This window comes from Dromiciops gliroides, chromosome 2 (genome assembly GCF_019393635.1).
Source record: "Dromiciops gliroides isolate mDroGli1 chromosome 2, mDroGli1.pri, whole genome shotgun sequence".
NCBI lineage: Eukaryota > Metazoa > Chordata > Mammalia > Microbiotheria > Microbiotheriidae > Dromiciops > Dromiciops gliroides.
The window spans coordinates 460,260,034-460,311,509 of record NC_057862.1 but is presented as its reverse complement, the minus strand read 5'-3'; the positions used below and the strand labels follow the sequence as shown (position 1 = coordinate 460,311,509).

General features: G+C 42.0%; 1 protein-coding gene across 1 annotated transcript; it reads left to right on the top strand.

The window, feature by feature from the left end:
- The first annotated feature begins 13,270 nt into the window (after positions 1–13,270).
- On the top strand, positions 13,271–48,824 carry LOC122741176 (somatomedin-B and thrombospondin type-1 domain-containing protein-like). The gene is made up of 5 exons (XM_043984336.1): positions 13,271–13,568; positions 35,611–35,805; positions 40,360–40,438; positions 46,754–46,930; positions 48,508–48,824. Exons 1-5 carry the CDS (start codon positions 13,337–13,339, stop codon positions 48,623–48,625), a joined length of 801 nt encoding a protein of 266 aa, XP_043840271.1. The 5' UTR covers positions 13,271–13,336; the 3' UTR covers positions 48,626–48,824.
- The last annotated feature ends 2,652 nt before the right edge of the window (positions 48,825–51,476 follow it).

The following is a 51,476-nucleotide window of genomic DNA, read 5'->3' as shown; positions in this document are numbered from 1 at the left end:
TTGCCTTGGATCATTGTATTGCTGAGAAGAGCTGTTGATCATCACACAATGTTGCTGTTACTGTGTACAATGTTCTCTTGGTTCTACTCAGTTCACTCAGCATCAGTCCACTTAAGTCTTTCCAGGTTTTTCTGAAATCTGCCTGCTCATTATTTCTTCTTGTTCTTGTTTTTTGGTGAGGCAATTGGGGTTAAGTGACTTGCCTGGGGTCACACAGCTAGTAAGTGCCAAGGGTCTGAGGCCAGATTTGAATTCAGGTCTTCCTGAATCCAGGGCCGGTGCTCTATCCACTGTACCACCTAGCTGCCCCTCTGCTCATTATTTCTTACAGCACGATAGTATTCCATTCCATTCGTATTCCACAACTTGTTCAGCCATTCTTCAATCGATGGGCATTCCCTTGATTTTAAATTCTTTGCCACCACAAAGAGAGCTGCTATAAATATTTTTGTACATGTGGGTCTTTTTCCCTTTTTTATGATCTCTTTGGGATACAGACCTAGTAGTGGTATTACTGTGGCAAAGGGTGCATACCCTTTGCATATAGTTCCAAATGAGCATATCAATTCATTAAACGATACATGACAATTCCACCAGACCCCCTCAGCTTAATCCTGGACCCTAAATAGAGGGAGAGACAGACTTTTATACATGAAAAACAATAAAATAAGACCAATAATTAAAAGGAATCAATACAACATTAGGTAATTTGATTTCTAATTGTATGAAAGATTTGGGACTTTCTAAATTGGGAAGGGGAGAGTGAACAGATGCAGTTCCCTGAAGTCAGAAAAAGAGGTGTCCCACTTCCCAAATTGTCTGTAAATAATCAAAGGAAAATCCAAACAATAACTGATTGATCAGTATGGGTCCAGTTTTCTGATAAGACTTATGGGTTTCTTGACATGTACAATTGTGAGAAAACTCCTTGCATTAATTTTTGAATCTGACCAGCATAATGTAGGTCATTGGTTAAGGTTCTTTAAGTAGCAGGGAGAGGTGGTCCAGTTTCCCAGTCACACAGGACTAAGTTCAAACAATACAATAATGTTCCCCCCAACCACTCCCCGAAATTCTCATAATTGAACAAGCTTTTCTCACAATACAGATTTTGGACTAGACCCATAATTGAATAGAAATGGAAGTGATTAATCTGTGAGTGTCTTTCTGTTTAAAGTGTGTTTCTTATAAACATATTGTTGGATTCTGGTTTCTAATCCATTCTGCTATTCATTTCCATTTTATGAGTAAGTTCATCACATTTATAGTGATGATTGCTAACTATGTATTTTCTTCCTTGATATTCACTTGTATTTATCCTTCTCTTTTTTACCCTGTCCCCTCTTCAAAAATCTGTTTAGCTTTTGATTTCTGACACATAATCTTTCTTCCCTCTTACCATTTTTTGCCCCTTTCTCTCATTACCTTTCCCTCCTACTTCTCTGTTGGGTAAGATGAATTTCTATACCCAATGGTGAATGTGTGTGTGTGTGTATTGTTCCTTCTTTGAGCCAGTTTAGAAGAGAGTGAGGTTCAAGCATTGCCAATTCTCCTTTTTTTCTTCCACTATAAAAACTTTTTCTTGTGTGCCCCTTTTATATGAGGTAATTTCCCCTATTGTTTTTCTCCCTTCCCCCTTCTCCAGCCTTTTTTCTCATTCTTCCATTCTTTTTTTTTAGAGCATTCCAACATAATAGATTTAGACCCATGCCCTCTACATATACTCTACCTGCCCTAAAAATGTATCATCTTGCATATAGGAATGTAAACAGCTTTACCTTACTAAGTCCCTTATGATTTCTCTTTCATGTTTACTTGTTTATGCTTTTCTTGAGTCTTGTGTTTGAATGTCAACTTTTTTCTTCAGCTCTGGTCTTTATATCAGGAATGCTCTAAAGTCCTCTATTTTATTAAATATCTATTTTTTCCCTTGTAGGATTATGATCAGTTTTCCTGGGCAGTTTATTTTTGGCTGTAGTCCTAGTTTCTTTACCTTCTCAAATATCATATTCCGAGTCCTCTGATTCTTTAGAATGTTAGCTTACAAATTTTGTGTAATCCTGAATTTGAAAAATTTGAATAATTTCTTTCTGGCTACTTGGAGTATTTTCTCCTTGACCTGGGAATTTGGCTATAATATTTTTGGGAGTTTTCATTAAGGGATCTATATCAGGAAGTGATTAATGAATTCTTTCAATTTCTACTTTGCCTTCTGGTTCTATATCTGTATAGCTTTCCTTTGTAATTTCTTGAAGTATATTGTATAGGCTCTATTTTTCTTTTTTAAGCATGGGTTTCAGGTAGTTCAATAATTCTTAAATTATCTTTCTTCAATATATTTTCTAGGCCATTTGTTTTTTTTTTCAAAGAGATAGTTCACATTTTCTTCTATTTTTTGGTCTATTGATTTTAATTGTTTCTTGATATCTTCTGGAGTCATTAGCTTCCACTTGACCAATTCTGCACTTTAAGTAATCATTTTCTTCACTGAAGTTTTGTGCCTCTTTTACCAAGCTATTAATTCCCCTTTTCACAATTCTCTTGAATTATTCTAATTTCTTTTCCATTTTTCTTCTACTGCTCTTATTTAGTTTTTAAAATAATTTATTTTGCTCTTTTATTCAATCTCTTTCCTTAGCTCTTCTAGGAATTCTTGTTGGGCTTCTGTCCAGTCTGCATTTTTTTCCCTTTTAGACTTTGCTTGTAGATGTTTTCAAGTCATTGTCTACTTCTGAGTTTGTATCTTGAGCTTCCCTGTCCCCATATAAACTTTTTGTAATCAGGTTGTTTTTTGTTGTTGTTCATTTTCCACCTTATTTCTTGATTTTGCACTGTGTGTTAAAGTTGGACTCTGGTCACTCCTGCATGGCTAGCCTGAGTTCCTATGATTAGATCTAGGGCCCTGTATATTTTTGATGCCTGCAAGGTAGTACAATTTGGGGAGAGTTCTGATCACTATCTTCCTGGTGTGATGTTTAAAATCTAAATGTGTGGTTGCCTTAAATTAGAAGCTTTAGCACCAGTCTTTGGGCATTAAGCATTTATTAAAGCATACCAGGTATTCACGTGGAGTTAAGAAAGTTAAGAAAAGGCCTATCTAGCCTAGAGTTCCAGCCTGGTTGGTTTCTTCCTTAAGTCCTCCACTGTGAGCCTGCTTTAACCACAAACTCCTCTCAAACTGAGTGTGGAAGCTTTTTATAGGTCTGGAGCAGAGGTGGTCCTTACACACTACTTCAAGCTGATTGGTAGGTGTCATCCAAATTCATTGGTTCACTTGATTTGAAGGTGGTCTTGAGGTGAGTTCAAAGTCCTTAGCTTCTGAAAATAATACCTTCTTCTTTTTTTTTTTTGTGGGGCAATGGGGATTAAGTGACTTGTCCAGGGTCACACAGCTAGTAAGTGTCAAGTGTCTGAGGCTGGATTTGAACTCAGATACTCCTGAATCCAGGACTGGTGCTTTATCCACTGCACCACCTAGCCGCCTGAAACAATACCTTCTTAAGGGCTAGCCAGGTGTGGCTACAATCTAATTAACTTGAAGTAGGCTAATCAGCAAAATCAATCACTCTCACTTAATTCAATCAGTTTAGATTAATCTCCAGGTGAGCCTTTGAGTGTCTGCCAAATCCCATTATTTTCTCACACTGGTCTGCACTCTGGTCCCTACCTAGGTAAGGCTTCTTTCCCTTGTGACTGAAGACCATAACCACTGCTCTCCATCCTGAAACTTCAACATGGAACTGAGTAATAGGTGAAGGAGCTGCCAAATGATGCTACCACAGGAGTACTCTGTAATATTTTTTTGACCAGGAGTTTAGTACCCTTACCACTCTTGGTATTACCATAACTGTTTCCACTGCCACTGCTGCTGTCCCTGCCATCTTCTCCTTGTTGTTGTTATTGTTCGGTCATTTAAGTTATGTCTGACTCTTCATGACCCCATTTGGGGTTTTTCTTGGCAGAGATACTAGAGTGGTTTGTCATTTCCTTCTCCAGCTCATTTTACAGATGAGGAACTGAGGCGAATAGGGTTAAGTGATTTGCCCAGTATCACGCAGCTAGTAAGTGTCTGTGGCTGGATTTGAACTTAGAAAGAGGAGTTTTCCTGACTCCAGGCTCAGCACTCTATCCACTGAGCCACCCAGCTGCCCTAAAAAATTGTCTCTTAGTGGAACTACAAATTAGTCCAGTTATTTTGGAAAGCAATTTGGAACTATGCCTCCCTTTGATGACTATGCCTACACTCCAGAGATATCAATGGAATAAGATTATGTCCTGTATGTACAAAATAGTTATAGCAGCTTTTTTTTTGGTAATGGTTAAGTACTGGAAACTAAGGGGGGGGGTTGCCCCTCAGTTGGAGAATGGCTGAACAAATTATGGCACATGAATGTAATGGAATACTATGGTTCTGTAACAACTGATGAAAGAGATAGGTGTTTGCTTGGGTTTTTTTTGGCAGGGCAATGAGGGTTAATCGACTTGCCCAGGGTCACACAGCTAGTAAGTGTCAAGTGTCTGAGGCTGGATTTGAACTTAGGTCCTCCTGAATCCAGGGCTGCTGCTCTATCCACTGCACCACCTAGCTGCCCCCAAAAGAGATAGTTTTAGAAAAAACTGGGAAGACTTGCATGAACTGATATACAGTGAAGTGAACAGTAATAACATCAATATTGTAAAGAATGAACAAATTTGAAAGGATTAAGAACTCAGATTAATTCAGTGATGAACCATAATTCTGAGGAAAGTTTCCCATTTATATTTTCTTTCTTTTTTTTTTTTCTTTTTGCAGGGCAATGAGGGTTAAGTGACTTGCCCAGGGTCCCACAGCTAGTAAGTGTCAAGTGTCTGAGGCAAGATTTGAAGTCAGGTCCTCCTGAATCCAGGACTGGTGCTTTATTCACTGTGCCACCTAGTCCCCCCTCCCCATTTCTTGACAGAAAGGTGATAGGCTAATATGTAGAATGAGACAAACATTTTTGGATATAGCCAATGTGAGAATTTGCTTTGCTCTACTATTCTTATTTGTTACAAAGATTTTGTTTTTCTTTTCCCTTTTTTTCCAGTGTTAGGGGAGGGGGGAGATAGGAGGGACAAAACACAAATAGGTGAAAATTGAAAATAAAATTTAAAAATAGCTATTCACATCTACATTGTAGGTAATTCTTCTGAAGATTTTGTTCCAAAGTTTGCAGCCATAGTGACTATCAAATGTGTGGGAGAGAAGAATCATTTCAGGAAAAAAAACAAAACAAACTAGTATCTTAATAAAACAATCCTTGTTTTAGCTACTGGAAAACTATAGGAAAGGCCATGGCTTCTATTGCTAAAACCTTTCTTTTCAGCTCTCAACATCCAAGGCCAGAGGGAAGGGAAGATTTTAAGAATAGAATAAAAATGGGGTGGCTAGTTGGCACCGTGGATAAAAGCACTGGCCCTGGATTCAGGAAGACCTGAGTTCAAATGTGGCCTCAGTCACTTAACCCTCATTGCCCCACAAAAACAAAAACAAACAAACAAAAAGAATAGAATCAAAATGAACTGCATAAGCCACTTGAGCAAGAGGGAATTAGCATAGCAAATTGGAGAAGGGTCAAAAGAGTTTGAAGCTCTGGGATGGGGGGAGCTGAGGACACAAATGAGGGACTTGTCCCAGCTACCCTAATCCTGTACCATTGGCCTATATCAAAAACAGCTGTCCCTGCTACCTTACCTAACCCCCTCTATCATGGCCTCTTGTTCTGTCTGCTGCATCTTCTTGGGTTAAGGAAGATGACCTCCATACCTTTTCTAGGGGAGGATGTAGTATTGGTGGCAATGGTATTGGTGTATGTGGAGTGGTAGAGGATCACATTAGAATTCCTTTAGGAGGGGCTGCCCCTCCCCTGGAGGGATTTTACTCAACTGTGAAGAGCTCATAGAAAAGTCACCCAGAGTACCATGACAGTGAAGGCCAGTGGGCCTCAAGTGGGATCCCAAAGGTCTTTTTGAAGCCTAGGTGAGTTCCTCTGTAACCTGTCCTTACCCTGCTCTTTTCCCAAGGTTGGTCTTATGGTATCTGCCCAGGTGCTCTTCTCTGCCCTCTGCTTGTTCCAGGTGCCATATTCCTAGATATGATTTTTATATCTTTCACTCCACTCCCCAAACAGCTCATATTTATATAATATATATATTTTTTTAGTGAGGCAATTGGGGTTAAGTGACTTGCCCAAGGTCACACAGCTAGTCAGTGTTAAGTGTCTGAGGCCGGATTTGAACTCAGGTCCTCCTGACTCCAGGGCCGGTGCTCTATCCACTGCGCCACCTAGCTGCCCCATATTTATATAATATTAACATTGTTCAAAGCCCTTTTCTCTCTACTTCCTGGTGAGACAGGTAATATAAATATTATTCCCATTTTACAGATGAGAAAGCTAAGCCCCAGAGAAGTAAAGCGACTTGCTGACAATCACATAGCTGCTATGTGGTATCCGAGCTGAGGTTGAAATCCACTTTTCAAACATTAAAAATTTTGTGTTCTTTCCAATATTCATCACTGACTCTCAACTATTATGCTGTCTCATAAGAAGTGATGAGAAAATTGAGTTACACTCTTTTCCCCTGTCTTCTCCAACTTCTCCAATTCCCAGACACTGGGAGGTTGAGTTCCTAGAAGGTGCTGCCGCTGCTGCCTGATACTACTGCTGCTGCTGCTGCTGCTATTACTATTGCTGCTACTGCTACTATTACTGCTGCTGTTGCTACTACTACTAGTACTAGTACTACTATTGCTGCTGCTGCTACTATTACTGCTGCTGTTGCTACTACTACTAGTACTAGTACTACTATTGTTGCTGCTGCTACTATTACTGCTGCTGTTGCTACTAGTACTAGTACTAATACTACTACTGTTGCTGCTGCTACTACTACTGCTGCAGCTGTTGCTACTACTACTAGTACTAGTAGTACTAGTACTACTACTACTGCTGCTGCTGCTACTACTACTACTACTACTACTACTACTACTACTACTACTACTACTACTACTACTACAAATACTCCTCTCAGGGGCCCAGGGGTAAGTGTGAGGGGCTTGAGTTTCTTAGTATTGTTCACAAGACCCCATCAGTATACTCCACAGTGATTATCAGTCAGACAATTAGCTTTTAGAAAAAGCTTTGCTAAGCAAGTATAGCAAGGACAGTTCATATAGAAACATTTCCACTCAAACCAAATATGTATTTTTCCCTATCACACACAAGGTCCCTGGAACCTTGAAGGGCTTGAAGCCCTTTTCTCCTTTGTGGAGGACTCATGAAATTCTTACTGGTGTAGCTTTGTTCTGGGCTTGAAGGCTCAATGCTCTTCAAGATTCTGAAGCTGTCTTTTTCAGTTTCTGACACTGATGCTGCCATTGATCACTACTGGTGCTCTGGAAACTAAACTACTTGCTCTGTTGGACACTGCTACTGATGCTGATGAAACTCCAGATCTTTTGACTTTTCAGAGTTCTTAAGGTCACCTGGTCAATGGTCCTTGGGAGAGAGATTAGAGGAGTGAGAGAAAGAAAACTCCCTCTTCTTCTTGCTCCACCAAGGTTGATTCCCTTTTAGGAATCCTTCATCACTGGATTTTCCAACCACCCTTTGATGGGGCTGTTGCTAGAATGAATGATTCTGAACTGCCTCACCATGTTATACATAGGCCCAAAGGTATGTCTGAGTCTTTTGGCCAATCACAGAAAATGTCTGTGTGTCATCATCTGCTTTCATCCAATGACCAAAAATCCCTATGTTTCTTTCAAACTGATGAAATAAGAGGATCCTCACTAATTGCTCTCCTAGTTCCTGGTGAGGATAAAGGCTAGATTTTAGGTTTAATCAATTAATATGCATTGAGTGCCTACTCTGTGCTCAGGGATGTTCTAGGTACTATGCAAGATACAATTATGAGACATAGTCCATACCCTACAGGAACTCATAGTTTCATCAGGGAAATAACATTCAGACACAGGTAACAGAATCATATAAAAGTACATCTTTAAGTTCTAAGAGATATAGTAAGTGCTTTGGGCTTTCAGAGCAGAAGGAGATCAATGAGAAATTTTTTTTTTTTGGTGAGGCAATTGGGGTTAAGTGACTTGCCCAGGGTCACACAGCTAGTAAGTGTCAAGTGTCTGGGGCCAGATTTGAACTCAGGTCCTCCTGACTCCAGGGCCGGTACTCTATCCACTGTGCTACCTAGCTACCCTGATCAATGAGAATTTGAGTAATTGGAAAAGTGGCTAGAAGAAGTTGGGACTTGAACTGGGTTTTAAAGAATGAGTAGAATTTGGAGAGGCAAAGAGGATAGGAGAAGGTTTTCTAGGCATAGGGAATAGCACAAGCAAAGACAGGAAAGTAAGAATTTGGCTGGAGTGTTTGAGGGATCCTGAATGACTGATCTTAGAAAGTGGAGGATGTATGTTGGAAATAATTGGGAAATAAGTATTCAAACTCATGTTTGAAACAACTTGTGCTACTTCCTCAACAATTTTCTCCTATTTCTAGTTACCAGAGAAATGTAGGAATACAAGGGGACAAGATTGAATGTCTTGGGTCTTTTACAATAAAAAGAGCTGTATAGGGTCATTAGTATTTATTCAACAAGGGAATTTAAAAAATAAAGACTCTTACCTGCTTCATGTGAATCACATCAGAAGAGGTGCAGAAGAGGAAATAGAAAAGACACCTAAGACATGGCACAGATGGTGAATTTGCAGCAGTAGTTTGTAGGGTTCTTCCTGGATCATAAGGGCAGCACAAAGAACGGTTGGTGACTATTGGACTCATGGATTTGCTTAGCAAATGGGCCCGAATGTGTCCATTGTCTCTGTAAAAGTTGGGATGGGGAATCACTGCATCACTTCCTCTCTTTGTGACTTTGATATTAGGGTGATACCTGATAATCATCAATTGTCTACAGTTTCTGAGTCCATCTGTTCCCTGGGTGAAAGTGGAATTGAGAACTAAGACTTTTATCAGAATGGCTGCTGCTGAGGAATGGACCTTTATTGAATAGACCTTTATTGGAATTGTTGTACCCTGCTCCTTGGGAATTTTAATGTTATATCCTTTTATTTTCAGTTCTAATAAGTAAGTGTATTTTATATAATGTGAGTGCACAGTCCTTTTTGGGTCACTCAAAGTTGGGAAGAAGACAAAAATTTTAATGGGAATTGTGGTCGAAGCCAAATAATTTATGGTAATCTTTATATTGTTAATCTTAGGCTAAGCAAGCTGAGATGAAACCTAAGTCAAGGCACTAGGAGACTGAAAGCATTAGGAAATCCAGGCTATTCTCTTCCCACCAACCCAGAATGATAGATGGGGGACTAGACTGGAAGCTCTTGCAGCCTAAATGAGATCCTGCAAGCATGCTTTGAGAGGGACTCAAGGGGTGCTGGAGCAGCCTGGACTCCAATCACCATCTGGTGGCTTATACAGAGATTACATTCTAGCTCCACCCATTTTCTTTTTCATGCCCAGTGCCCAAGTAAGGCAGGGAATCCTGTGGAAAGAATTTTTGTGCCATACATAATGAGTTAAGTGGGATCAGGTTCCAAGAATCTTTGTGTATCTTAGTGAGGAATAAAGAGTGTTGTTGGTAATAGGTGAACCATGGATCTGTCTCCAGTGTGACATGGGAGGTAAAGGAAAACTTGTACGAATAGAGGCAGAATCCAGAACACAAGAGGTGATAGTACCATTGCATTCTGCCCAAGTCAGAGTATATCTGGAGCATTATGTTTGGACATTGGTCACTACATATTAGGGAGGTTACAGACAACCTCAGTAGGTCTAGAGAGAGGGAACAGGATGGGGACAGGAAACCATGAACTATGTGGATTGTTTGAAGAAGCTGTGGATGGTTAGCTTGGAGGAGAGGAGAGTTAAGGAAACACTGTAACCATCTCCCAATATAGGAAGAGCTCTTATGTGGATAAGGTATTACACTTGTGTTACTTGGTCTCAGATAAGAACTAGCATCAACGGGAAGAAGTTACAGGGAGGCAGCTTTAGGCTTCATGTAGGGCAACTTTCCTAACAATGTCCTAAAGTGGAACGAGCTGTTTCAGGAAGTGGTGGGTTCCCTGTCAGGGGAGGTATTAAAATAGAGGCTGGCTGACTACTTGTCAGTAGAGAGCCTCGAAAGTCCTCTCTAATTCTGACATTCCATGAGTCTGCCTTCCCTTTGGTGCACAGCATCTCCCATGTACCCAGGTGATGGAGGAGCCCCACCTAAACAGGGCAAGACAAGAAGTAGGGGTGGTTCCATCTCTCTTTGCCAGCTGAAAGGATTGAGAGGGAGAATAGACTGGCCTTTGTGCCTGTGAGAATGCTGCCTGCCAAATGCCTCTCCTAATTCCAAGGCCCTCACAAAGGGGACTGATGAGGGAAATCAGCTGAGAATTGGGTCACCAGATGCTCTGGTATCAAAAACCTGGTGGGTGATGAGAATGGAAGCAAGATAAGGAAACCTAGAAGATTTTTGAGGAAGCCAAATGAGTCATCCTTTCAGGTGGATTCAATGGCTCATTTTCCTTTTAGCCACATTCAGTAGCATTTTAAAGTTACAAAGCTCTTTCCTCACAACAACCATAGACAGGTAGTATTTTACTCATGAGGAAATTGATGTTCAGAAAGGTTATGACTTGCCGATGGTCGCACAGCTACTTAGTAGAGTGTGACATCATGGAAAAACAATCTGATCAGAGTGGGTCCTCCTTCTGGTACCTCTAGTACCTACATTTAGTTACACACTCTTGGGTAAGTTACTTCACCTATTCCAGCTTCAGTTTTCTTATGTGCAAATGAGAGGTTTGGACCTTTCAGTTGCAATATCCGTGATACAATTATTCTTATTATGCCTTTTTCATACAGAGAAGGAAACTGAGGACCAGAGGCCTCAGGAGATTCTTGCTTGGCTTACACTATTTGCTCTAGAGTAGAATTCAATAGGAAGCTGGTTTGCCTTGTACCCTCTCCTTGGGGCATCAGCGACTGATGTCCTGAAAGAGCCTCCTCATGCAAAGTAGCTTCACCTGCATGTTGGCTGAATACTTTGGACTGTGGAGGACTGTTGTGAGTTGGGGGGGTGTATCGATGTTCAGTCAATGCTGACTGATTGGGAGGGGGGAAGTTTTTTTCCCCATTCATAGATGTAAAGACAACTCAGGTGCCATGAAATGATGGCATCTCTGTCTCCTGGAGATCTATTTATTTTTCAAGGAGCACAGTCTCTTGAAATGTTTGCTTAAGCTAAAGCTACTGTTTCAGCTGAGTTCCTTTCTCCTTCATCATCCTTCCCTCCTTCTTTTCCCCTTTCCCCCAGCATCCCCCACCCCTATCACCTGGTTTTGTTGGAGCTCTGGGTCTGTTAGGTATGAAAAAAGGAGGTATGGGAGTGGGGAGTTGCCCTTAAAATCCAAGGCTGTCTCATTGGCAACCTACCAGAGACTCTCATTACTCTTTTGTTTCCTGGATGAGCAGGAACAAAAAAAACACAGCTCAGCTAAGCCCTATCTGTAGCCTATCAGAAACCTCCTGTGCAGCTTCATTTCCATCCCCAGGGCTGCTAGAGTTTATCTCCCTGAATTTGGCTAGGATGGATTAAGTCCTTCCTGCATGAACCTCAGGGAATAAGAAAACTCAGATCACTAACTGGTCCTATTTTCTAAGCCAAGATATCCAAGGCTAGAAAAGTGTTGGCGAGTGCTTGGGACTTCTTGAAGTGTGTGTGTGGGTGTGTGTGTGTATTCCTTTGAGCTGGAAGGCCCAAAGATGGGGGAGCTGTTTAGGGTGGGGGACAGTTCAGAGCACTGAGTGGGAGTGGAAGAACAGAATATTGACTCTGGAAAATATGTGGACAGAAGTAGAGGGGATAGCAGGTGTTCCTGTGTGTGTGTGTGGGGGGGGCATAGAGCAGGAGGTAGACTACCGATTTGGTTTGGGTGTCTGTGTTAGGGGTAGGGTTTTGGAGCTGAGAGAAAGAAGGGAATGGGAATCAAAATGGAGTGTCTGGTAGAACTGGGAAAGTGGTGAGTTGTAGGGTTTCCACACTTGTCAAATGAGCCAGCTACGCTAGACCAGGTGTTCTTAATCTTTGGCCCCTGAACTTGTCTAAAAAACAAAACACAACATGACTTTTTTTTTTTTTTGGTTTTGCAGGACAATGGGGGTTAAGTGACTTGCCCAGGGTCACAGAGCTAGTAAGTATCAAGTGTCTGAGGCTGGATTTGAACTCAGGTACTCTTAAATCCAGGGCCAGTGCTTTATCCACTGTGCCATCTAGCTGCCCCCCAACATAACGTTTTGATAGTTATTTCAACAGATTTAGTTTCCCTTGTAATCTCATGTCTTTTATTTTATGTATTGTTTTGATAAGGGATCCAGAGGCTTCCCCGGACTGCCAAAGTGACCGGTGACACTTTGGAGCCTCTGGACTAAAGGATCCCCAAGGTATCTTTCAGCTCTAACATTTTTGTGACTCTTCATGGGAAAGGCTGAATGATGTAGTGGAGAGAGAGCCAGCCTGGGATCAAGGAAGAACTGGTCAAGTGCTGTTTCTGATACATACTATGTGATTTTATCTGTGCCTCCGTCAACTAAGTCTAGAAGTTGTCGGTTAGCTACATCGATATAGGATGATTCAGGAGTTGTTTTACAATTTCTTTCTTTTTCTTTCTTTCTTTTGTTTTAAGTGAGGCAATTGGGGTTAAGTGACTTGCCCAGGGTCACACAGCTAGTAAGTGTTAAGTGTCTGAGGTCAAATTTGAACTCAGGTACTCCTGACTCCAGGGCCGGTGCTCTATCCACTGCGCCATCTAGCTGCCCCCTGCTGCCTTACAATTTAAACCAATGAAATTGCAGGTCCTGACTTTAAGAGGAAAAGGCTTGAAACTAGAAGTCCGTGCCACTTTCTAACTTAGTCAAATACCTTCCCCGCTCTGGGCTTCAGTAAAATGAGAGGGTTGGAATAGAAGATCTCTAAAAACTTGTGCCAGCCCCTGTGATCCTGGGGTTCTTGGAATATGAGGTGCTCCCCCCCCCCCAGTTCCTTGAATGTTATTCCTTTTGGGCAAAAGTAGGAGATATGGAGGAGAGGGAGGGTGAAGGGGAAACACGGAGGTATCTGCATACGGAACTGCCCCCACGGACCTGGACGGGGGGGGGGGAGGGGCGGGTGACGTGGGGGTAGTTTGACTTGGGTTCCAGCCCAGGGAGGAAACCTGTGGCCCCGCCTGAATGATTCTCCCCTCTCCCCCCACCCCCATCCTTCCCTAGGACTGCCCAGCAGGCGTGGGATTCCTCGGGCCATGGCCCACAGTGCGGTACTGGCCTGGGTTTGGGCCCTGGCGCTTGGAACCGTCCCAGGGGCCCAAGCAGGTTGTGCGGAGCTCGGTCGCTGTTGTCCGGGCCGGGACCTGACGTGCGTCTCCCGGGGCTGGACAGCGGCAGGTCCTTCCCTGGGCCCCCAGCCCTGCTACTGCGACCAGGCGTGCAGCGCAGCCGGGGACTGCTGCCGGGATTATGGGAGTGCTTGCCCAGGTGGGAGCCGGGAGAGGATGGGCAGGGAGGGCGGGCGTGGGCCGTCCATTTGGGATGCGGGAGAGGCGCCGCCAAGGGTGAGTGAGCCTGGGAAAGGGGCGTCAGAGCAGGAAAGGGACTCTGAGAGTGGGAAAGAGGGCTTGAAACTTCAGTGGGGCTCGGGAGTGGAGAAAGGAAGGAAAGCAGGAACCTAGATCGACATCTGGAGGGGACCTAAGAGGTCGTCTAGTCAACCTCCTCATTTGGCAGGTGCGAGAATTGAGGCCCAAGAAGGCGAACCTACTTGCCCCAAGTCATGGGGTGGGATGAAGCTATAATAGGGGTCAGGTGGAGGGCGGTCTGGGACAGGCCTGGTGATAGAGGGGCCCTAGGAAATAGGACTATGGAAGGTTAGAGGCTAGGACTGGGGAGGGGAGGAGGGGGTTCTGGATCTGCCATGTAGTTATAGATCTCAGGCAGGGGCAGGAAAACCCCAAAGGGACTGAGGGATTTGTAAAAAGATGCTTGAGGAGCTGCCTGGGACTAGAGATAGAAGAGGGCCAAGAGGGTGAGGGGGGGTTGAGGTGAGACCTGTACATGGCCACTGGTCTCACTCCTTCCCATTTCTAACCTTCCTCAGAGGGACTTCATGGCTGGCTTGGAGGTGTCTGGAAAGCCACCTTAATTGGAAGTTATTGGTCAATACCAGTTAGCTTCCCAAAGTGACTCAGAATAATAGCACTCAAACCATCTCCATCCCTACTATTATTGTTATTAAAACCATTGCCATCTTAACCAACACTATCATCATTTCCACTACTATCATCTATATATTTTTTTTGTAGGGAATGGGGTTAAGTGACTTGCCCAGGGTCACACAGCTAGTAAGTGTCAAGTGTCTGAGGCTGGATTTGAACTCAGGTACTCCTGAATTCAGGACCGGTGCTTTAACCACTACGTCATCTAGCTGCCCCTCATCTGTATTAATAATGAGTGTTCCTGGAGGATGATTTAAGTGAATGCTTATTCAACTTCTTGTAGATGCAGAAATTCTTTAGGCTAAGAGGTTATTTAACCACCCTCCCCTTTAAAACAAAAATAAGGCAGGTTCACAGAAAGCTGAGGCATTGAGGAAATGCTTTAGTTCTTGGCCATTAAAGATGCTGTCTTTGCTGTTTTCTGGTTTCTTTCCAATGTTAAACTTTTCATCTTTACCTGATTAGGGCTTGGCTGGCTTTGGAGGGGCGGTAGCTTTTCTCTACCTTTAATGCTGACTATATATCATGCTGTAGCAGTAAGAGTCCTAGGTGAGGAGTCAGAAGGCCTGGTTCTGGCTCTGATTCTGTCCCTGACACCCTGTGTGATTTGAGGAATCGGTGTCTTTCCCTTTTCTGAATCTCAGTTTCTCCATGTGTAAAATGAGGGGATTGGACCAGATGATCATTAAGGTCCCATCCAGCCTTGACAGTCTAGCCTTGAGATAAGTCAGGATACCTAAATTCTAGCCCAGGCTTTGTCACTGATTCATTGTATAACCTTGGGCAAGTTACTTCCCCTTGGTGAATATCAGGTTTATCTCCTGTAAAATGAGGAGGCTGAACTAAATGATTTCTATGATTCCTTGGAACACTGACAAAGACAGTCTTAACTACAGAACTGAGGGAATGACCAGTATTTTAGTCAAGGAGGAGGTGGGGGTAGTTTTTGTTGGGTGAGGAGGAAGTAGGGGGTGGGAGGGAAGTTCGTTCCATGTTAGATCACACTAAAGCTCCCAGCTGTGTATTGGTACCTCCATCTCTTCTCTGAATATCATGAACCCACCAGACTGGCCCTTTCTAGGCTATCCTTGGAAAACCACCTGCCTAGAACAGTCAGACCCTTTTCTTTTCTTTTTTGTGGGGCAAAGAGGGTTAAGTGACTTACCCAGGGTCACACAGCAAGTAAGTGTCAAGTGTCTGAGGCCAAATTTGAACTCAGGTCCTCCTGAATCCAGCCAGGGCCGGTGCTTTATCCACTGCACTACCTAGCTGCCCCCAGTCAGACATTTTTCTACTTGTACACACCTAGTATCTGCACCTAACTGGCACATGCCTGCAATTAGCACACACATACCTGCAAAGGTGGATCCTAAGAGACTCTGGAACATTACAACTCCTTCTGCCTGGCATTCTTATGTACATTTTAAAGGTAAGTGAACTGAGTCACAGTTTCAGGGACATGCCTGTGGCCTGAGGGGTTCTGAGCAGAGGCCATGGGTCTCATTCCAGTCCCAGAGAGGAACCATTCTATAGTTTTAAGTTGTTTCCACTTCTTTCTTTCTTTCTTTGCAGGGCAATGAGGGTTAAGTGACTTGCCCAAGGGTCACACAGCTAGTAAATGTCAAGTATCTGAGGCTGGATTTGAACTCAGGTCCCCCTGAATCCAGGGCTGGTGCTCTATTCACTGTGCCACCTAGCTGCCCCCTGTTTCCACTTCTAATTGTTTATTTTCTATATGCCATTAATAGCTATGTTATGTGTTCTGAGGTCCCTTCCAGCTCTAACATTCTATAGTCTACGGCCCCTTCCAGTGGGACATGCCTCTGTGTGTTGTTATTCACTGGTGGAAAGGGAGTGCTGTGGGGCCCTAGGAGGGAAAGATGGGCAGAAAGGACCAACGTTGAAGAGCCAGGAAAATGTTCCCACATTCCTGATCCAGAGCTCACAAAACCAGTTGATGTTATCGACACTTCATCATTCTCTAGAATATAAAGAGCTCAGACCAGGATGGCAAGAGATGGGCAAGAGGGTGGGTGAGAAGGGGATGATAAAGATGATTCCTTGTGTTCATCAAAGCTTCATGTTCCCTTTGTTTGCCCCATTTTAAGTCCTGATTTATACAGTAGGTGCCAAAGGACTGTGGGACCAGAAACCAGCTTTCTGATTATGGGCTGGCACATCTCCATCTGCTTATATGCAAATCCCAGATTCAGCAGAAATTCTTTTAGGGGCTTGAGGCCAAGAAGCTGAAAATTTTGTGAGTTCCAGAATTGGGGAAATGATGAGCCCAAATCTCCTAATTTACAGTATTAGGGAATCCTATTTAATTTATAGAATCAGAGGATTAGAGCTGGACAGGATTTTAGAACATAGAATGTTAGAATTAGAAAGGCTTGAAAAGTAGAGAATGTGAGAGCTTGAGATAACCTGAGAACAAAGAATATTGGAACTAAAAGGGATCTTAGATACAATATAGAATGTTAGAACTAGAAAGGACTTCAGAGATCACCAAATCTAACCCTGCTTGTTTTACAAAGGAAAAAGTTGGGACTCAGAGTAGGGAAGGTCACTCAGAGAGTAAGTGGAAGAGCTGGGACTAAAAGCTAGATAGTTTGATTACGAATCCATTGCTCTTTCCATCATATAGATCTTTATGAATCACCTACCCTTGACAGGTAGTCTTAGATGGGAAGTAAGGATGCAAATGACATAGGGATATGCCTTCCGCAATGTGCCTGGCTCCCACATATGCCAGGTGACCTGTCTGGGTAGGCTGATTATAGACTTCTCAGCACCAACTTCTTCCAAGCTATCCTCAAGTTCTAAGTTATTTGTTGCTTGTGTCTCTTCCTCTATCCATTGGCAGCACCCTTCTCTTGTTTGATTCAGCTGTTCTTTTTTTTGGGGGGGGGCGCGGCAATGAGGGTTAAGTGACTTGCCCAGGGTCACACAGCTAGTAAGTGTCAAGTGTCTGAGATCAAATTTGAACTCAGGTCCTCCTGAATTCAGGGCTGGTGTTTTATCCACTGCGCCACCTAGCTGCCCCTGATTCAGCTGTTCTTGACAAATCACTCGAACTGTATATTGGAGTAGCCAAAAGTTTTATTAGGAAAATCAAGATGATATCAAGCAGTTACAAGGAGATGGGATAAAAGACATTGGCCACAGATAACCTAAAATTGCAGCAGGAACTATCAACTTAAAAGGTCCTTCCCTCCTTCCACATGACTCTAGCACTCAAATCTGGGATTCTAAGTGTCCAAGCTCTCTCAGTCGTTCTACTCAGGTTCTCAAGCTAAGGGAAACAAGGAAGAGGGCAGGACCTGACAAAAACAGTACTCACAGATGTTTCATAATTGAAGTCCTACATGGTTTTATAGTCACATTTTTTTTTTTTTGGCAATTCCCTTGATCAACAGCTTTATCATATTTGATAACTCAAGAACAAAATATACTTTTACCATAGAAGGATAAATGTTTCCCAAGCCTGGAGGCAAATGTCAGGCTCAAAATTAGTCTCTCTCTCTCTTTTTTTTTTTTTGTGAGGCAATTGGGGTTAAGTGACTTGCCCAGGGTCACACAGCTAGTACGTGTTAAGTGTCTGAGGCCGGATTTGAACTCAGGTACTCCTGACTCCAGGGCCAGTGCTCTATCCACTGCGCCACCTAGCTGCCCCAAATTAGTCTCCTTTTGCTTTTAGGAGAAAGAAGGAAATGAAAATTGCTAGCCTTGTCCTGGACAGATTTTTAGTGATGTAGGTCCTATCCTGAGCCTGACATGTGCACAGTTCACTTATACTGCCCATGCTCAGTAACATTCCCTCGGGTGTTGGTGACTTCTCATGCACTTTTTGTGGCAGCTGTTCCTTGGCTTCTACCTCCCTGGATCCTCCTATCTTCCTCTTTTTTCGCCCCCAAGTCCAAAAGGTAAGAGGAAGTAGCTTGGGAGTCAAGGCCTCCTCTCTATACAAGCAGATGCAACAGCCACCTTGTTTTGTTCAAGTGGGTTAAATCTTGGGTTCCATCAATGTCTCCATTGCCTGGAACAGGTGGATTCTCAAATTAGATTGCTCTGGTCTATTCCAAGAATAGGAGAGATAAGCGTCACACCCCACCCAGCTTGGGGTGGGGGGAATATAGAGGACTCATGCTGGCATAAGACCACAGCCATTGTTTTTTTCACCATGACATTCTCCATCTTTTTTGCTTTCTGCCTTCACAGGGAGGGATGTAGGTTGATGTCTCACACCTGGTTCCTTGGGATGTCACTTTTAGAACCTTCTCCCAATGAACAGTCCCCTTGCCCCCAAAGCCCTCTCTGGTCCAGAATGTTTTCCCTGTCTTCCCTGACATAATTTTCCCCCAAAACCTTCTTGGTTGATATCCTTTCTTTACATCTCTGAGGTTAGGTAGGTGGCTCAGTGGGCTAGAGCACTAGACTTGGAGTCAGGAAGACCTGAGTTCTAATTCCCCCTCAGATTAGCTGTATGTTCCTGGACAAGTCACTTAACCTCTTTTGGCCTCAGTTTCCTCATCTATAAAATGGGTATAATAACAGTGCTTAGCTCACTGAGTTGTTGTGAGGATCAAATGAGATGACATATGTAAAACACTTAGAAAACTTTTAAGTGCTATATAAATGCTTGCTACTACACTACTACCTTTAAAAAAAATCTTAATAGTATTTTATTTTTTCCAGTTACATGTAAAGGTAGTTTTCAATATTTATTTTTATAACATTTTGAGTTCCAAATTTTTCTCCCTCCCTCCCTTCCTCCCCCTCCCCAAGATAGAAAGAAATCTGATATAGGTTATATTTGTACAATCACATTAAACATATTTTGGAATTAGTCATGTTGTAAAAGAAGAATCAGAACAAAAGGGAAAAACCTCAAAAAGGAAAAAAACCAAAAAAAGTAGAAATAGTATGGTTCAATCTGCATTCATATTCAATTCCCTTTTCTGGATGTGGAGAGCATTTTCTATCATGAGTCCTTTAGAATTGTCTTGCTATTATTTACACTACTACTTTATTTAGTAAAAATTTGAATACCCTGAAAATTCTAGGGGTACACTCTGATATTTGTACTACACATTAAAACATAAATTAACATATGATGTTGTTGTTCAGTCATGTTTGACTTTTTGTGACCCTATTTGGCATTTTCTTGGCAGAGATACTGGAGTGGTTTGCCATTTCCTTCTCCAGCTCAGAGGAAACTGAGGCAAACAGGGTTAAGTGATTTGCCCGGGGTCACACAGTCAGTAATTGTGTGAAACCAGATTTGGACTGATGAAGATGAGTCTTCCAGATTTGAAACCCAGCGTTCTATCCATTGTGCCACCTAGCTCCCCATTATACCTTGTGCAACTTTAAGTTAAGATTGCCCAAGGGGGCAGCTGGGTGGCACAGTGGATAAAGCACTGGCCCTGGGTTCAGGAGGTCCTGAGTTCAAATCCGGCCTCAGACACTTGACACTTACTAGCTGTGTGACCCAAGGCAAGTCACTTTAACCCTCATTGCCCCGCCAAAAAAAAAATTAAGGTTGCCCAAGGGGTCAATGACACAAAAAGACCTGGAGAGCTTGAATCTGGTTTGACTGATGGTCAGTGTCTCATATTCTCAGCTGTACTCTCATGTATGTCATAGCAGTCTCCCTGTGTCTCACACATCACTTTTACCCTATTCTGTGATTATCATAGCTTCAGACTCACGTGGCCTACAGGACACGAGGCCATTTGCATTCACGTAAATATTTACTGGCTGATAGATGTGAGAAAATAATTATTAATAATGGATTTCTGGGAAAAACCCAGACATTAGTTTAGCTGCTCTCTCCCCCTCCCCAGAAACCAACCTGTGATGAGCCTTTGGCTTAACAAAAGGAATGCAGATTGATCTGTCTGATTAGCTAGGGGATGAAGCACACCTAGATAGTTGGAATTTGATCTTTGGACCACCCCCCAAAGTCACATCAATCAACCAATTAGCTTAGATCAATGTGTGGTTACCCACCTCTACCAGAAAGATGATCAAATCACTGGGGACAGGAGGGTTGGTCTCTCTCGTCTCTTGGCCCTTCTTCCTGGGACTCTTACTCTCCAAGCTAGGTATGTAATTGTTTAGGCCTGTAAGCCTAAATTAATTAAACTAGTGGAGAAGTCAGGGAGACACATGGTCACTAATTTATTAATATGTGATATTAATTAATAATAAATGCTTTCTGCCAAACTGGTGCAACAGCCATTAATTTCTAAGTAGCAATATTTTAGAAACCCCAGCCTAGTCCCCACTAATCTAAATAAATGCATAGAACATCCTGAACTCAGAGTTGTCGAGTGCTTCTGCCTATCTCTGGCAGGCAGCATCCAATTTGGCACTGGTCACAACATACATATTCTTAGAACTTATTAACAAAAATCTACTTCAAAGCCAAGAATGCCCAAAATGTGGATGGGATAATGAGTCTCCCTCTTGGTAAGTTCCTAACTAGCAAATGCAGTAAGCTTTTGGTGCCTATTTGTTGGAAGAGGCCCCAACACCAACACTTTCTTGGTTTAGATTAGATACTAGGTTGGAACACGGCACTCTCAAGGCATTGAAAGGCTAACAAAGGGAGGTTTACTTTGCTCTAATGTGGCAAGGATAAGCAACAAGAATACAGTGGCTCTTAGCTTCTCTGGACATGACGTCCCTTGCCTTCATATGAAAAAGTTTCTGCTCATCAGGTGGGACATGGTGAAGGACATCATGCTTTGTGTGATCTTCATAAATCCACCAAATCAGAGGAACCCCATTCCTTTTGGCTGCCACTTTTTATACCCTTAGATGACTAGGAAGCAAAAGCGAATCCATGTTGCAGGAGGGAAGAAGGAGGATGGTCCTGGCCCATGTTGTTGTTGTTGTTTGTCTTTTTTTCTCTTTTCTTTTTTTTTTTCCCTATAGGGCAATGAGGGTTAAGTGACTTGCCCAGGGTCATACAGCTAGTAAGTGTAAAGTGTCTGAGGCCGGATTTGAACTCAGGTCCTTCTGAATCAAGGGCTGGTGCTTTATACACTGTGCCACCTAGCTTCCCCCTTGTTCTTCTTTCTCGAAGAGCACCATGATATTGGGGTGACTTGCAGTGAATTGGATTTAAGTGATGGAGGGCTGTGCAAAGTCACCAAACTCACTCTCTTTCAGAGCCGTCTGGGCCCACTGATAAGATATAGATTAGGATGACTGATGACAGCCTCGGATGTTTAAGGCAATTGGGGTAAAGGTACTTGCCCAGGGCCACACAGCTAGTAAGTGTCTGAAGTGAGATTTGAACTCAGGTCCTTCCAAATTTAGGGCCAGTGCTCTATCCACTGCACCACCTACCTGTCCCAACTCATGTTGTGGGGAAATGCTAGTAGATGTTCCTATCACATCATTGTTCTTCTGGGATAAGATTGCTCATGAGTCTTCCAGTGTGCTAGCATCAGTGTGTAAAACAATGGACTTACTTGGATTTGAGAAGCCAGCCCCAGTGCATATAAAAACTAGTTCCTAAAAACTCATATTTCTTGTCCTAATGATCTCCAAATAGTGCCAAAAGGGTGAGATTGACCTCCCCCCCCTTTTCTTTACCTTTCTGTGTCTAGTTCTCAACCATACACCTATAAGTGAGGTCATCAAGAGACTTAGAAATAGTGGCAATTTTCTGATAGTAGCCAAGAAACCCTAGAAAATGCCCAAGTTTTTGATTCTAGGCACAGGGGACAGCCTGTGAAAAAACATGGAAGCAGTGTTTGGAGTTCAGGGAACAAACATGTATTCTATGTTGTGAATGAAGGGGAGTAATGCGTAATAACTTCAGAAAGCAGTCTAAAGTCAGATTGTAGAGCGCTTTCAATGCCAGACTGAATTTGTTTTTGATCCTAAAGGTAATAGGGAACCCCCAACATTTTGGAGCAGGGGGTAGTCAAGCTTAGACTTGTGCTTTATGAAGATAATTTTGGCAGCTATGTAGAGGATGAGACAGGGAGAGATTGGCAGCTGGGAGTCCAGTGAAGAATTGCAATAGTGCAGGTGAGAAGTGATGAGGGCCTGAACTTCAGTGGTGGCCACATAAATGGAGAGAAGGGAATGGGTACCAAGAAATGTCGTGGAAGTAGAATCAATAAGTGTTGATATGGAGGATGGGAGAGAGAGTGAGAAGAGTTGAAGATGATTCTTAGACTGTTAACCTGAGTGATTGGAAGGGTGTCTGTGCCCCAAAAAGAACCTGGGAAGTTTGGAAGAGGGATAAAAAAAGGCTCTTATCTTTATATTGGGAGTACCTTGTCTTTGCACTGGCAGGCTTATTATTATCCTTTTGAGCAGATACCTTACATCATCTTCTGTCCATCTCCCTCTCCCCAGGAAGGTTTCAAGTTTTCTTGCCAAGTTCTTGTCCTCCATAGGGGGTCTAGCAACTAATTTCCAGACATCCTCCTCAACTTTTATCTCTTTGGGGACAGTGGAGTGTTCTATATCAGGTAATTGGCAAGAGAACAGATATTGTTCCAGCCTCCTTTTTGAGCACTCTAGCCTGAATAGCTTTATCATAGTGTTCAGTGGATAACCCTGAAACTAACAGTGTTTGATGGAGTTACACTGTCAGTAGAATATGCAACTTTCTTTTTTTATTTTTTAGATTTTGATTTTTTTCCCAATTAACAAGTATTTATTTTCTCTCTCTTTGATTTCCCCCCTGAGCACTAAAAGATGAAAAAAAAAACCCCTTGTAACAATTAAGCATAGTCATGCAAAACAAATTCCCACTTTGGCTAAAACCAAAAATATGTGTCTCATTCACATACAGGCAGCTAAGTTGTCTAGCGAATAGATTGCCAGGCCTGGAGTTAAGAAGAACTGAATTCAAATTTGACCTCATACATTTACTAAGTGTGAACCATAGACAAGTCACTTAACCTCTATTTGCCTTAGTTTCCACATCTGTAAAGTTGGAAAACAATGGCACCTACCTCCTAAGGTTGTGAGGATCAAATGAGACATTTGTGAAGCACTTAGCACAATTCTTGAAATCTAGTAGGCAATATATAAATGCTAGCTCTTATTATTATTGTCATGCTGCATATTTAGTTCATTACTTCTTTGTCAGTAGGTGGGTAACATTCTTCACCATTAGTCCTCAGAAATCATGATTAATCATTTCATTGATCAGAATTCTTAAGGCTTTCAAAATTTTATTTTTTACAATGTTGATATTATTGTATACATTGTTCTCTTGGTTCTACTTACTTCATTTTGCATCAGTTCACACCAGCCTTCCCAGGTTTCTCTGAAGCAGCCTCTCTCATTTTTCTTATAATACAATTGTATTTCATTCTATTCATATACCATAATTTGTCTAGTCATTCCCCAGTTGATGGACACCCCATTAGTTACCAGTTATTTGCTAACACCAAAAGAGCTGCTATAACTATACACACACAACTATATGATTTTTGTACATGTAAGACCTTTTCCTCTTTTAAAAAAATTTCTTTGGGGGTATAGACCTGGTAGTGGTGTCACTGGGTCAAAGGTTATGCATAGTTTAGTAACTTTTAAGACGTATTTTCAAACTGTTGTCCAGATTTTCTATCCCAATTTGCAGTCTCACCAGCAGTGTCTCAATGTGCCTGTTTTCCTGTAGGCCTTCCAACATTTGTCATTTTCCTTTTTTGGGTCAACTTCAGCAATCTGATGAGAGCAAACCAACTTTACAAGAGTTGCCCAGTCAGGTTCCTAGTTTACCTCAGGCTCAATCATAATGAACCAAATAATGCAACAATGATGAACAATAGCAACAGTACAATAGCAGGTAATTATATATATATGCATATATATGTGTATATACATACATATGGATATATACAAACATATTTGCCAAGGACAGTGATTTTATGAGTGTCAGGAATACTTAGTGTGGAAACCACCTCCATTGATATAGCCAGTCATTTGTGTGTAACTTTAAGTCTTAGTTGCTTAGAGCATTGAGAAGTTACGCATCTTCTCCGTGATTATACAAGTTAGTAAGTGTCAGAAGTAGGCTCAAACCCAGTTCTTCCTAAGTCCAAGGGTGCTCTCTTTCTACTATCTTTACGGTCTTTAAATAATAATCACTGTGTTTTATATGGCGTTTTAAAGTTTGCAAACTGCTTCGCATTTGTTATTTTATTTAATCCTCATAGCACCCCTGTGAATTAGATGTTGTTATCCCCATTTTGTAGATGAGAAAACTGAGGGTGAGAATGGTAAAGTGATTTGCCAAGTCTCACACAGCTAGTAAATATCTGAGGTGGGTTTCGATTCCTCATCTTCCTGACTTTAGATCCAGCACATTATCTATTATGCCACACTTCCTTGAGACAGTATACATATTGGTGCTTATTATATCACAATATTAAAGATATAGTGAAACAATGGCTGGTCCATTTAGGAAGGGTCCCAATAGGAAACAATAATTTAAAAGGACAAAAATTTGAGCTGCCAGTTATACCCTGGAAAAATGACCAAAAACTATTCAGGAGTTACTAATCAAACACTCATCAAAACTTACAGACTTACAAATAAAAAAATTCAACCGTGCAATGATCAACTGATAGACTTAGCTCTTCTCAGCAATACAATGATCCAACACAATTCCAAAGAACTCAGGAGGGAAAATGCTCTCCACATTCAGAAAAAAGAACTGTGGAATATGAATGCAGATTGAACTATATTATTTCTACTTTTTGTTTTATTTTGTTTTTTGAGGTTTTCCCCTTTTGTTCTGATTCTTCTTTCACAACATGACTAATGCAGAAATATGTTGAATGTGATTGTACATATATAACCTATATCAGATCACTTTCTGTCTTGGGGAGGGGGGAAGGAAGGGAGGGAAGGAGAAAAATTTGGAACTCAAAATCTTACAAAAATAAATGTTGAAAACTATCTTTACATGTAACTGGAAACCAATAAAATACTATAAAGATTGAAAAAACCAACAAATAAAAAATCCACACAATTCAAAAAAGGGGGAGAAATCCCAGAAATTACTTGTATATAAAACAAGGTTTTCCTTATCCAATATGACAGGCTCCCACTTCTGACATCTTTGTCTGTGTGAGGCTTTCTTTCTACCATTCCCCAAATCAGGGATTATTTCTCATCTGTGGTATTTTCCCTATCTGTTGACAAGTCTTTTCTCCTGCCTTGATCCAGATGTTGTTGTTTTTTCTTTCTTCTTTTTTTTTCAGGGGCAATGAGGGTTAAGTGACTTGCCCAGGGTCACACAGCTAGTAAATGCCAAGTGTCTGAGGTTGGATTTGAACTCAGGTCCTCCTGAATCCAGGGCAGGTGCTTTATCCACTGCACCACCTAGCCACCCTATTGATCCAGATGTCATTAACCAAAACAGTCTAACTAGAAAGAGCAGTTGACTTTAAAAGACTTTTGCTGCAGGCAACCTAAAGTTCTAACAGGTATTATCCACAGTGACCACAATGTTAGCTAACATTTATATGGTGCTTTAGGTTCTGCAAAATGTTTTACACGTATTATCACAATCCCGAGAGGTAAGTGCCATCATTATGCTTATTTTGTTTCAAGAGGAAACTGAGGCTGAGACTTTAAGTGACTTAATGTCTTCCTGACTCCAATTCCAGCGATCTATCTACAACTTACAGAGGCAGGGTTTTCTCTTTTCCTTTCCCTCCTTCCTTACTCTGTCACTTGAGTGACTGGAATGATGAGGATCCAAGGTCTTTTCGTTGAGTCTCTCTGCTAGAATTGCTGTAAATCCAGGAGATTTTTTTTTTTGGGGGGGGAGGGAGTAGATCTTGTCACAAATATTGCCCACAGGCACTGAAGGTGCCTTTTATGTGTTGTTTCCCCCAGCATCATATAGCTAGTGTGAAGCACAAATTTCCCTCTGTGCTACATTCCTCTGACTAGAGTAGAAGGTTGAAAGTAAAAACTTGTGGGAGATCAAGTTGCAGAGGTCAAATCATTTATTGTGAGATCTGGGAGGGGTCTTAGATCAGAGAATGTCAGAGCTGGAAGAGATTTTTAAAACAAGGAATGGCGGAGCTGGCTTGGGCCTTTGCAATCATACAGTCCACTTTGCCCATTTTATAGGTGAGCAAACCAAGGCCTATGAGACTTTCCCAAAGCTACACAGTGGCAGAGGCAAGACTAAGGTCTTCCAGGCTCCAACTAACTCAGGTGGCATGATGTTACCTGGGTAACCTGGGCTGGCTGGCACTTTAACTCAAGATGTTCAGGTGCTATTCTTGTGAAATTTAAGTTAGTATTTCCTACTATGGAAACCGTGTAGTAATAATATGCACTGTATATACTGGATATATATACAATGTAAGTATATATTCTATATAAATTATACATACACTATAATTTTTTGAACTACTGCCACCTAGTGGTATATTTTTGCTATGACATCTGGTCCATTTCCTGAGCACTTTGTGAGGCAAATGTTATGGTCTCATTTACCCCTTTGCAGGTGTGTAGATAAATGTGGGGTGAGTCTCCATTTTGAAATTGGGTTTCTTTCCCTCAGTCATAATTACCTCTTGTTATAAGAGGACAGTTATAGATTCTGTTAGGGAGCGACTTCCCTGTTAGACATCATAGACAACCCTCTCTTGCCTCACCTAGGTCTTCATGACACTGCTTGGTTGTGGCTTTGATCTTATTGGTCAGGTTTGTATTTCTCAGTCAACTTTGTAGATTCATTATTTGTGTTCTTCCTCATATCTGTGGGTCTATCCTGAGTTATTTTCTTTTCTCTCCTCTTTCTCAGCGATCTCCTTAGCTTACATGAATTTAACTCTTTATGCAGGTGACACATCTATACATCTGTACTTTCCCCTTAGCTCCATTTTTGGCTCTCTGACTACATGTTGGACACTTCCATATGGGTGTTTCATAGGCATCAACAAATCTAAAGCAGAACTCATTCTATTGTTCCTTAAGCCCAGCCACCCTCACTTTCCTGTTTCTGTCAAGGGCATCACCATTCTTCCAATTACCCAGGTGTGAAATCTAGGAGCCATCCTCAACTCTTCACTCTCACTCACCCCTCCACAACCAATCTGTTTTGAAGTCTTGATTCTACTTCTTTAGCATCTCTCAAATCCTTCCTTCTTTCCTTCCTTCCTTCCTTCCTTCCTTCCTTCCTTCCTTCCTTCCTTCCTTCCTTCCTTCCTTCCTTCCTTCCTTCCTTCCTTCCTTCCTTCCTTCCTTCCTTCCTTCCTTCCTTCCTTCCTTCCTTCCTTCCCTCCCTCCCTCCCTCCTCCTCCTCCTCCTCCTTCTTCTCTCTCTCTCTCTCTCTCTCTCTCATAGATTAAAAACTTAGTGCAGGTGCTTGTTGCCTCTTTACCTGGGTTATTAATAACTTCCTAATTGGTCTCCCTGGCTTTCCCCTCTTAATTCTATTCTCCCCACAGCTGTCAAATTGACATTCTTAAAACACAGTTCTGGTCATGTCACTCTCCTATTCAAGAATTTCAGTGGTTTCCTAATGCCTATGGGATAAAATGCAAACTTTTTGTTTTTCATATAAAGCCCATCACATTTGGCTTCAGTCTGTTTTCCCAGGCAGATTACATATTATTCTGCTTTGCATCAGGCAAACTGGCCTACTTTCTGTTCTCTGTAGACACAGCTCTATCTCCTGATTCCTTTTCTTTTTATGCCTAGAAAGCTCTTTCTCTTCACCCTTGTCTCTTGGGATCCTTAGTTACCTTTCAAAGCTTGATTTCAATGCCACCTCATTCAAGAGACCCTTCCTGATTTCCATAGATGTTAGTGGACAAGACAGAGGATCAAAAGTCCATAGATTTTGAGTGGGAAGGGACTCAGCGACCACCTGGTACAATCCCTTCATTTTACTGAGGTTCAAAGACTTAAAGAAACCTGTGCAATGTCACTCAGTCAGTAAATGGGAGAGCCAAGATTCTTGCTCAGGTTCTGTGGTGCCAAATCCAGTGTTGTTTCTACAGTACTACACAATTCCTACTCTGTGGAAGCCTTGTTTTTTCAGTTTTCTTGTTTTCTTCTTCTTCTCTCTCTCTCCCTCTCTCTTTTGCAGGGCAATGAAGGTTAAGTGACTTGCCCAGGGTCACACAGCTAGTCAGTGTCAAGTGTCTGAGGCTAGATTTGAACTCAGGTCCTCCTGAATCCAGGGCTGGTGCTTTATCTACTGCACCACCTAGCTGCCCCAGTTTCCTTGGTTTTTTTTTTTTTAATTTTTTTTTTTTAGTGAGGCAATTGGAGTTAAGTGACTTGCCCAGGGTCACACAGCTAGTTAAGTGTTAAGTGTCTGAGACTGGATTTGAACTCGGGTCCTCCTGACTCCAGGGCCAGTGCTTTATCCACTGCGCCACCTAGCTGCCCCCAGTTTCCTTGTTTTTTAAGCAAGCGACTTGGACTAGTTGCTCTTCAAGGTACTTCTCTGCCCAAGAACTGTGTGTCTGTATGTGAACTTAAGCTTGTTTCAGAATCATTGACTTTTAGAGAGACAGCATGGCGTAGAGGAAAGAACATTACACTTGGAATCAGGATATCTGGGTTTGCCTCCTGCTTCTACCACTAAATAGTTTTGTTACCTTGACCAAATCACTTAACTGTTTTCTGAGCCTCTGCTTTTTTCTCTCAAATGAGGATAATAATACCTCCATTGCTTTCCTGTTAGAACTATATTGGGGAAAATAGTTTGCAAACCTTAAATGCTATAGAACCGTGACCATTATTCTTATCTGGAAGGTATATTAGATCCTATCTAGTTTTTTCTCCTAATTTTACTAAGGATGGAAATGGAGAAACTGAGTCCCTGAGGGGGGAAGGGACTTGTCCAAGGTCACTGAGTAAGTTAGTGGCATAACCAAGACCAAGAACCCAGAGCTTGTGACTACCAGTCCAAAGCTCCTTCTGCCACACTGGTATGATGACTTTTACTTTGCTAATAGCTTCAGCCCACTGAGCAATAAAGGCGCTCCCATGGAAATCTCTGAGAATTACCCTCATTTTGGAAGCTTGACAAATGAATCAATGTTGAGGTGCCCAGGTAACAGACAGCTGCGGCTGAGAAATAACATCCCCTCAGATATGTGTGCCTTCATGCTGATTCGTGTTCTGTGAGCTGACCATTATGCAGATAATCAGAATATGTATGTCCCTTGCGAATTTCTGCCTAGGAAATAAAATTAAAAGTTGAATTTTGGTGTAAAATATCTGGACTCGGGAGCCTGAAATTGTAAGTTCTAAGCCCTGTGTGACCTTTGGCTAGTCATTCAGCCTCAGTTTCCATATCTGTAAAATGAGGAAGTTGGACTAGATTAGCTCTAAGCTACTTTTTACCAATAATAACAATGATAATGATAATTCCCATTTCTATAACACTTTAATATATAGAAAGCAGACTCCATCCTCTTCTAGCATTTTGATCTGGCCCAGTGCAATGAACATTGAGCCTAGAGTCAGGAGACCCACGTTGGGCTTCTGGCTCTGACACTTGCCAGCTAAGTGACTTTAGGCAAACCACTTCCCCTCTATGAGTCTCCATATTCTCATCTGTACATAACTCTGTGAGACTACCTGCCTTACAGAGTGGTTGTGAAGAAAGTGGTTTGTAAAGCTATATGGATATAGTGATGCTGCTGCTGCTGCCGCTTTGCTTATGCTTCTCATCTTGTGGAAGAGGAAACAAAGGGTTGGTTTCCTCAGTAGCCCCAGGACCAATGCATCTTCTTATTTGGAAGTTGCAAGAGGACATCTTCTACATCTAGCCCGGGGACTAGAAATTTCCTTGCAGCACTGGGGCTAAAGAGTGTAGGGCCTGCAGACTGAGCTATCAATTTAGGACCCAGCATTTATAAATATTCCCTTAGAGCATTTTGTTTTGAATGAAGGAAGGAAATAAACATTTATTAAGCACCTACTATATGCCGGGGACTGTGCCAAGCACTTCACAAACACATCACAACAACCCTGGGAGATAGGTGCTATTATTATCCCCATTTTACAGGGGGAGGAAACTGAGGCAGACATTGGTTAAGTGACTTGCTCAGAGTTATACAGCTAGTGACTTAGGATGGATTTGAACTCATGTCTTTCTGACTTGAGGACTAGGGCTCTATCCATTGTGCCATCTATTGGCCTCCATAAGGGGTTTTGCCAAGGCAAGGTCCATTTTACCCTGTGATTTATTTTTACAGCCTTGATGCTTTAAGGAAGATATATTTCCTGTGATGGGAGGGAGGGACAAGAGAAGAAAGAAGCACATGGGAGAGGGGCCTGAATGAAGTCATTTGGAAGAGATTGGATGATAGCCTCCTATCATCCTATGATTTTCTTATAATTTTGTATATTTATGGTTCTATTAGATGTCTAATATAGGAAGCAGCTAAATAGCTTAGTGGATAGAGTGATGGGCCTGGACGCAGGAAGACCTGAGTTCAAATCTGGCCTCAGATACTTACTAGCTGTGTGACCCTGGGCAGGTCACTTAACCTTTGTTTGCCTTAATCTACTGGAGAAGGAAATGGCAAACCACTCCAGTATCTTTGCCAAGAAAACGGCAAATGGGGTCATGAAGAGTCGGACGTGACTGAACAACAACAACAACCATCTAATACAATTATATGGCATATTCATGCTATATTTGTAGTTTTAGCAATATCCATGATCCATAGATGAAAACTCTCAGGAAATAGTACTGAATGAATGGTTAGGAGAACTGAGTCTGACTCAGAGCCTCAGCTAAGCCACTCACTCAAAGTGTAACCTGGGGCACTTCTCCCTTGTACGGGTTTGCTGTTCCCTCTTTGTACAATGTATGTGCATTGGTGGGGGAAGGGTCCCTAATTATTATATTAAATTGGCCTAACTTATCTCTAAAATCCCTTCCAACTCTGATGTTCAGAATGAGTCTTATAGGCTAGGGTTTGACTAGTAAAAACTATGCCATTAGGAAGACTGGTTGAAGAAACTAGGGATGTTTACCCTGGGGAAGAGAAGGCTCAAGGGTAACAAGAAAGTCATTGTCAAGTATTTGAAGGGGGATTTGACTTGTGCTTGGACCAAGAGGGCAAGACTTGGAACAAGTCTTGGAGAAGGAAGAGATTTTTGAGGTGGAATGAACTACCTCTGGAGGTCGTAGAATTTAAAGCCAGAGGGGACCTTAATGAGTTTTATAGCTGAAGAAAATGAAGTCTCTCCCAAGAGATTAATTGATTTGCCTAAATTCACACAGGTAGAGCCAGGATTCTAATCTATCCCCATCAATTCCAAATCCAGTGATATTCTCACCACACTACACTGTCTCAAATTAGTGGGTTATCCATTACTAAAGGCCTTAAAGTAATAATAATTAATAAAAATAACAAGCATTTATATGGTACTTTAAAGGTTATAAAACACTGTATAAATATTATCTCCCCCATTTTCGTTTTTTGTTTTTATTTTTGCAGGGCAATGAGGGTTAAGTGACTTGCCCAGGGTCACACAGCTAGTAAGTGTCAAGTGTCTGAGGCCGGATTTGAACTCAGGTCCTCCTGAATCCAGGGCCGGTGCTTTATCCACTGTGCCACCTAGCTGCCCCTATAAATATTATTTCATTTGATCCTCACAACAACCCTGAAAGTAAATACTAACACATTATCCCTACTTTATAGATGAGAAAACTGAATCAAACAGGGTTAAGTGACTTTCCCAGCATCACATAGTAAGTGTCTGAGGCCAGATTTGAACTCATGAAGACGAGTCATCTGAATCCAAGCTCACTACTCTATCCACTGCATCACTTGACTGCTCCATTGACTTCCCAGGGTCACATAGCTAGTAAGTGTCTAAAGTTAGACTTGAACTCAGGTCTTCCTGATTTCAGGCAGCCATGTGCCACAGTACATAGACCACTGGGCTTAAAGTCAGGAGGATCTGAATGAGTCCTATCAGTGTTCTTTTTTTTCCATATCACCTTTAACATTTGTCATTTTTCTTTTCTGTCATATTAGCCAATCTGATAGGTGTGAGGTGGTACCTCAGAGTTCTTTTAATTTGCATTTCTCTTATCAAAGTTATGTAGAACATTTTTCATATAACTAGAGATAGCTTTGATTTCTTCATCTGAAAACTGCCTGTTCATATCCTTTGGTCAATTTTTTGATCAATTGGGGAATGACTTGTATTCTTATAAATTTGACTCAGTTCTGTATATATTTGAGAAATGAGGTCTTGTTCAGAGAAGCTTGCTGTAAAATCCTGAATGCCAGTCCCCTCCCCCCCCAAGTTTTCTGCTTTCCTTCTAATCTTGGCTGCATTGGTTTTATTTGTGCAAACCCTTTTTACTTTAGTGTAATTTGGCTGTAATACCATTTGGTGCATAGATGTTTAGTATTGACATTGCTTCATTGTCTATGGTACTTTTAGGAAATGTAGTTTCCCTGTTAATCTCTTTTAATTAGATCTATTTTTACTTTTGCTTTGTCTGAGATCACAATTACTACCCCTGATTATTTTTTAAACTTCAGCTGAAACATGATATATTCTACTTCCACCCCTTGCCTTTACTCTGTGTGTGTCTCTCTCTTCTTCAAGTGGGTTTCTTTCTTTCTTTCTTTTTTTAGTGAGGCAATTGGGGTTAAGTGACTTGCCCAGGGTCACAGAGCTAGTAAGTGTCAAGTGTCTGAGGCTGGATTTGAACTCAGGTACTCCTGACTCCAGGGCTGGTGCTCTATCCACTTCGCCACCTAGCTGCCCCTGTGGGTTTCTTGTAAACAACATATTATAGAATTCTGTTTTTTAATTAATTCTGCTATCTGCTTCTATTTTATGGGTGAGTTCATTGCATTTGCATTCCGAGTTATGATTATTAATTGTGTATTTCCATCCTTTCTACTCTCCCCACCCCCACTGGCCCTGTTTCTCTCTCTCTCTCTCTCTCTCTCTCTCTCTCTCTCTCTCTCTCTCTCTCTCTCACTCTCTGTCCTTTCATCCTGTCCCTCCTCAAAAGTGTTATGCTTCTGATCACTTCCTCCCCCACTACACCCTCCCTTTTATCAACCTTTCCCCCTCTTATTCCCTTCCCTTCCTACTTCACTGTAGGGTAAGTTATATTTCTATATCCAACTGTGTGTATGTGTGTGTGTGCTTGTATGTGTTATTCTTTCTTTGAATAAATTCCAGTGAGAGTAAGGTTCAAGTAATACCTAACAGCTTGCAATCCTAGCTTCTTTGCCCTCCAGAATATCATATTTCAAGCCCTCTGACCCTTTGATTTAGAAGCTGCCAAATCTTGTGTTATCCTGACTATGGATCCAAGATATCTGAATTGTTTATTTCTGGCTGCTTACAATATTTTATCCTTGACTTGGGAGCTCTGGAATTGTTCCTGGGAGTTTTCATTTTGGGATCTTTTTCAGGAGGTAATAGATGGATTCTTTCAATTTCTAGATTACTCTCAGATTCAGGGTAGTTTTCCTTGATAATTTCTTGAAATATGATGTCTAGGCTCTTTTTTTGATCATAGCTTTCAGGTAGTCCAATAATTTTAAAATTATCTCTCCTCTATTTTCTAGTTCAGTTGTTTTTCCAATGAGATATCTCACATTTTCTTCTGTTTTTTTTTCATTTTTTTGATTTGATTTTTTCTTGATGTCTCATGGGGTTATTAGCTTCCAATTAGCCAATTCTAATTTTTAAGGAATTATTTTCTTTAGTGAGCTTTGTACCTCCTTTTCTATTTGGACAATTTTACTTTTTTTTAGGAGTTATTTTTTTCAGCGAATTTTGTACCCCTTTGTCCATTTGTCCAGTTTTGCTTTTTAAGGAGTTTTTATCTTCTAGTGGATTTTTGTGCCTCTTTTACCATTTGGCTTATTCTATTTTTAAGGTGTTATTTTCTTCATTTTTTTTTGTTTCTCCTTTGCCTAGTTCTAGACTCTTTTTCATGATTTTCTTGTATCATTCTCATTCCTTTTTCCAATTTTTCCTCTACCTCTCTTATTTAATTTTTAATATCTTTTATTTAATTAAAAAATCCCTTTTGAATTCAGTAGTTATTTTTGAGCCTGAGACAATTTTTTTTTTTTTTTGCGAGGCAATGGGGGTTAAGTGACTTGTCCAGGGTCACACAGCTAGTAAGTGTCAAGTGTCTGAGGCCGGATTTGAACTCAGGTACTCCTGAATCCAGGGCCGGTGCTTTATCTACTGTGCTATCTAGCCGCCCCCCACATTTTTTTTTGAGGCTTTGCATGTAGTTGTTTTGGCATTTTTTTCTGAGTTTGTGTTTTGGTCTTCCCTGTTACCATAGTAACCATCTATTGTTAGTCTTTTTTTTCCTGTTTGCTCATTTTTCCAGCCTATTTCAGAACTAGTTCTGGGGGTCTGTAGGTTTTCAGTTCTTTCAATGTGGTATGATCTAAGGAGAGGTGTGGTCATTCTTCATCTGTGAGTGACCAAAAACACTTTTTTACTCTGTAAATTTGACCAGGATCCCTCTTCCTGCTAATGTTCCTCCTTACCATGGGACTTTGACCCAGAACTAAGTATGTGCAATGTAACAGAATCCTATTCCTAGTGCCCTTGTAACATCTTTCTGACCACTTGTCACAATCTGTGGGCTGAGAGTTCTGGTGATTCAGACACCACTGCTGATTCAGTCATCCTCAAGGCTGGCTGCTGGCTTGCTCATCTGGGGTCTGCACTGAACTGTGCCCTATTCTCACCCTATTGAGACAGACCTTTCCTACCAACCTTCTAAGTTGTCTTGGGCTGGAAAATTCTTTCACCTGGTACTTTTATTGGTTCTGCCAGTTCAGAATTCATTTTGAGGCATTATTTTGACATTGTTTGGAAGGGAGTTGGGAAGAGCTCAGGTGGGTCCCTGACTTTACTCCCATTCTACCTGTTTAGTTATGTTTAGACTAGATTACCTCTGAGGTCCTTTCCAACTGAGATTTTGTGTTTCAGAGGTGATAATAATTATAAGCACTGCTTTACATTTGTATGCCTTATATTTTATATCATTCACATTTCACATCTATTATCTCATTTGATCATCTCAACATTTCTGTGAGGTATGCATCATTCTGCCTGATTTACAGATGGGAAAAGAGAGTTTAAGTGACTTGCCTGATCAGTTAGTAGTGGAGGAATGACTTGGAGCTCAGTGTTTTTTCCATCACAACATAATCCACCCTGGGGATTAATTTAGCTCAGATTTTGGAGAAAGGTCTAGAAAGTTCTGGAAGGGTTAGGAAAGTCACACTATGCAACTCTGTTTGTTCTTATAGCTGTGACCTGCACAGTGTCTGAGTGGAGTGGCTGGAGCCGGTGTGTTGAGCCCTGCACTATCACTTTCCGAGTCCGGAGGAGACAAGTCCTAAGAGAGCCAAGGAATGGTGGTGGACCCTGCCCCCCACTGGAGGAAAGGGCTGGTTGTGTGGAATACTGGAGCCATCAGGGTGTGGAGTGCAAACAGGCCTTGAGTAAGTGCCAGGAATGGGCCAAAGAGGAAAGATATAAAGTCAAGTCTCTCCTAAAACAGCAAGTTGGGGGAACTTTCAAAAAGCCCCAAGTAGTAAATGCCAGAGGAGACAGCATAGTGCTTGTCAACTCTCTGGGCATCCTTTAAATTCCGACTAAAATCCCACCTTCTATAGGAAACCTTCCCTAACTGCTCTGAATGACAATGCTTTCTCTATTAGTTATTTCCTACTTATTCTGTATAGAGCTGCTTTCTATATACCTGTTTGCTTGTTGTCTCCCCTGTTAGATTATAAATTCCTTAAGGTAAGGCACTGTCCTTTGCCTCTTTTTGTATGCTCAGCCCTCAGCACAGTGCCTGGCATAAAGTGGGCACTTAATAAATGTTTATTGATTGATTTATAGTGAATAGAGTAATGGACTTGCGGTCAGGAAGATCTGGATTCAAATCCTACTTTGGACACAAAAAAAGCTGCGTGACCCTAGTCAAGTCACTTATCCTCTCACCCTGTTAATAATAATAGCATGTATCTCACAGGATCATTAATAATGATAGCTGGCATTTATATAGCACTTATTTCTTATATCTTGTATCTTATCTCATCCCCTCCTGAAAGATGATAAAACAGGTGGAGATAAGTGAAATGATTTGTCCAGGATCATGTAGTGAGCAAGTGTCTGAATCAGGATTTGAACTCAGATCTTTTTTGTTTGTTTGTTTGTTTTTTGGTGGGGCAATGAGGGTTAAGTGATTTGCCCAGGGTCACACAGCTAGTTAAGTGTCAAGTGTCTGAGACTGCATTTGAACTCAGGTCTCCTGAATCCAAGGCCAGTGCTTTATCTACTGCGCTACCTAGCTGCCCCCCAACTCAGATCTTCTTGACTCTCAGTCTAGCTCTTGGTACATTTCACCACTAACCTGACTGCTACAGTGAGAATCAAGTAAAAGAATAGATGAAAAGCATTTTGTAAATCTTAAAACCCTACATAAATGCGAGTCATTGTTATTGGCATTATTATTAACCCTGAGGGCACACAGGATTTTAAAGTTGGAAAGATCCCTAGAGTATAGAGCAAAAGGAGACCTTATGACATAGAACATAGAATTATAGTTCTGGAAGGGCCCTTAGTGATCTTAGGATGGACTGACTCAATCCTCCCATTTTATAGATGTGGAAACTGAGGTCCAAGGTGGGCAAAGCGTCTTGTTCTGGGTCACACATCTAGTGAATGGCAGAGTTAGAACTCAAATCCATGTCCTCTGCCTCCAAGTCCAGACCTCTTTCTACTAGATGACAGATCTGAAGGGTGAGGGGTAGGCTGGTGAATCTCAAGGTCCTCAGTCCCCATACCTTTTAGCCTCAGCCAGTTCTTTTTTTTTTTTTTTTTCAGTGAGGCAATTGGGGTTAAGTGACTTGCCCAGGGTCACACAGCTAGTAAGTGTTAAGTGTCTGAGGCTGGATTTGAACTCAGGTACTCCCGACTCCAAGGCCAGTGCTCTATCCACTGCGCCACCTAGCTGCCCCCCTCAGCCAGTTCTATCCAGTTTTGAAGCTCTCAAAAAAAAAAGTCTTTATTCAGAACCCAGAAGACCTGGTTCCATTCCCAGCCCTTTCACATGCTGGCTGAGTGACCCCAGCTGGGTAAGCATTTCATATTTCAGGGCTCTAAGTAATACTCTAAGATCCTAAGTTGCAAAGAAGGTGCTGCCCTGCTTTGGTGGAAGGAATTTTCTCATCTGGGAATGCTCTATATAGTGAAATCCCTGGTCTTGTGTCGATCTAGAAGGTTTTCAGGTTTGCCTGTCTGGGCTAGAACCTTGTTTCATTCCGTCCTGTTTTGGTGTATGAATTTTCATATGTTTGTTACTACCTAGGGCACTCTTCCCTTCTTCAGGCCTTAATTTCTCTATCCATAAGAGGAAACCTGTTAAAATAGAGCAATGCAATCAAACTCAAATAGAAACATAAACAACTAAACTGTACAAAAGGATCCCTTCCAGCAGCATATTGACTTAGAAAACCATAGACGTACATTATCTATGTTCTATTGTATTTTTATTTCTTTTGTTAATATTTCCCAATTACATTTTAATCCAGATCACTCAAGAGTGTTGCCTAAACTGTGTGTTTGATACCTCTGACCTAGATATTGTCAAGGAACATTCCAGCTATGATCCTGTCTCTTCTTCAGTCCTGCTCCTCCCCACCCCCATCCCCACCCCCAACCTAATTCCAGGAACAGGAATGGAATTCTCATTCTGGGAATTCCAAATCTTGTCCTGACAATTAGGACCTAAGTGGGACATGGTGTCATGAGGCAATAGCTGGCTAGACACGATGCATTTGGACAACCTGCTACCCTTCATGCAGTCTATTTTGCAACCAAACTGGATGGCTTGCTATTCCCTGATCAGTCCTGTCCTCTTCTATCTCTGTGCTATACTAAAATCCACCCTGGTGACTAGAAGAGATTCCTCCTTCCCCAAATTTTAGTGTTGGAAGCATGTGTGCAGTAAATGTTTAACAACCCAGTCTTTGAAAACAATGCTGCTTTATTACAACATTGCTTTACAATATTCAGGACACTTTTTTTTTTAGTTTAATCAACATGGCTAACATTTTCTCTATTCCTTCCTTAAGCTGAGGCAATCAGCAAAACAATAAATTCAGCCCTGATTTGTAGTATTTGCTGATTTCTGATGTGTAAATGCTCACACTTAAAAATTTAACAATCAGCTCTCAGAAGCCTGTTTGAGCTTGCTCTACCATAGCTCTGGTTGGAAAAAACCTCAGAAGTCATTTGGTCCAACTCTTACCTGAATAGAAATTCTCTCTGCAGCATCCTGGGCAAATGGTCATCCATGCTTCCCCCCTCTGTATCTCCATCTGCTGACATACTGCTCTATGCCTTAGAGAGCCAAGTATAGGTCTGTACCCCTAAAATGAGATCACTCTGAATGGAAGAAAAAATTAGACAGAAATTGAAAAATGACACCAATTGTAGGCTGTATTTAGGTTTTATACAAGGCAGATTGGGGACAAAAGTGTGGCCTAAATTCAGCCTTCACTGGTCATTGTGACTCACTTTTTAAAATTAAATAGTGGAAAGAAGCAGGAGAGACTATAGCTACAAATATCTATGAAAGACTTACTGTGTGCTGGGAGAGGCACAAAGTTTAGATGGATACAGGTGCTGCCCTTGTGGTATCCACAGTGTCATGTGGTAGAAAGAATACTGGTTTGTGTGACCCTTGGGCAAATCACTTCACTTCTGGACCTTGGTTTATATGACTCTAAAATGAGAGGTTGGACCAGACGAGCTTTTAAGTTCTCTTCCAACTCTAACAATCTATGTCCTAAGGTCTAGGTCCCTTCTAACCCTTCTATAAAATGTGAGGTTGGAGAGCCAGATGGATTCTGAGGTCCCTTCTAGCACTAAATTTTTTCCCTTAATTTAATTTTTTGGTTGCATTTAAAATTCCAAACTGTCTCCCTCCTTCCCTCCCAACCCACACTAGACAAGGTCATCATTTGCCATGGATTTATAAATATACATACAACCATACAATGCATTCTTCTATTGATCAGTTCTTTCTCTGGAGGTAGATAGCATCTTCCTTCATAGGTCTTCTATAGTTGATTTGAGTATTTGTAGTACTCAGAATAGCTTAGCCATTCACAGTCATTCTTAGAACAATATCGCTGCTGCTATATCCATCATTCTCTTGGTTCTGCCCATTTCATTCTTTATTATTTCATGCAAGTCTTTCCATGTTTTTCTCAAGTCATCCATTTTTTCCCAATTACAGGTAAAGATCGTTTTCAACATTCATTTTTGTAAGATTTTGAGTTCTAATTTCTTCTCCCTCCCTCCCTTCCCAAGACATCAAGCAATCCGATACAGGTTATATATGTACAATCGTGATAATCATATTTCCACTTTAGTCATATTGTGAAATAAGAATCGGAACAAAAGGGAAAACAAAAACAGCGAAAATAGTATGCTTCAATCTGCATTCAGACTCCACTGCTCATCATTTCTCCTAGCACAATAATATTCCATCCCAGTCATACACCACAACTTGTTTAGCCATTCCCCAATTGATGGACGTCCTCCCAGTTTCCACCTAGCACTAAATCTTTGTGATCCAATAAGCTAAGCATAAAAACCAAACTCTACTGCAAAGAAGTTGTGGGTAGGGCAGGGAAGCTCGGGGATCATCTTTCTTATAGACACTTCTTCCTCTCATTGCCACTGCTACAGCCAGTTTGAAATTTTGGAAGAATTCACCAACCTCCTGTGAATTGGCTCTCACTTCTCCTTCCTCCTCCTCTCTTCTCTCTCCTCTGCAACTTCCCTGATCAAAAACCTGCTTGTTGGCAGGAGGAATGGTGAGCCTAGGCTTTCAGTGCAACTGAATGCTTATTTTAATAGATTGAATGTCAAATTGGACCAGCCTTGGCTCTCCTGCAGATGACTCTGTTGTGTCTCCAGGAGCCCTGGCTGGGGGCAGTTACTCACACGGTTCTGTTTTCTCTCTCTGGCCCCCACAGTCCCAGCTCTCATAACCACTGGGGCCTTTCGGAATGGGAGGAAAAAGAGGGCTCTGGCCCATGAGAGAAAGTCAGCTGGGTAAGTAGGATGAGAACTGGGAACTAGAAGATGCTTTCTGGGGCTAAACTTGGGGCATATTCCTTCCTTTCTGAGTTTTACTTTTCTCTTTGTAAGATGGGGAATGATAATCCCTGCTTTGTCTACCACATGGGGTTGCTGTGAGGATAGAATGAGGTAATATGTGGAAAGTGCATTTAAAACCTAAAATATATGTGTAAATGTAAGCTACCGTTTTACTGGTCTGGGCATTTCCTCCACCAGCCCAGATCTCAGCCCCTCTGCACCAGGGTAGACACTCTGCACAGGTTGCTATGGACAAAAATGAAAAAAAAAAATCACTCCCTGGTGGCCAATCTTCAGGTAGTGAGTCTTTCCATAATTAACTAGGCTGGGCCTTGAGTGACAGGCAGACATGGCAAGTCTGTCAATGGACTTGTGCTCAGAGAGGTTCCATCTTGCAGGGAGGGTCTTTCCAGAGCTCATACTCCCCTGGCAGAAGCTTCGAGAACCTGGGGTCATGAACACCTCATGACGAAACATTGGAGGAGGTCTGTGGTGGAGGGTAAATGTCAGTTAAAAGAACAAGAAGAGCAAAGCCTGACTTTCATCTTGTTACTGCTCTTCTTGAAAATCTTTCCAGGACTCCTCGTTTCCTACAGAATCAAATCTAATCTCCTCCATAATGGAAAGTGCACTGGACTAGAGATGAAGGGAAATTGGGTTTGGCTCTTTACTAGCTATGTGACTGTGGGCTAATCACTTCTATTCAGTCAGCTTCAATTTCCTCATCTCTAAAATGGGGATAATAACAGTACCGATCTCATTGGGTTACTGTGAAAAACCACAGGAGATAACATATATAAAGTTATTCTTCTTATTTTTATTATTATTAGCAGTATATTCCAAGGCCCCTTTCAGTTCTGACACTAATCCCCAAATGTTAAAGCAACATGTAAATGTTTGTTATTGTCTTTGTTGTTATTCCCATGCTTTCTATAAGGGGCATGAAGTGAAAAGAGAACGTGTGAATGGGGTCAGGCCCTATTAATTGATAATAATCCATACTCAGGGGCAGCTAGGTGGTGCAGTGGATAGAGCACCGGCCCTGGAGTCAGGAGTACCTGAGTTCAAATCCAGTCTCAGACACTTAACACTTACTAGCTGTGTGACCCCGGACAAGTCACTTAACCCCAACTGCCTCACCAAAAAACAAAACAAAACAAAACAAAACAATAATCCATACTCATAGGATTTAGAGTTTACACAATTCTTCATCTGCAAAATGGGAATAAAAGTACTTGTATTTCCTCCTTCAGAAGGTTGTTGTAAGGAAAGTATATTGTTGACCTTAAAGTTATTGTTCTTGCCAGTTTTTTGATGGTGCAGTGTTTGGCCTGGAGTCAGGAAGACTTGAGTTCAAATCCCTCCTCAGACACTTACTAATTGTGTGGCTTTGGGCAAATCACTTAATCTCTGCCTCAGTTTCCTCATCTGTAAAATGGGGGTAATAACACTACCTACCTCTCAGGTTTGTTGTGAGACTCAAAAGAGATAATAATTGTAACGTGCTTAGCCCAGTCAATGTTAGCTATAATTATCATTATTGTTCCTGATTTCAGGAAAAGAAAACATTCTCCTGAGGCTTTGTGATCATTAATCCATCCAAAGTGCATTTATTGGGTGCCTATGATGTGCCAAACAGTTGATGTGCTGGGGACTGAGAATAGAGGCAAAAAAATTAAACTGTCCTTTCCCTCAAGGAACTTGCCTTCTACTGGGGAAACGATGTCTGAAGAAAATTAGATCCAACATATATGCAATGTCATTTTTCCCGAAGACAGTGCTTGCAGAAATAGGTCTCATTTTTGTTAAGAAAATATCTTCGGGGGGGGGGGGAGCTAGGTGGTGCAGTGGATAGAGCACCGGCCCTGGATTCAGGAGGACCTGAGTTCAAATCTAGCCTCAGATACTTGACACTTACTAGCTGTGTGACCCTGGGCAAGTCACTTAACCCCCATTGCCCCGCAAAAAAAAGAAAGAAAGAAAGAAAATATCTTCATTCTTCATGTATATAATGGGGATCACTTTTCTTGCCTTCTCAGTGGGTGGCAGAGGAGGTGGAGAGAAGGGGAGGATTTGGAACGGAAAGTAAAAGTTAAGAAAGAAAAGAAAATCCGATCATTGTAGATCCTGCAATGATCTCTGTTCTTATTTCTCACTGCTCTCCAACATGTGTGACCACAGATCTAGTAACAGTTTAGGTTTCTAGAGGAAAAGCACTTTCTTCTGCTGAATGACCTTCTGGAATAAATGTTGCATTTTACTGGTGAGAAAACTAAGTCTCCAGCCAGGGGGCGGTGGCTTGCCCCGGGTCTCACCCCAAAGTAAGTAGCAGCGCCACCGTCAAACCCAGGATCCCTGACTCCAAAGTTTATCCATCCCTACCTCCTCTTGGTTTCACAGGAGGAAATTAAAGCCCATAAGAGCAGATATGACTTGGTCATGGTCACATAGTGAGTTAAGAGGCAGGAGGAGAGATAGAAGACTACTGGAAATCTTACTTCCAAGTCTAGCGCCCGTGTGTTCCCCATTTAAAAAAAGAGAAATGGGGGCAGTTAGGTGGCATAATGGATAAAGCACCGGCCCTGGATTCAGGAAGACCTGAATTCAAATCCAGTCTCAGACTCTTGACATTTACTAGCTGTGTGACCCTGGGCAAGTCACTTAACCCTCATTGCCCTGCCTGCCCCCCCCCTCCCCCAAATAGGGGGGGTGTTATTTGCTCTCTGGGAAGGTACTGGCTTTGGGGAGGGTGTCTTTGAATTTTCTTTAGTTCAGTGCTCTGCAGTTGAGGTATCAAACCCCTGGCCAACAGGTCACATGCTGTCCAAAATGCTCTCGAGTGCTCCTGAACCGGATGAAAATACAATAAAACATAGATAATAGCATGCAGCCTGCCGGAATTCTTCTGTATAGTTTAGTGGCCTCTGTTTCTGTTTGAGTTTGACACCATAACTCTCCAGCACAGACTGGACCATTCTTGGGAGCCTTGTCCACTCCCGCACCCAAAGCCAATGCCTTAGAAAAGGCCTGAAAAATTACAGCTCCATTAATGATTTCTGAGCTCCTCAGAGGCTGCTGCCACTAGAGGGTACCAGATGCACATAGTCACAGGTGCATTGGTGCGGAGGGCAGTTTTCCTCTTCCCCCAGCAGGGGGCGATATTGCTAGCTTTCCCTTCCTCTCCTTCCCTGTGCCTTCCCCTCCCCCCCCACCATAGTTCTTCACAAAGTTAAAAGCAAATAGAATTTTTGTACATTGAATTACAATTAAGTGACTTAGGACAACTTGGATAAAGGAATCCAGTGGAAAATTCTTTTTTTTTTCTTACAGTAAAGCATTCTTTTTTTTTTCTTACAGTAAAGCAATCTTTTTATAAATTGAATCATCACTCCTCTAATTGGAAATTTTTATACGGCAAATTTACTGAAATCAGGGCAAACATATGTCTTGTTGGGTCAATGACTCTGCTTTTTAAATGTCGGAGTTCACAAAACAATGGTTAGTGATCAACAATGTTTATCTTTGGGACAGCTAGGTGGCTCAGTGGATAAAGCACCGGCCCTGGATTCAGGAGGACTTGAGTTCAAATTTGACCTCAGACACTTGACGCTTACAAGCTGTGTGACTCTGGGCAGGTCACTTAACCCTCATTGCCCCCCCCCCCCAAAAAAAACCCCAAACCAAAACACACGCTAGTGTCTATCTTTTCTTGTGAAAGTTCAAATTTCTCGATGGCAATGAATGGTAGTGATCATCATATAGATTATAGGTTCAGTTGCTATTGGTTAAGTAGCAGTAATAAATTGTTTGAGAATACTCTCCCTATTAAGATCTAGGTGGGTGCTGTGGGCTGGTAGTAGAGGCTACCTCCAAAGTAGTGTAACTTACTGAGAAAAGCATAGGATATGGAGTCAAAGGAGCTGGGTTCAAATTGTGGCTTTGCTGCTTTAAAATAATATTTAAAACAATAATAATAGCTAGCAGTTATCTATTATTTGAAAGGTTGCAAAGTGTTTTGTATAACTCATCTCATTTGATCTTCTTAGCAACCCTGTGAGGATCATACTAGAGAGATGTCACCATTTTACAGATGAGGAACTTGAGGTTCAGAGCAATAAAGTGACTTGCCTACAGTCACACAGCTAGTAAATGTCAGAGCTAGGATTCAAACTTGATCTTTCCTGACCCTGGGCATAATTTTCTTTTCATTCTAAGGTCCTTTCTTTTCTGTAATCTTCAGTTCTTTGGCTCTCTATTTTATTTTATTGCAATGAGGATTAAATGACTTGCCCAGGCTCACACAGCTAGTAAGTGGCAAATGTCTGAGGCTGGATTTGAACTCAGTTCCTCCTGATTCCAGGGCTGGTGCTTTATCCATTGCCCCCTCTCAATTTTCTCATCTGTAGAAAGAAGTTAGACTAATCATCCCACCCTTCCATTTCTAAATCCCATGCTCTTAGGAATTGTGAGGTGTTTTGCTGCCCACCTCTTTATTGAGTAAATGGGTAGAGGATAGGACACTCTGCCAACCCTAACATTACACAGCTAAGCTTTATTCCTTTGAGACTTTTGAGTCCTAAGTCTTGAAAATGTAAATAAGATTAGACTTAGGGGAAGAGTAAAAATCCTAAAACCAGTATCAGTCAGTCAACATCCTTAGTTATGAAGGGCAAGGACCATTAGACTAAGACCTAGGAGAGTTTTGAAGGATCATTCCTTAGCCCCAAATCACTGCCTCTCAAAGATTGGTCCCAGCTGAAGCCTGATCGGTCATTGTTTGGCCTTTTAATGGCTCAGAGTGAGTGTAAATAGCAATTGCTCCTGTTTTGGCCTGAATCCCTGAAGGCCTCCCTCCCTCTTCCTGCCTGCCTGCCTGCCTGCCTGCCTGCCTGCCTGCCTGCCTGCCTGCCTGCCTGCCTGCCTGCCTGCCTGCCTGCCTGCCTGCCTGCCTGCCTGCCTGCCTGCCTGCCTGCCTGCCTTTCCCTCCCTCCATCCCTTCCCCCACCCCCCATTCATCTGTCTATTTATTTATTACTGAGACCTGGGAAAGACCTTAGCTTAAAAAGGCCAAGGTCTCCCATTGCATCTAGGGCCATCTCCAGTTGTCCTGATGTATATCTTGCCACTGGATTCAGATGGCTCTGGAGGATCGAGTGAGGCTGGTGACTTTGCCCAGCCCTCCCTTACTTAAATCCAATTCACTGCAAGTCATGGCATCCCCTTCCTTATGTCCTCTTTGAGAATGAAAGAAAAACAACAAGACCTAGGAGATTAAGCTCTAGTTCCATTAGTGCTACTATATGTGACTTTGGGCAAATCATTTCCCCTTTATTTAGGTCTCCGTTTTCCCCATATGTAAAATGAGGGGGTTGGGTTAGAAATCTCTTCCAGCTCTTAACATTCTCTTCCCTATGCATAGAATTGGAGGCTGTTAGGTGGTATAGTAGACAGAATGCTGGACTTCAAGTTAGGAAGACTTGAGTTCAAATCCTGTCTTAGGCACTTATTAGATGTATGAACGTTGGGTAACTCACGTTCTTTCAGCCTCAGTTCCCTCATCTGTAAAAAGGGGGGGATGATAATACTACCTAACTTACAGGGTTGTTGTGAGGATCAAACAAGATACCATCTAAAGCATTTTTCAAACCTTAAAGTGCTATGCAAATGTTAGCTATTATTATTATGTCCTCAGATCCTTCCCTTTTTTTCCCTCGGGGCAATGAGGGTTAAGTGACTTGCCCAGGGTTCCTTTCTGTTTCTAATGTTTTAAGTTCTAGGATGGGTACCTTCAGCTCTGACATTCTATATTCCATGTTATCAGTCAACCAACAAGCCCTTCTTAAGCTCTTGTTACATGTTCCAGACACTTGCTAGGAACTGGGAATACCAATACAAAAGTGAGAGCATTGCTGCCCTCAAGGGGCTGCTACTCTACTGTGAGAAATACAACATGTTCACAGTTATAGGGTCCCTTTGGCTTCTCACCTCTTGTGTTCTGGGTTTTAAGGTCCATTCCTATTCTGAGTCCATGGTGAGCAGTTAACACTAACCTTAGCAGGGTTTAATAGGAAAGGAACACAAGATTAGTTATTTGTGGGGGACATTGACATAGACAAATGGGAAGAAGGGGCCCCAGTGGAGAAACAGAAACATAAAAAAGAATTTTTTTTTCCCTCTGGTTCATGGGCTGGAGGTGACAATGGTCTCAGAATTTACTCTATTATTGCTAGTAAATGTGGTTGTATGTGTGTTTCCTTATGCTGACCACAGGTACTGTGTCATGTTCCAGCTTGTGACCATCACTGTGGGCTGCCTTCAAACGAGGACCCCCTACACCCAGTGGATGAGGTATCTCACCCAAGGTCATACAGTCTGTGTGATGTGTGAGCCTCCTGCCCTGGATAGGAGAAGCCTTCGGTGCTATGGGGATGGTAAAGGATCCAGAGGGTGAGAGTCTGGACTTTGGTACTGGGTGGAGTGTGTGTGTGTGTGTGTGTGTGTGTGTGTGTGTGTGTGTGTGTGTGTGAGATGGTGAAGTAGTCACCCCTCCTAGTTTATACGGAGCTATATAAAAGGAGGCTACCAGAGGATAGAACCAAAGCCTGTGGATGGAAGTTACAGAAAAGCAAATATTGGCTTACTATTTTTTAAAATTTTATTTTGGTTTTATTTTTTTTAAAACTTAAAATTGTACTTTTTCTCAACTACATGTAAAGATATTTTTTGAGTTCCAAATTTTTCTCCGACCCTCCCTTCCCTCCACCCTCCCAAGACGAGCAAGCAATTTGATATAGTCATACATTAATATCATGTTAAACATATTTCCACATTAATCAGAACAAAAGGAAAAATGCAAGAAAAAATAAACAAGAACAATTAAAAAACAACAACCAACAAAAGCGAAAAATAATATGCTTCAGTCTGCATTCTTTTGGCATTGTCTTGGATCATTGTATTGCTGAGAAGAGTTGTCTATCACTGTAGATCACCAAATGTTGTTGATACTATATGTACAATGTTCTCTTGGTTCTGCTCACTTCACTCAGCATCAATTCATGTAAGTCTTTCCAGGTTTTTCTGAAATCCATTTGCTCATCTTTTCTTGTAGCACAATAGCTTGTTCCATGATATTCGTATACCACAACATGTTTAGCCATTTCCCAATTGATGGGTATCCCCTCAATTTTCAATTCTTTGCTACCACAAAAAGAGCAGCTATAAATATTCTTGTACATGTCGATCCTTTTCCCTTTTTATGATCTCTTTGGAATATAGACTTAGTAGTGGTATTCCTGGGTCAAAGGGTATGCACAATTTAAAATATATTGGCTCACAATTAACAAGAACTGATGTCTAGAGCTGTCTAATAGTGGAACTCACTGGCTGGTGAAATGACTTTTCCCTGGCTATTCAACCGATGCTTAATGTCTACCTCTAAGGAACATTGTAGGAGGGACTCCTCTTTTAAGTGGGAGGTTGGAAAGTCACCTGTGTGACCTTCCTTGGGCCTCAGTATCTTCATCTGTAATATGAGGGAGTTGGACTGCATGGGTTCTGAGGTTCTTTCTAGCTCTAGAGCTATGATTCCAATTGCGAGATTCTGAGTTCCAACATTGGACATATACTCAGTTCTAAGATTCTAGGTGCCAAACCCCTTTCCAGTTCTGATATTTGATGTTCTAAGGGTATTTCCAGCTCTAACATTCTGTGTTCTTTGTCCTAAGGTTGTTTCCAGCTTGGACCTTCTTTTTCGTTTTGTTTTGTTTTTGTGCTATCTCTGACATTCTTATCCTAACATTCTTTGTTCTAAGGTTCTCTCCATCTCCGATGTTCTTTGCTTTTTTTGTTCTGTGATTCTGAAATTCAGACTCTTTGTTGGTTTATTTCCAATTTCTCCAGCCTTGGGAGATGTAGATCCCTATGAAATGTATCCAGATGGCCTTGTGGTGACCCTGAGGATGGTTGGACCAGCATGCAGGTGCTGCCCCCTCGAAGGTTTATGCTCTGTGCTTTGTTCATTGCAGGGACCAGCTGCTTCAGTGGCAGGCTGTTGGCAATCCCAGCTGTAGAGGGACCTGGAAGAGATTTCAGCAGCTGGAAGTCTGTTCCTGCCCTGCTGTCCACAGCTTCCTGTTTGTCTAGGGGCCATGAACTTGTGCTATCTGCCCATAGAGGGCCTCTGAGCTTTGGGATACTGGTGGACCATCATCTGTCACAGCTCCCTCCTCCCCAAGACTGAAAGCACCCCTCGTCTGACATCCTTCTGTCCATGTGAAGGTTCTCCTCACTCCTCCCCACATTAATCCTAAAAACACTGGAAATCTACACACACACACACACACACACACACACACACACACACACACACACTTTCTGTTGTTTTTTTTCTTTCCATTTTCCTTATACCAGTGTGGCCTGACACATTACCGTAGAGAATAAAGATGTTTTGGAGAAACTACAGCTCAGCATTTTTTTTTCTTTTTGTCTAATAGACTTAGAAGGAAACCCAGACTGAATGGTAATGTTGGCCCTTAGCAAAGTCCTTCATCTTAACTGGGGCATGCAGAGTGTGAATGTGATTGTGTGAATGAAAGGGCAGAGATCTTTTGGCTGCCCTGGTGCCTCCAGCCTGCCTGCCACCCTTTAGGGCCAAGCTAACACTTGATTTCAGGTGGAAGGTCAAAATCCTACAGAGATTTGCTAGCAAGATGGATCATAGTGAGCAGTGCTGATGAGGGATGGACAGACAGCATGTCTAGAACAAGGGAAAGATGTGTTCCTTAGAAACTGGCTTCCTTAGGTCCCTGATATACCACTGAAAGGATGCTTATTTATGGGTTAGTAGTCCCCATTTCTATTTGAAGTTGACACTGCTGCTTTAAGAGGCGAACATGAGAAGGAAGAGTCCATTCTGGGCAAAGGAGGATGGCATGGAACCAGAAGAGGGAAAAACAGGACTGGGGACAGGAAGTAGTTCACTTTGGCTGGAATGGAGAGTACAAGAAGGGACAAGATTAGAGAGGTAAATCAGAGCCAGATAAGGGAAGGTCTTGAATGTCTGAGATCAGAGTTCCTGCTTAATAAATTAGGTGATGCCAATCACTGAAGGTTTTTGTGTAGAGTAGTTGGTGATTGATCATGGAGGTGCATTAGGGCACTTACCTGGGAAGGGGTGTAAAGGATAGATCTGAGAGTGAAGATCAGAAGCTAAAGGCTGGAGAGACTAATTATGAAGCTATTCTAGTCATTTAGGCAAGAGGAGATGAGCTCTTAACAAGAGTGACTGAAGTAGGCTGAGAGGAGGCAATCTCCCTGAATCTCGGAACCCTAGGAATGGCTTTGTCTCATTAAGACTCAGCCTGAGGGGCGGCTAGGTGGCAGTGGATAGAGCACCGGCCCTGGAGTCAGGAGTACCTGAGTTCAAATCCGGCCTCAGACACTTAACACTTACTAGCTGTGTGACCCTGGGCAAGTCACTTAACCCCAATTGCCTCACTAAAAAAAAAAAAAAAGACTCAGCCATTCCCCATCTCAGCCTCCACCTTCCTGGTCTCACATCTCTGACAGGCCAGCTCTATTGTTTCCTCCTTATGCAATCTCTCCCCCACCTCCCCAGCTCCCCAATCTACCTGTCTTTCCTCTCTGCCCCATGGGAAGTTTGCACTACAAGCAATTCAATAAGTAGGTATTGTACCTTTACTGTATATAGGATACTGTTGTGGAAATAACAATGAATGAGATGTAGTCCCTCCTCTCAAAGAGTTTATAGTCCAGCTGAGGAAATTGTTTATTGAAAGATTAAAACAAAAGATTTCAATGTAAAATGGATGTTTTGTAGTGATTTGTGACTATCATTGTCTTTGCTCTATTTATTTATTTGTTTGTTTGTTTATTTATTTTTGTGGGGCAAAGAGGGTTAAGTGACTTGCCTAGGGTCACACAGCTAGTAAGTGTCAAGTGTCTGAGGCTGGATTTGAACTCAGGTACTCCTGAAATCTAGGGCCAGTACTCTATCCACTGCGCCACCCAGCTGCCCTGATTTTTTATTTTTAAAATGTTTCCTGATTACATTGATGGGAACTCTACCATGGGGTGCATAGAGCAGTCTCACATTTGACACCTCTGTCTTAAAGTTCCTTCAGGGTGCCTTCCCTGATCTTGAGGTGGAAGCAATCTCTTCCCTTCCTTGAATATTTCCTATAACTTTACCTCGACTTGTGCATTTATCCCTACTTTCATTGTATCATAGTTAGATGTGTACTTGTCCTTTCTGCTATTAGATTATAAACTCCTTGGGCCATGCCCATTTTTGTATCCCAAGTACTGAGCACAGGGCCTTTGTCATAATAGATAATTGATAAATGTTTGAATTGGATTGGATTGTCCTGGGTTTCCAGAATTAAAAAGGGATTCAAAGGAGAGGCCAATAGCTTAAGGGGAAAGGGGAGAGCCATATTGAATTATACCTGGCTATTTATTGATGCTTGATGAATCAGGCTAATTCCCCAGACTGGCAGGCAGAGAAGATATCAAGGTAATCTGGGGAAGGCAGCTTTCCTTGGGATTCCCAGGTGGCTTGGGGAGAAGACACACTATGTCTGTGTCCAGCATCGCCACTGTCTAGGTCTGCTGGAGGAGAGAGTGTGGGCGGGTATTTCAGAGGTATAGCCCTAAGGGGTATGGCATTGTAGAATGAGGCAGAATGTGTTGCTTGTTAATTACTGGCTCTTAATTACTGGCTGGGGATTATAGTCCTGAGGTAGTCATGGTCTGTCATGCCCTGAGGAGGTGGCAGCAACAGCAGCAGCAGTTTAAGTAGCATCACTAGATTCTGCCCCAGAATTCATCCCAGCATTAGACCTTTTAGTCTCGATCTAGTGGGAATTCATGAAAGGACAGTCAGTCACCAGAGTCCCCTGTGTTCTAAGGCTCCCCTGAGCTCTAACAGTCTATGTTTTAGATTTGAATGTATCTTCCAGACCTATCAGTCCAT

What these genes read in the sequence shown, in the direction of transcription:
- LOC122741176 (XM_043984336.1), top strand. Translation starts at nt 13,337, where the DNA reads ATGGCCCACAGTGCGGTACTGGCCTGGGTTTGGGCCCTGGCGCTTGGA. An exon ending in TTATGGGAGTGCTTGCCCAG is followed by an intron (nt 13,569 to 35,610) that starts GTGGGAGCCGGG and finishes TTGTTCTTATAG; the next exon opens with CTGTGACCTGCACAGTGTCT. An exon ending in CATGAGAGAAAGTCAGCTGG is followed by an intron (nt 40,439 to 46,753) that starts GTAAGTAGGATG and finishes TGCTGACCACAG; the next exon opens with GTACTGTGTCATGTTCCAGC.